The sequence below is a fragment of the Pteronotus mesoamericanus genome, unplaced genomic scaffold, assembly GCF_021234165.1.
Source record: "Pteronotus mesoamericanus isolate MK-2021 breed Mesoamerican mustached bat unplaced genomic scaffold, CSHL_Meso_final contig_90, whole genome shotgun sequence".
NCBI classification, from domain to species: Eukaryota; Metazoa; Chordata; class Mammalia; order Chiroptera; family Mormoopidae; genus Pteronotus; species Pteronotus mesoamericanus.
In genome coordinates this window covers 23,075,665-23,147,753 of record NW_026555277.1, presented here as the reverse complement: position 1 = coordinate 23,147,753, position 72,089 = coordinate 23,075,665, and the positions used below count along the sequence as shown (strand labels likewise).

The 72,089-nt window shown below is 38.3% G+C and overlaps 1 protein-coding gene and 2 pseudogenes across 5 annotated transcripts; all 3 read right to left on the bottom strand.

Moving 5' to 3' along the window:
- Nucleotides 1-15,285: 15,285 nt before the first annotated feature.
- On the bottom strand, nucleotides 15,286-15,403 carry LOC129080815 (uncharacterized; annotated as a pseudogene).
- Nucleotides 15,404-25,162: 9,759 nt separating this feature from the next.
- FTCDNL1 (formiminotransferase cyclodeaminase N-terminal like) lies at nucleotides 25,163-61,954 on the bottom strand. Of its 5 annotated transcripts, none has more exons than XM_054586219.1 (6): nucleotides 61,902-61,954; nucleotides 59,673-59,798; nucleotides 56,964-57,059; nucleotides 55,594-55,746; nucleotides 35,553-35,738; nucleotides 25,163-26,353 (listed from the first exon to the last, which is right to left on the bottom strand). In XM_054586219.1, exons 2-6 carry the CDS (start codon nucleotides 59,785-59,787, stop codon nucleotides 25,917-25,919), a joined length of 987 nt encoding a protein of 328 aa, XP_054442194.1. In that variant the 5' UTR covers nucleotides 59,788-59,798; nucleotides 61,902-61,954; the 3' UTR covers nucleotides 25,163-25,916. The 5 variants fall into 5 exon arrangements, with proteins under 5 accessions (XP_054442194.1, XP_054442195.1, XP_054442193.1 ...); XM_054586220.1 differs by lacking the exon at nucleotides 61,902-61,954 and adding an exon at nucleotides 61,842-61,881; XM_054586218.1 differs by lacking the exon at nucleotides 61,902-61,954 and adding an exon at nucleotides 61,468-61,862.
- Nucleotides 61,955-71,363: 9,409 nt separating this feature from the next.
- LOC129080786 (uncharacterized) lies at nucleotides 71,364-71,508 on the bottom strand (annotated as a pseudogene).
- Between the last annotated feature and the right edge of the window lie 581 nt (nucleotides 71,509-72,089).

The following is a 72,089-nucleotide window of genomic DNA, read 5'->3' as shown; positions in this document are numbered from 1 at the left end:
GTTTGTTGCCATTTTACTGTTCATGGTCTTTGATCTTCTTTTTCTTAGATCAGTCCCTTTAACATTTCATATAATAAGGGCTTGGTGATGATGAACTCCTTCAACTTTACCTTGTCTGGGAAGCACTTTATCTGCCCTTCCATTCCAAATGATAGCTATGCTGGATAGAGTAATCTTGGATATAGGTCCTTGCTTCTCATGACTTTGAATACTTCTTTCCAGCCCCCTCTTGCCTGCAAGGTTCCTTTTGAGGAATCCGCTGATAGTCTATGGGAACTACTTTGTAGGTAACTCTGCTTTTCTCTTGCTGCTTTTAAGATTCTCTCCTCATCTTTAATCTTGGGTAATGTAATTATGATGTGTCTTGATGTGTTCCTCTTTGGGTCCAACTTGTATGGGATTCTCTGAGCTTTCTGGACTTGTGTGTTTGTTTCCTTTGCCATATTGGGGAAGTTTTCCTTCATTATTTTTTCAAATACGTTTTCAATTTCTTGCTCTTCCTCTTCTCCTTCTGGCACCCCTATGATTCAGATGTTGGAACGTTTAAAGTTGTCCCAGAGGTTCCTAAGCCTCTCCTCATTTTTTCTATTCTTGTTTCTTCATTCTGTTCTGGTTGAATGTTTATCTCTTCCCTCTGCTCCAAATCCTTGATTTGAGTGCCAGTTTCCTTCCCTTTACTGTTGGTTCCCTGTATATTTTTATTTATTTCACTTTATATAGCTTTCTTCCTTTATTTTGCGTCTGTACTTAATCATTTCTTTGCACTGATTCTGATTATCAGTGTTTTGACCTCAGCATCTGATAGGTTAGCTATCTCCTCGTTGCTTAGTTCTTTTTCTGGAGTTTTGATCTTTTTTGTTTTTTTAATTTGGGACATATTTCTTCGTCTCATCATTTTGGCAGCCTCCCTGTGTTTGTTTCCGTGTATTAGGTAGAGCTTCTTTGACTCCCTGTCTTAGCAGTGTGGCTCATTGTGGAAAACCATACCTGTTCAGCTGTATGGGCCAGTGCCCTAGGTAATCACCAGAGCAGGGCAGCCTGTGTCACTGTTCTGTTGTTCTGTGTGGGGAAGGGCTTGCAGAGGGGACAGTGCTGCTGCCTAACCTCTGGATATTTGCCTGGGGCCTGGGAGGAAGCTGTCTCTGGGTAACTGCACTTCACTTTCTCTCCATATGCCTTCGGTGCCCTTCCAGCTGTTGTCCTGGTGCTGAATCTCAGAGTGTGTGGGTCTGTGTGAGTCCTAAGTCTGTTGTGGGCCCTTTAAGAGGAACCTCTTGAGACTCCTGCAGTTTCTTCTGTCACCCAAGCCCCTACTAGTTTTTGCATCCAGAAGTTATAGGGACTTATCTGCCTAGTGCTGGAAACCTGGGCTGAGGGGTCTGAACTCAGGCTGGGATCCCTTGCTTCTGAGGTATCCCTCCCGATTTATCCACTATGTGTGGATATGGGACCACCCTTTCTGTCTCTGTGCCTCTCTTTGCCATTTCACATCTCCACACCTCTCCCGCCTTGATTTTTTGACAGTTCTGGGTGATATTTGTTTTGTAGTCTAGTTATATGTTTTTGCTATAGCTGTGTACAGAATAAGGCATGTTTACCTATGCCTCCATCTTGACCATAAGCCCATTTTTAAAAGAATTTATTCTTTTTCCATCCACTCACTCCTGCCAGGCCCCTGTCCTGCTCTCGTCTTCCTCCCTCTCCACACTCCCCTGAGTATCCTTCCTCATCATTATTTTAGTTTGCATTTTCCTATTAGTGAATCTGTTGGTTGGCAATTTGGATGAGGTTAAAGAATATGTTTATTTAAAAATTATATATATTTAAAAATTGCCTGTTTATATCCTTGTCCATTTATTAGATTTTTAACTTTTTAAAAATCAAACTGTGAGATCTCTTTATATATTACAAATGTTCTCCTTTGTATATTGTATTGATGCCAATATGCTTTTCTATATCCATTGTTTGCCTTTTGTCTTTCAAATGTTTTATGCTATAAACAACTTAAAAATCTTTTTTACAAAGCCCTTCAAAAATACTTCTATATAAAATTATCTAACCCCTTTTCCCGCCTCCCCCAAACAAAGCCCTGTTGAAATTCTAGTTGGAATGGAATATATTTATATAATTGTCATCTTAATGAAGTCTTATCAACGAAGAACCTGGAATGTTCTTCCACTAGTCAGTCCTTATCTGAAATCTTGCCATAGTCTTATGTCCTTGTATCTTTCTTGGAAAATTTATTCTTCGTATCTTATCATTGCTACTGTAAATATAACATTTTTCTTATTTCTATGTACCTAAATGGAGAAAATAGATTGACATTTAGATATTTATCTTATATCTGGCCATCTTGCCGATTTTGTTAATTCCAAAGGTTATTTTTTTCACTTGCATTTCTCAAAAGCTTCCTGGTCATGCATTGATATTACCAACAAAATACATAGTTTTATACAGTTTCTTCCATTTTTTATGCCAAATGTTTTATTTTCTTCAAAAATCTCCAAGACAGTATTAAATAATAATGAAGACACTGAGCATATCTGCTAAGTTTCTAATTTTGATTAAGATGGTTGCAATGTTTTACCACTGAGGGTAATATATGCTCTTGTTTTTTAATACAACACTCTGTGTTGTAAGTTTCATTTATTGCTATTCTTCTTAGGGTTTTTATAATTAGAGATGACTGCTAAATCATATCCAATAGCATTTGGCATTTATTAATATTTTTATGATTTTCCTTTAATATGATAGATTTAATACTGTTAAACCACCTTGCATTCCTTGAATAAATCACCCTCAGTTATATTAACTACTCCTTTGGCACATTGATTCTATTTTTGCTAATATTATATTTAGAATTACATGTATATTCATAGTGAAATTGACACAGTTAAAAAGTTTTGTGTTACTCTTGTTAATAGGTTTTGAGATTAAGGTTATGCCTCTTTATGAAATAAATTCCAGAATTTTCCATGTTTTGCTATAGTCTAGAATAATTTGAATAAGTTTGCAATTATAATTGTTTAAAGATTGGATGAAACCATACTGCCCTGGTGACTTTTTCAAAATGATAGCTCTTTTCTGTGGTAATTACCATATTCAAGTTTCACTTCTTTTGAGGTCGATTTTGGTGATTATATTAAGTTAGGAAATCATCCATTTCCTCTAGATCTTCAAATTTGTTTTTGATGAAGTTATATATAGTATTTTTTATAATTTCTAGTTTCTTTAGGTTTATTGTGTGGTTATTTTCCCAGTTTTTAAATAGATATCACTTAATTCTTTCAATTTTAGCCTTTTTTTCCTGTAAAAACAAATAAGGGTATAAATTTTCCTCTGCAAGAATCTTGCTGTATTTCATAGGTTTTTATTATCTAAAGTTCCTAATTTCTCTTTTTCATCTTCAGGGTTTATTTAAGAGAGTATTTTTTAGATTTCTAAGTTGTTAAGATGATTTTGGTCATCCTTTTATTATATACTTTTAATTTTATTGTATTGTGATTATAGAGTATGCCCTATTAAAATTTCTACTTAAAAAAATCCCTTGCCCAAGGATTCCTCTCTTGGCCTTCCCTTCCTCTAGAATACGGATACACAGCCTCTGCCTTGTGCCGAAGCAGAGATATCCTTGGGCAGGGCTGAGCAACAAGCTGGAAAGAACCTGATCCCTGAATAAATATATGGCAAAAGCCACATTCCTGCCAAGACCTTTCCCTATTATGTGAGAGAAAAATAAGCTACTGCCTTCAAGACATTGTTTTTGTTCTCCCTGTTATAGATATCAGCTTATCCCTTATAGTTATCAGCCTTATCTGTAAGCTTGTGTTAACATTATCTTTTCATAATGTTTTGGCCGTTATCCTTATGCAGGAATCAAATGCCTTGCATGGAATAAAAGTTTGCAATGCTTGCAATTCCAATTTTGCATTTATGATAATGGCACTATTGTTACAATGCTACAAACAGAATTATATCCTTGGAAAAAAATGTAAATGTGTTCACATATTTGTATAATTTTTATTTTTATTTAAATATGAAAATTTTTAAATTGACTGTGACTGTGTACTGTGTTTTAGCCAATCTAGGATGCCGTCAACTCTAAGCCATTTCCTTACTTTTTTTTTTAACCACTAAGAAAGGAAAATTTCTCTTCTGGCCAAGATGGAGGCATAGGTAGATATACTCTGCCTCCTTGCACAACCAAAAGGACAACAACAAATTTAAAAACAAAAAATTACCAGAACTTCCACAAAATCAAACTGTATGGAAGTCCAACAACCAAGGAGCAAAAGAAGAAACATTCATCTACACTGGTAGGAGGGGCAGAGATGCGCAGGTGGGGTGGAGAGGACATGTGGCAAGGCAGTGGCTGGAGGATCAGGTGGTCGAGATGGCACCTGATGGTCCCACATTTGCATGCAGATAAACTGGGAGGAACAGCTGAGGAGTGAGACAGGCTGTGCAATTCAGGGTTCTAGTACAGGAAAAGAAACCCTCAAAACTTCTGGCTTTAAAATTCTGTGGGGGATACAGCAGCAGGAGAAACTCCCAGCCTCACAGGAGAGTTTGTTGGAGAGACCCACAGGGTCCTAAAATGTACAAAAACTGACCTACCCGGGAATCAGCACTAGAAGGGCCCAATTTGCTTGTGGATAGTGGGGGGAATGGACTGAAAGCCGGCAGAGAGCTGAACAAGTGGCAATGTTCCCTCTCTGACGTCTCCCCCACATACAGTATCACAACGCAGCAACCTGGGTTGCCCCTCCCTGGTGAATACCTAAGGCTTCCGCCTCTTCCAATGTGACATGCCCACTGAGAAAAAGAAATATGGCCCAAATGAAAGAACAGATCAAAGCTCCAAAAATAGAACTAAGAGATAGTCAACCTACTAGATACACAGTTCAAAACACTGGTAATCAGGATGCACACAGAAATGGTTGAGTAAGGTCACAAAATGGAGGAAAAAGTGAAGGCTATGCAAAGTGAAATAAAGAAAAATATACAGGGAACCAACAGTAAAGGGAAGGAAACTGGCACTCAAATCAAGGATTTGGAGCAGAGGGAAGAGATAAACATTCAACCAGAACAGAATGAAGAAACAAGAATAGAAAAAATGAGGAGAGGCTTAGGAACCTCTGGGACAACTTTAAACGTTCCAACATCTGAATCATAGGGGTGCCAGAAGGAGAAGAGGAAGAGCAAGAAATTGAAAACGTATTTGAAAAAATAATGAAGGAAAACTTCCCCAATATGGCAAAGGAAACAAACACACAAGTCCAGAAAGCTCAGAGAATCCCATACAAGTTGGACCCAAAGAGGAACACATCAAGACACATCATAATTACATTACCCAAGATTAAAGATGAGGAGAGAATCTTAAAAGCAGCAAGAGAAAAGCAGAGTTACCTACAAAGTAGTTCCCATAGACTATCAGCGGATTCCTCAAAAGGAACCTTGCAGGCAAGAGGGGGCTGGAAAGAAGTATTCAAAGTCATGAGAAGCAAGGACCTATATCCAAGATTACTCTATCCAGCATAGCTATCATTTGGAATGGAAGGGCAGATAAAGTGCTTCCCAGACAAGGTAAAGTTGAAGGAGTTCATCATCACCAAGCCCTTATTATATGAAATGTTAAAGGGACTGATCTAAGAAAAAGAAGATCAAAGACCATGAACAGTAAAATGGCAACAAACTCACAACCATCAAGAGCTGAACCTAGAAAACAAAACAAAAACAAAAACAAACTAAGCTAACAGCTCAAACAGGAACAGAATCACAAAAACGGAGATCACATGGAGAGTTATCAACATGGAGGGGTAAGGGAGGAGAAAGCGGGGAAAGGTACAGGGAATGAGAAGCATAATTAGTAGGTATAAAATAGGGGAAAGTTGAGAATAGTAAAGGAAATGGAGAAGTCAAAGAACTTATGTGTACGACTCATGGACATGAACTAAGGTGGTAGGAGGGGAAGCTGGAAAGAATGGGGGTACCAGAGGGAGGAGCATAAAGGGGAGAAAAAAGAATGGGACAACTCTAATAGCTTAATAAAAAAATACTTTAAAAATTTTTTTAAAAAACTGAAGAGAATTATAACACTTATTGATTGCAGGGGTGTGCGTAAAAGACACTTGCAAATATTGCTAGGTATGGATGCAATGTTTCAGTCCTTTTGGAAAGTAACATGGTAACTTCCATAAAAATTTAAACTATATAACATATTTTTTGACCCTGCAATCCCAACTCCTTGGAACCTATCCCATAGAAATGAAACTACCATCATAAGTGAGGACATATGCATAATGATGTTTATTGAAGCACTATTCATAGTAGAAAAATAAAAACGAAGTGGTTGAATAAGTTACAGCCCATTCACAACATGAAATATTAAGTAGCCATTACAAATATATTAGAACTACTGTATGTCCATTAATTTGGAAGGGTTTCCATAAAACCCTGCTTTATTCTTGCACATGCATATAGGTCTGTATATAATTCTATGAAGAAGGTGGGAAAAATGAAAGGGTACATACTATTTGTTAACATAGTTTATGAGGATGAGGATGGAAGAGGAGGAGGAAAGGGGTGTGAGAGCCCAGCAAAAAGAAAAAGAGAAAAATTATACATTTATGTAGAGTTTTAAACCTATATGTGGGTGTACAATTTAAAAAAGTAGGAAAATTTAAATGTCACCGATTAGATTGTGATTGAAAAACCATGCAACTGAATTAAGACCCAGGGGAAAGACAACATTATAAAGCACCACAATTTAGTCACTATGGTAACTTGCAAAGTATTTTTGCAGAGCTGTTCTCACAGCTCCCACATGTACAATCAAAACAAATATGCTAAACACTAAAATTTAAAGAGAATTGGTCATTTTATGTGTTGTATTAACACATTTAATAGTGTCATTGTACATACTATGAAATTTATGTTAAATCCATATAACATTATACAGTCAAGTCCATCTATTTTTGTTTACTTTGATGACTGTGGTTTTCAAAGGACTAATAGTATAAAAAATATTTTTGATTCTACAAGGTGAAGAGAGAGACTACAGCAAATATAAGGTGTCCTTTTCAAACAAATACATATACATATGTATGTACATATACAAGTATATTTTTATATACTATATGCTATACTATATTTGTATATACTGTCAACTTTTAAAAACACATCACTTATGTGAGTTAATTTCAATAGAATATAATTATAGATAAAATGTGATTTCCATGAGGAATTTTGCCTTCTTCTTCATATAATTTTATGTAATAACATACTTCATTTTGAATTGTGTTGAAAAAAGAAAACCTAAAAATGGCTGAAGGTGGGATTTTGGAAAAATTAGAATTTTTCTATTATACTTGATGATTGTTACCAATTTTCACAAATCCTTGAAATATGAAGTCCCAAAGCAATTGTGCAACAATGTCTCACAAAGCAGTAGGTCTTTTGGTAAGTTTAGATATAATTGATACTAGATTTTAAAATACATTGACTAGTATTTTTCACCAGAGACTTACCTCTATCCAACCAAATCTGGTGTTCCCCTTGTCTGAAAGGCCCCGTCATATTCTTCAAATCTTACCTCCTCCCTAAAGCAGCTTTTTCACTGACTTCCCCCATCAGAGGATTTTTAGCTCTTACCATTCACTTACCACTGGCGCTATAACGGGTAGTTTGCATATTTTTTTCCCTACTTGGCTGTGAGTCCCTGGAGGGCAAAGCCCAAGGCCACCCTTTCTGCACCTCCAGTGTTTACTACATGCATCCTCTCCATCCTTGATTGCTTATCTCCCACTTCTCTGTTGCTCATGTTATTTCGTTCTTTAATGTTCTTACCCTTCTCAGTAATGTTTCCCCTGTAACTGATTGTATTTTCCTCTGATAATTTCTTATCTCCTCAGTCCATTTATGCCCAACACACACAATTATCTCTTTCTTGTGTCCACGCATTGCTTCAAATTGCTCCCTAACTGCTCCATATGTGCCTACTTTATATCTAAAGCAAGATCCTAAACAGAAACCATGGGGACTATTTTCTAAATTTTCAAATAGCCTAGTACCAAGCATAAGTAATTTAACCATCAATTCTGGTTGAATTAAGATACATGTCTTTTCTCTGTCTCTCTGGATTCTCATTGTATTCTCAAATATGTTATTAAATTTATAATTTTCTGATTTGTATTTAGTATATGGATTAAGGAGCACAAACATGAAGACAATGACTTCAAAATGCTTCTGCAATCACACAATGGCTAGAGATGGTCCTTGTCCTAAATGCCACACTCATACATACGAAATGAACACCTCCGACTGCCTGCAAGTGTCTCTATGCACAAAGGTCCCTTAGAAACATAATGAGACTGTTGAAAATGTAAATAATACAGGACATTGAAAAAATAACAAATTAGGAGATATGAATAAAGGTATAATTCTTGTCTCGTCTTCCAGAGAAACCTTCTGAGAGTTTGTGACACAAACTGTCTGGGAATAGATGGGGAAGGGAGACATGTGCTTGAAAAGCCCCTGACAGAAACATAAAACATATATGGATATTTATCATCAATATAAAAATTGATAATAAAATCACCACAAACTAGAGAACAGAAGGGATAAAAGTCAAAGTTTAGTTCAGTGCATTTACTCAGCCATTGTGCCCTGGTGAAATCTGCACCCTTCACCACAAAATCTCATCCATTCTTCTGAGCTAGTCATCATTTGATTACACTGACAATTAAAACTCTAAGCCAATTTTCTGATACATTTTCATTTTAAAAATATGGAGTCCAGTATTAAAATAAATGCATAGTACCCATGAATGAAGGGAGGGTCTAAATGACTAATGGATGGATAGTCCCTCCTAAACATATGGCATTGACATCAAGAACTCACAAGCATTCCGGCCAAGACCTAAAACCAGCTGTAATGTGAGTCTGGTAAAAGAAGTAGAGAAAATTCCTGTGTTGCATTAAATGTCAGTTTCTTTCCAGAGCTAGTGTTTTAACAGATACTCGTTATACGTGCACTGCACTTCGTTATCGTTTTTTTTCTCTGTAAGGTTAGTTCAAAGTGTAGGACCAAAACCTTGCAGAAAGGAGTGACATAAAGAGTAAGATCTGCATCTCTAGTTAGTCCACTTAGAGATCACTTTTCCACACACTGATGTTCAAAAAAAATCAGTCCTCTGGCTAATGTGCCTTAGGTGGAGAGAAATCTCTAAGTTTCATCATTGAAAATACAGATGTCCTAAAAAATGTAAAGTTCCAGATGAACAGGAATGGATATTAATCTTATTAATATTATCTATTTAAGTATGAACTAATAGAAAGTTGGGAGCTGGCATATTTTTAATATATTTCCAAGCCTGCTTAAAGGAAGTGGGTGGTCTTTACTCACAATAGTGGGTTGGCTATATTTGCAGAGAAGAACCAACATTCTTAATAAAATACATAGACATGAAAAAAAGAGAAAGGAAGAGACCAAGCATTGTGGCCGAAGCAAGTGTTTCTCATTTGAGAGGAGAAAGGAGTCCTGGATTACGTGGACCAGTGACTCAAAGAGTCCAACCTTACGTGATAATAGCCACATTTCTATTTCTTTGTGGTGGAAAATCTTGCTTTCTTTAGTGAAGCCAGCCAGAGGTTGGTAGCCACTTGCTCTTCTTTTTCCAGTAGACAATTTGGCCTTTCTTGCTCAGTTAAGAACATTAATGTTTGTCACATTTTGAAGATATTTTAATAACCCATTCATGTGACCATTTTTCCAGGCATTTTACTATCTTGAAGGCAATAGCATTCAAGGAGGGACTTTGGGATCAGACTGACCTGAGGTCACACGCTGACTCCACCATTCAAAGCTACGTGGGCCTGAGAAAGTCCCTTAATTTCAGTTAGCATCGGATTTCTTGTTAGAGAAAAGGACATCGCAGAAAGTTCAGCCTGGACAGTGGCACAATGCCCAACTCAATCCCTGCCATAAATGGCCAGTCATAAAATTCTTTTTCCAAGATAACATTTATTAGAGAAAAAGAACCCTTTGATCTGAATGCTCTTGTCAGGTGTCTCTTCCCTACTTGTTATGCTATGTAAAATATGACTGCTGAACATAAGATGGCTAGAGGTGAGGGTTTGCCTGGTTTATTCCAGCTGTCTTACTGCCTTGATTTCTTCCCATACAGGAACTCTGTTCTTTCCACCCTATCATTGCTCGAAAGGCACTTTATCATTGAGACCTTCTCTGGTCATTTTTTTCAAAAATGAAACAGGCCCCACTCTACATCCCCCTTACTCTGCTTTATATTTCCATGTGGAACTTAGCATCACCTGACAATTCTACTTGCTTATTTGAAGACAACCACTAGGAAGCAAGCTCCCTGAGGGCAGGCACCTTGTCTCATTCACACCTCTCTCTCTTAGAATGCCACCTGACACAGTAGATCTTCAATCTACATAGTTATTGAATAAATACTTTCTGAGAAGAATAAGCTTCCTCCTGCCAGGTAATGTTCTGAAAATAATGGAAGACTGGCACTTCTCCCCAGCTGCCTGGTGGATCTCCTTCAAGGAGGAGACTTCTGTGCTCACCGTCAGGCTGAAAACGACAACACAGAGTCTGAGAAACGTCTGTCCCTCTGATCTGTCAGTGGACAGTCTACGTTACCATTCATCCTTCTGTCACAGGCTTGGGTAAGAGCCAGCTCTCTTAATTTCACATCTTTAGGAAAAAGCACATACAGTTTTCTACCACTACTAACTTTTAGGTAATGATTTTGCTTTATGGAAAATAAGCAGCCCTCTTAATTTGGCCTCAAAGATAATCTTTACATTCTAGAAATTGTATACAAGTTGTGAGATAGCTTCAATATCTTCCAGAGGTTTATGTTTAAAAAAAGATATAAAAGAACATGTGGAGGTGATTGTAATTTTACAATTTTAAACACAGTTAAAAATAAATTTTTTTTTTTTTTTTGTTGCTGCCACTTAAAAATATTATGGATGTTTGTCATGGGGACAATAAAAGACAATGAATATACCAGGACAATTCAGGAAAAACAGACTTTTACCTAATTTATTTAAAACAATCATTTCCAAATTCTTACTTTCCTATGTATTATATTAAATAAACTTAAGAATGTCAATAGTAATCAAAATATACTCATTTAATGGACTTACCTTTAACTGAAATCATCAGATTCAAAATATAGACTCTACAACAAAAATCTATATAACTTTATTAACCAATGTCACCTCAATAAATCCAATAAACATATATAATATACTATAATATATAAACTGTATTTATAACACTCCCAAATAGTATACTACTTAAAATTTACATCATTGAATTACAATTAAGAGTCTATTGACCTTCTGGATGTTGAGTGCACTTAGTTTTAACTTTCAACAATCAACTCTAGGTCAGTCATTTCTTCTAGTCAATGTCCAGATTTTAATGGATAATTGACGATTTCAGATCACATACTCATAAGCTGATTAATTATGATTGATATAGTCCATGCTGCTAACGTATGAATCAATGGAAAATTTACTCATATTACAAATTTGTTCATGCAGCAGGTTCTGTTTGTTAAGTATTGTCCTTAAAAAAAATCAGCTTACACTAAAATGCCTTTTCTGGCTCAGAAAACAAGCAGTAAATATTTAATAGCCTTTTAAATGTCTAATCCTTTGCAAAGTAAACTGTATTAAATTGCAAGAGTATTGCTTTAAACCATCATTGACAAACTCTACACTCTGGGATCTAAGTGTTGGCAGTAACACTCTCTCTTTTGTAGCTTCTCAAAAACCTGACCACTAAGTATTCCAGAAAAAGAGAAAGATATAGGTGAATCTTAGGTTTTATTTTATTAAATATCAGAATCATAACCACAACTATAGCAATAGAGCTTTACTGATATGTAGTACATATTAGTCATAAGCTACAGCAATCATTTCTGATGAGAAATATAATATTGAAATTATAAAAGATACTTTTAATTTCATTTTCAATCTATGCTCATCAGTAATAACAAAGGCTGAATCTTATTTAAGCAGAAATGAAATGCAATATGCAAAATGAACAAATCAGTAATAGTGCAGGTGAAATTCCACAAGGTAAGCATATATTTACCCTAAGTAAGTATAAAGCTATATATTTCACTGTCAGAGTAGGAATACCTGAAATTTCATGCTTTTGAGTGCTTTAATTCTTTTTTTATTTACAAAAAAGTCACACACCCAAAATGCTATTTTAAAATCAAAGAAATCTGTTCTGAATCTCATTTTACTATTTAATAGAGCAGCTGAAAAATGACTTAAAGACGTAGCCATATGGTGTGAAAATCCAGAATCAAGGAAAGAATGAGATACTGTAAACATGTGAGAAGCAATAAAAGGAGGCAACTCTGAGCTCAGTTAATGAAAGCTGATGGAGGCTGTCTTTTATTGATGACATTTAAGGACACTGACTCACTGGTGTTTTCTAAAACATAAATTCTGCATTTCAAGTGTTTGAGAGATTCAGCTAAGTCTCCTTCCCTCAGCCTGGGATTGTTTGTACAGAAAGACTCCACAGAATAAATTACTGAACTTTCCAGCACAGCTCAATTAACTGAATGAAGCAGGGAGAGAAAAGCTCCAATCTGGTGGCCACAGAACAGAACTTGGCTTTATTTTTTATTGAAGAGTTTGCAAGTGGATTGTGGGGCATTTAACAGACAGCCTGGGGCCCTGGCCAAGATGGAGGGGTAGGTAGGTATGCTTCACCTCCTCGCACAACCAAAAGAAGGAAACAACCAATTTCAAAATAAAAGGCAACCAGAACTGCCAGAAAAATTAAATGTGCAGAAGTCTGACAATCAAGGAGTTAAATAAGAAACGTTCATCTATACTGATAGGAGGGGTGGGGGAGGAATCCAGGGCAGAGAAAACATGTGGCAAGGCAGTGGCTGGTGGACAGGGTAGTCCTACATTTGTGTGTGGATAAAATGGGAGGAACAACTGGGGTGTGAGACAGACCACGCAACCCAGGGTTCCAGAACAGGCAAAATAAAACCTCAGAACCTCTGGATGTAAAAACCTGTGGGAGTTGTGGTGGCAGAAGAAACTGCCAGTCTCTTGAAAGCAGGGCAAGAGCCAAGCAAGCAGTATTGTTCCCTCTCTGATTCCTCTCCCATATACAGCACCACAAAACAGGGAAATGGGTTGCACCGTCCTGCTGAATACCTAAGGCTCCGCTCTTCACAACGTGACAGGTGTGCCGAGACAAAGAAATATGACCCAAATGAAAGAACAAAAGTCCAGGAAAAGAACTAAGCAACAAGGAAATGGCTAACCTGGTGCAGTGTTCAAAACACTGGTAATCGATGCTCACAGAAATGATTGAGTACAGACACAAAATAAAGGAAGAAGTGAAATAAAGTGAAGCTATACAAAGGGAAATAAAGAAAACTACACAGGGAACCAACAGGAAAGGGAAGGAAACTGGCACTCAAATCAAAGATTTGGAACAAAAGGAAGAAATAAACATTCCACCAGAACAGAATGAAGAAACAAGAATTCAAAAATATGAGGAGAGGCTTAGAAAACTCTGGGATAACTGTAAATGTTTCAACATCCAAATCATAGGGGTGCCAGAAGGAGAAAAGGAAGAGCAAGAAATTGAAAACTTATCTGAAAAAATAATGAAGGAAAACTTCCCCAATATGGCAAAGGAAGCAGACTTCCAGGAAGTCAGGAAGCTCAGAGAGTCCCAAAGAAATTGGACCCAAGGAAGCACACACCAAGACACATCATAAGTACTTTACCCAAGATTAAAGATGAGGAGAGAATCTTAAAAGCAGCAAGAGAAAAGCAGAGAGTTACCTACCAAGTAGTTCCCACAGACTATCAGCTGATTTCTCAAAAGAAACCTTGTAGGCAAGAAGTGGCGGGAAAGAATACTCAAAGTCATGAGAAACAAGGACCTATATCCAAGATTATTCTATCCAACAATGCTATCATTTGGAACAGAAACGCAGATAAAGTGCTTCCCAGACAAGGTAAAGTTGAAGGAGTTCATCATCCCCAAGGCCTTATTTTTTTAAAATCATGTTTATTCTCTTACCGTTGTCTCAATTTTTCCCGCTTTGCCCTCCTCCACCCATCCCACCCCCCTCTTCTCTCCCTCTGTCAATTCCCACTCTGTCATCCATGTCCAAGAGTCATTCATACATATTCTTTGTTTAGTCCCTTCTCCTTTCCACCATTGTCCTCCTTCCCCATCCCCTCTGGTCACTTTCAGTCTGTTCCATGTTTCCATGCCTGTGGTTTATTTTGTTTGTTAGTTTATTTTGTTGATCAGATTCACTTATAGGTGAGATCATATGGTATTTGTCTTTCGCCGACTGGCTTATTTCCCTTAGCATAATATTCTCCAGTTCCATCCACGTTGTTGCAAAAGGTAGGCATTCCTTCTTTCTTTCTTTCTTTTTTTAAAATAAGATTTATTTTAAATCCATTTAAAATAAATTTAAATTTATTTATTTATTTATTTTAAATAAAATAAAAAGATTTATTTATTTTTTAAATGTCAAAATCCATTATAAAATATTAAAAAATTTAAATCCATTATAAAGTCTCAGCAATTAAAACAACATGACACCAGCACAGAAATAATCAAGTAGATCAATGAAATAAAATGAGCATTCTAGGAACAAATGTATATATCTGTCTAACAATATAATGTATGATTAAACTGATATTTCAAATCAATGGAGAAAATAAGGCTTATTCAACAAATCAGGTGCATGGACAACTCTTACTTGAAATAAAACAAGTATAGATCCCTATTTCACACATCATACAAAAAATATTCAGGTGAGTTAAAAATCAATATGTAAAATCTAAGGAGTTTTAGGAGAAATTCAAAATAATATTTTTCTTACCCTAAAGTAAAATATTCAAACCCAGAAGCTATAAAGTAAAATATTGACAATATGACTATATTAAACATTTAAAACTATACAGTAATATACATATTAAAAAAAGTTAAAGGACAAGCAATAGAATAGGAAAATATTTGCAACACATCTAAAAAAGGGTTAATAGTTGTTTGTTTGTTTCTTTAGGGAAATAATTCCACAAACATTTAATCAAAAAATGGATAAGGAATACCAAAAAGTAATCTAAAGCTTTTTAAAAATAATAGAAATAGGCAAGAAATATACAAAAACAGGTTTAGTTTCAACAAATAATAAAGTAACAACTAAAATAACACATCATTGTCACAATCAGATTAAAAAATATGGAATGCTTCACGAATGAATCAATGAATATCTTCATGTCATCTTTGCACAGGGGACATGCTAATCTTCTGTGTCATTCCAATTTTAGTGTATGTGCTGCCAAGTGAGCACACCAAGCCCTTATTATATGAAATGTTAAAGGGACTTATCTAAGAAAAAGAATATCAAAACTATGAACAGTAAAATAACAACAGATCAGAACTATGAACAGTAAAATGACAACAAACTCACAACTATCAACAACTGGACCTAAAAAAAAAAACAAAAACCAACTAAGCAAACAGCTAGAACAGGAAGAGAATCACAAAAATGGAGATCACATGGAGGGATAGCAGTAGGAAGGGGTAAAGGGAAAATGGGGGAAAAGGTACAGGGAATAAGAAGCATAATTGGTAGGTACAAAATAGACAAGGGGAGGTTAGGAATAGTATAGGAAATGGAGAAGCCAAAGAACTTACATGCACGACCCACGGACATGAACTAAGGTTGGAGGGCAGTGCTGGAGGGAATGGGGATACTGGGCAGAGGGGGATAAAGGGGAGAAAAAAGAATGGGACAACTGTAATAGCATAACCAATAAAATATATTTTAAAAAAGACAGCCTAAATATGAGAATAAAAACACCAGGAAGAGGTGTGAGGCACTCAGACTCAGACTTTGTCCTCAGCTGACACTGCCCTGGGAAATTAAGAGTCAGGTGTTTGCATTCTGGTGTCATTTTATTACCTGTCTTCATGAAGAATTTTGGCGTCTCCACCCCATTCACCCAGCCTCACACATAAGCTGAGCCAAATTGCCTATAAGTTCCAAATAGTTCCTTCTCTTGACTACTTTCTCAATGGAACTCAATGTCATGCAACAAAAGCTCAAGTCAGTTGATAATGATTAAACTGCCTTCTAACTAGAGAGTTGCCTAGTCCTAACCCAGAACTGCGCTCTGAGTTCAGTTATTTGTACACTAATTCATGAAATCACAAAATCAACAAAGATTTTCTGATGCCAGGCATTGGAATTACCAAGGTGAGTAAAACAGCCTCTGTTCTCAAAAAGCTCACAGTCTAGTGGGGAAAACACCCTTACAAAACCAAATCTATAATAAATTAGTTAAATACCCCAGTCAAGATATGTAAAGTTTTCAGAAGGGACTTCAAGTTGGGAAAGTGCCACAGGTTCTGCTGAGATACAGCTCACCCGTGTCCATAGAGTGGTTTCAGATTTAACTTCTTAGGAACGTGGATGCTTTCAAGGCATCTGAGAGATTTGCCTCACTTCCATGACAGTGAAGTGTGACACGTCCCACCCACCCCTTCCTCTTCATTCCAGTGTGTAACTGGTGAAGAGAGAGAGAGAGAGAGAGAGAGAGAGAGAGAAGTGGACGGCTCTGAGGCTGACTCGCAGAACAAAGAACCTGGGCTCTCCGCTCCTTGGCTCTCCCAAACCACTTGGTGACAAGACAACAATAAAGGAGGAATAATGCTAACAACCCTAGGGTTTGCTTACACATTAACAACTGACTGTCGCCCTCAACCATACACGATCCCGCAGTCAAGTCAAGTCAGTAGCTGTGGAAGTTGGGAAAACCACAACTTAAAGGCTTGGAAGCCCCACATTGTACCAACGGCATTTTCTTACAAATAGATGACATCCTCAGCAGCAGCAAGCACTGAAAACACGAGTGACTGAAAGATAGGAGGGGTGGGCAGGGGAGAAAGGAAAGACATGTTTGCGATGGCTCAGAGGAAATCCTGACCTCCCAACCTGACCCCCCGCCCAAATCCCTAGGCCTCTTTTCAGCCCAACGCTCTCTCCTGCCCGGGGAACTTGGCCTCCTTCCAATGGCACTGCCCTCGTGTGCTACATTGAAAATAAAACAAAGGATACCATTCATCATATTTTTCAACAACTGGTTTCTTTTCTTAGTTTGGAAGAAAAACTTGGCAATCATAAAGCTAAGTTTTTTTACATTTTTATATATTTTCTTCTCAGTGTCAAAATAAACTGAAAAAGAAAAAAAATGCCCAATGGTAAGAAAAGAAAAATACACAAAACCCTTCAAAGCGCAGTAGGCCACACACTGCCATTCGACTGACACCAAAACGTGGAATGCAACACTCTCAAGTTCTCCCAACCCCAAGAGCCGGCTGCCTTCTGCTTCTGTAATATGTGGCTACTTAGGGAAATTCAAATAGGCTCCCAGTGTTAACTATGCTGCATATTTACTTTAATCAAAGTGACATTTGCCAGATGGTGTCATCCAGAAAACCTCATCTGAAATAAGGAGTAGAAGAGAACTTGGTTGTACATTCCAGAGAAAATTGGACACAGGTGTTCCCCCATTTTAAGATGACTCAGTTTACAAAAATACAGAACTATGAAACAGATACATTTATGGTGTGAAAGGCCGCCACCCTCATGCCCCTCGCGATGGATACCTGGTACCTAGAATAGGGACCATGCTTCCTATGAAGGTATAAATGAATGAATAACCATGTCTCTCCATTTTCAGCTGCACCCTAACACTCTCGGGGTCTTAATTCTGAGCCTAATGTTTTGTGGTTCCCCGACCCTTCCTCTGCCTGGGAGGAAGCAAGTTGAAAAAGAGTTTGAAGCCAGAAGCTGCTCTGAGGTGCCTTTGAAAATCAGCAGACCTAAAGAGCTAATGCAATGACTATATACACTGACCCCTATGCTGTAAATAAAACAGCTTCCTCCAAGGAGGCTGAAGCAGAATTATGGCACTCACTTTAGCAATTAAATAACTGTGATATGGACTATGAAAGAAAGGACAGACATCATGGAGCATGTGCCCTAACCTGGTGGTCTTAAAAGACTTTTCTGAGGAAATGATGTGTTGCTCCAGAAACTGGAGAGCAATGGGTAAAAGCATGAACTTCAGAAAGGACAGACCCAAATAAAAACCTGGACCTGCAACTTACCAACTGTATGATCTCAAGGAAGTTGCTTAACCTGAGTCCAGGTTTCTGCACCTGAACGGCTGGAATAATATTGATCTCAGGTAAATGCTGTAAGGATTAAATAAGATAACGTATGAGTCAGCACATGGGTTCCGTAAGGCCTAAAGCTTATAAAATTTTTAGTACCATCTTTAACAAAAGTAATCTTACGGTGATGCATATTCACTGAACTTACTGTGGTGACCATTTCGCAATACATACAAGTATCGAGTCATTACAGTGTACAGCTGAAACAAATATGCTGTTACATCAATTATAACTCAACTAAAAATATATAGAAAAATTAAGAATAAGCTCATAAATAAATTTAGAATGAGAAAATTACAACATTTTTTTCACAACACATTTTTAAAAGTACAGAAACCCTATCACTATTGTAAACTCCTGAAAAATAACATGACATTTTTATTAATTATCTCTAGAATACTTTTGTACATGTTTTCCAAATCTGTATGGCTGCATACTCTTGGATCATCTATTCAAATGATAATGACTTGCCATTTTATTAAAAAAAAATACAGAGCTAATTCATTTTTCTTCTAGAATGATTGATAGAAACCTGTATTTATTTATTAATGTTTGATATGCAGCTGTCCTACAACTTCACATGCAGACATGCATGCTCTTTGTAGTTCTACCAGAGATTCATTCCCCCAAAATGTGAATTTTAAATCAATTCTATTTCATTTTATTGTCATTAAAAAAAAGAAATAACCTGGTGTATTTTTTAACTGTATACGCTACATCAACACAGACATTCCGTCAGGACAGTGGTTCGGTTCTGGATAGACATTATTAAGAACTATATCCTTTGTTTACTTTATGCTACTAATAATTGGAAGGATCTTCCACATACTCCGTTCCTCTTGAACCTTGTTTTTCTTCCACACTGAAGTATTTCTGGTGCTGGGCCCCAGAGGACATGTTCATTTGTGACAATCCTCTGGCCCAGCTTCGTGTGTCACAACAGTGTGTGAGAGGAGGATTCCTGGAAGCCATTCCTACACTGCAAGAATAGGCAAGAACTTAACTACACATGGAAGTGACTATGAACCACATAAATATATCCCACTAAATCCTAATTATCCCCAACTCAATTTTCCCTTTAACTGAGTCCAAAAACGCCCATAGCCATTCTCAGAAGCAGCTACATAATTTGCGGGGCCTAGTGGAAATGACAATGGGGATCCTCTTCTTAAAAAGCATTCAGAATTTCAGTGACAGCAGGCCATTAAACCAAGTTCAGGACTCTGTGCTATTGTGCAGGCTGAGAACCCACGAAGCTGATCCTGGCCACGCCGGTACCACCAATCATGACGGGAAGTAAAATGAAGAAGTATAAGTGGGAAGAAACAGCAGTTTCAACAAATTGTGGCTAAAATATCTTACATTTGCAAGTTTTACAAATCATACATTGATATGAGTTTATTACGAGGGTCTGTCCCAGGCCTTACAAGGGTTTCATGCAGGTGAGGGCATCTGTGGCTTACATTTCATTAGCATCACAGTAAATATGTCCCACTGAAATACAGTAGGTGCTCAAAATACTTGTGACTAAAGCTTTATCCTCTGGGACTATACAGTCTAGCCAGCAAGACAAATAAGAGATCAATAAACCTTGCCACAACTCAACGTGTCAAGTCCAAAAAACACAATTGCATAAAATGTGGAGATGTCAATTCAAAATACAAGAAATAACCCAAGTGACTCTATCCACTCCGCCAGCCAGAAGTCCTGGGGTACTGGCTTGCACAATTCAAATCTATCCTGGTCCTGGCTGCAGTTTTGGCACCATCTGGTGGCAATTTTCCTTGCTGACTTAAATACTGATGGGGACCATTTTGGGTCCTATGGCTGACTTGGCTCTTTCAAGACAGTGGGAGTGATTCCAGGAATCTCCCAATTAGTTGCAGCAAGTTTTGTGGCTCAACCCAGAAAAATTCATCTGGGAGAAATCTGTGGGGATTCATCCTCCACTTCCTCACTTGATGAAACAGGGTTGTGTCTAACAGAACAAATACACTGTCCTGCAGAGGAGGCACTGATAGTCCAGGGGAGGAAGCTCTAAAGCTGATAGATCTTCCAGGTACAGGAAAGAATAAATGAGCAATACCTCCATAGGTGATAATTGTGTAAAAGACAGATCAGGAAGACATTTTCAATGAGGAAAGATTACGGAAGTATTGAGGAGGTCTAAGGTCTAGAAGTTTCAGGAGTTTCAGGTGGACCATGCTGCATAGAACTGGAGGGTCAACCAACTGGCTGTCCAACTTCTAACTGGATCACAAGAAACTAGAGACAAAAGCCAACTGGGCCTAGGAGGAGAGGCCTGGTGTCCTGAGGATGTGGGTCCCAGGGATGTTTAAGGTTAGGGCAGCAGTAGAAATCTACAACATATGGGATACAGTAGTAGGAAGCACCTGGATGACCCAGTGGGCTAAAAGAACTTGGGGAATTTTATTACTTTATAGTCACCTACTCCATCGGGTTGTTGTGAAAATCACATGCTAGTACCTGACACTTAGTTGGAATTCAACAAATAATATCTATAATTAATGATGCTGAAAGAGTTCACAGAAGACTCCTTTCCTTATATCTTGCTATTTTATCTTCCTTTTATCCACATGAAATATAGGAGCAGGTATCACAAAAGAAGATAAACTACTAAACATAATTTGGAGGTAGACAGAAAATAATACTTGTCAATTGCCAAAAATTATTTACACTTACCAGAAACAAAGTAGTTTTATAACAAGGGGTCATTGACAGACTACATCAATAACAATGATTATTTTTTCCAAAGCAGTTTGTCTTTATGAAGATACAGGTACCTAAGAAGTTAGGAAGCAGTGGCTGGTTGTGGGTGGGGTTTCCTAAGGAAAAGTTAATAGGCTGATACACAAAAGGTTTTGGAAAGATGGTTTGGTAAAGAAGATTTGGTAGGCTGGGAGCCTGCCATCAGCTAAATAGCATCATCTACCTGGCAGGTGAAGATGGATACAAAGGAAAGACAAGTAACTATTATAAGAGTGATAAGACTATAATTCTCTTAATTTTACAATTATATTAGCCTACAATTTTCAATGGTGAAAATGCCACCTGATGGCTTACTGTATTTCCCAGTCTTAGCCCAAGTCAACACTCAGACTCCCTACTTGCTAAAAGAAGAGCAAGTCTGTGAAAGGGAACATAGGAGAGAACCTGACAGTAAGAAAACAAAATGAAGAGAATAAAATGCTAGCGAGAAGAAAAGGACAGTGATCATCAACAGGCTATTTCCATTAGTAACTACATCCACACTGAATATTTTCTGCCTTATTCTCGTTTCCTTCAGTTTAGTCTGCTGATAGGTTTACTTCTAACAGGATCCAGAAGGAAAAACAGAAACCACAAAGTATTCCAAAAGAGATAACATTTTTAAAAAATTGACCAACAGTTGCTGGAGAACTAGAAGAACAAGGAGAGAACACAGTGCCCCAGAGATAGGACTTCAGGAAGCCCCTCATCTGCCCCTGAAGGAACAAAGGGAGGGGGGCTGGGATCTCAGAGCCTAAAAGCTTAGAGGTGAGGGCTGGCCAAGCTGGGGCTCAGACCTCTGAGGCAGCAAAACTGCCAAGGCTGGTGCTTCTGAGGGGCACAATGAGGCTAGCTCTGAAAGAGTCATAAATAAATAAATAAATAAATAAATAAATAATTCTTTAAATGCTGGAACCAAGACCCACCACCGGGTTAAGAGCCACTGCTCAGGTGGGGCTGCCAGAAACAAACAGGAAGGAGCAAGCCCCTCTCCTCTTCCGGCCAGGCAGCCTCCCCAGCACCCTACACTGGCAGAGCCGAATGCGGAACCAGCCGGCAAAGAAAGAACGTAGTCTGCAGAGTCCCAGAGGCATAAAGCAGTGTAGAGAAGGGTGGGTGTAGGGCTGGGAGACAATGGCTGGACAATACACACGCTACACAGTTACAAAGAGAAACTCGTGCCATGTTTAGGTCTCTGGCTCACATCTTAATTCACAAACTAAACTGCCTCAAAATATTTCAAATAGGGACAAAGGAAATGGCAGAGTAATCCAACATCAGGCTGAGGTCCACCAGAGCCACACTTAGCAGGATCTTTCCTTACAGCTGAGAGGAGCAATCTCAGAGACCGCCGTTAGTGTCTGAATTGTTCTTACCTATGAAAAATGGGCTCCTCCGAGGCCATGTGCGGGCCTGCTTAAAACAATAAGCTTTTCTAACCCCCGAGCACGACATACTCCCGGAGCATGGTCTGGATGCTTATCAAACAAGTTCCTGGGCCGTTCTCTGAAGTTTCTGGGCAAGTACAAACAACAGAGTCAAATAAATGCCTTTTAAAAGCAAGGCAGTGGAGCACGTACCCTGTCAGTGAGATCCTCGGATCCCCACAGAGTAAACAGTAACATGAGAATATTTATACTAAACAAAACTGTATATCAAGCCTGCGTTGGCTCAGCCAGAGGGAATGATAAATTCCTCGCAGATCTCTCACAGAGCGGTCCTTTGTGGACCATGGACGCCACTTCCAAGACAGTACAAACCAATTACAGAGCAAGGCTTTTCATTATGTTGAGGAATGAAAATATTACCCCCCATTTTGTTTTATTTTGCAGTTATATTTTACTTAGCCTGACCCACTCCCTTAGGTTGAAGTAGTTTTAATTTACTGTTGAGTCAAGCCCTAATTCAGGTTGGAAACAAAGGACACCACCCCCCAACAAGAGCAATAACAGAAGCTCCTGTCGCCTGCATAGCCTAGCTTTTTGCTTTCCTTGTCTCTCTTCTAAGAAACTAAAAGTTAAAGTTTAGAGTTGGGTAGAGCAGAAACACTGAAGAGTTGATCAAATGTAAACTCTCTTTGCCCACATCCATTTGCCTTATTCACAACCTGCAACAAGTCATGGGCAAAGTCATCTGGCAGGAGATGCAGGTTAAACGAGCTATGAAGCCACGTTCCATACAATGTCCACTTTGTGGTCCCATAGAAAAAAAATACTGCAGAAACATTTGCACAAACTGCTGGTTTGCTCCTAAGAGGCCAATGTAAAAAAAGGGTAACATGAGTCAGGGTATTTCTTAAGTTCATTTTGTCAGATTTTCTCAACCTAATTTGATAATCCATAGTTGTTATTGATCTATCCCAGCTACATCTGCCAGCTCAGGCACAGGAAATTGGAGCAAGGGAGGAGGAGAAGAGAGAGACAATAGAAAAGAACAGAGATATTAAAATATGAACAAGAGGTAAGATGTGATTGTACTCTTTTTGAAAATTCTGTATAATAAAGATAGTAAATTACTGTTTTTGCTCAAAAGCCAAATTTAAGCAACTCCATTTTAAACCATTAACTAAATCTCCTATGTAGGTCCAAAGCCATCATAATAGATTAAAAAGGGAAAAACAGGTCTTAAATGTTTGTAAATTTAATGGATATGAGAAATTTGCCAAAAACTTTATTTAGAAAGTATGGGCTTAGGGAAATTATCTTATTCAAATGTTTGTTCTTTGTTTTTTTCAACTTTTGTGGAATTAACATAAACTTTTGAATAATTAATTGCACTCAAATACACATAATGTAAAATTTACCACGGTAGCCATTTTTAAATATATAGCTCACTGGCATGAAGAGTTCGCGTTGTTGTGCAACCATCACCACCACCTCCAGGATACCGTTTACCTTTCAAAACTGAAACCCTGTACCCATTAAATAGACGTTTGGTTTTAAAAAGGCCTTGCACAAAGCCAGATGCCTAGAACAGTGATAGGAACCTGGAGAGGTTAATTCAGCTAACCAGCAAATGAATCAAATCCTCTGACAACTGCAAATAACTCAGTGGCACCATGTGCTTTTCTCTCTCTCATCTGTTGAATATTGATGCCCATAACTATGGAATAAATATGGAAAGAGTATTAGCAATATGTTTCCTTTTTATGTTTCGGCTTACAAAGTACTTCCCTCCAATACAGCCCTTGGTTAAGGTAAGAAAACTCCCTATTTTACAGGTGACGGAACTATGCCTACAAGGCAGGTAAGAGCAAGGAACCCAAGCCCCCCAATCCACTGTCCAGTGCTCGTTCCACTAGGTTATGTGGCCTCTGCCCAAGCAACGAAAGAGCTAGGCGCTGCTGCTTCTCGGCCCTCACAGCCCTCGTCGCCACAGCCACTGCCCTTCCTGTGCCTGAAAACTAAACGGAGCCCATCATCTCTACATCTTTTTGGGACTGATATTGTCAGTGAAAAGACATGACCAAAGAAACATAATTCTGGAACAAAATTCATATAATCAGATTCAAGAGTCAAATGTAAGTGAAACAATATTAGGATACATTATTGGATCCTCTAAAAAGATTTAGTTCAATCTCATTTTTTATTTTTAATTCCTTAAAATAAATTCGTATTATGTGCTCTTATTTGGAAAAACCATCATCTTTCTTGCTAAACAAAATTAACAACAAAAAAATTCATTTCTTTGTGCTGTATGGTTAAAATGTACCTTGTACTGAAGCAATTTAAATACTAAAGATTTACATAAAATTGCCAGAATCAATAAGTGGCTTCTTTTAGTTCACAAAATGACTACATATTTTGATTTTTTCCAAGTAAAATTCTTCCACTGATACTCTTCTCTTTGCTAAAAAGCAATATGTTCCCTAAATTTTCAGACTTTTCATTTAAATTCCAAAAAGGATAAGCCATGCCCAACACCACCATTCCATCCCCCTATATAAACATTAAAATTTTAGACAAACTGGGTTTTTTGGAGTTGTCTCTGAAATGTACAATAGGTCTATCTAAAAATTGGAGGGCAAAAAAACCCCCAAAAAACCATATTTTGAAAGAATAATTTTATTTTATAATTCTCTTCACTTTTTAGTCACTTAATCCTTGATTTTTTAAAGGTTTATTTATATATTTTTATAGATAGAGGAAAGGAAGGGGAAAGAGAGGGAAAGAAACATCAATGTGTGGTTGTCTCTTACACAGCCCCTGCTGGGGACCTGGCCCGCAACCCAGGCACGGGCCCTGGCGGGGAATCAAACCATCAACCCTTCCCATCCACAGGCTGGCACTCAGTCCACTGAGCCACACTAGCCATGGCTAATTTTTTAAAATACACATTAAAAATGATTACTTAAAAAATTAAAGTTGAATATAAAACTTGGGAATAAAGACTTTGGGGAAACCAGGGAAATGAGATTGCTTAAAGTGGGAAATCTTTTCCCTATTTTATAGGTGATGGGATTATGGCTACCAGGCAGGTAAGACCAAGGAATACAAGCCCGTCAATCCACTGTCCAGTGCTCATTCCATTTTTGGTTTTGTTCACAATAATTAAAGGTGGTTCAGCAACCATGGCCATATTACTCAGCTGATTCAGGGGGGCTTCTAAGGCACACAAGTGCATAAACTTGATGAAGAATTATGTTCTCATCAAGTTTTAATGACAACCAGAAATATCACAGGGCAACTATGAAAACCTATAAAAACTGATTGTTGAACAAAGAATGCTTCTAATTTTCCAATACAAAGCTATAACCAAACTCTTTGTATCTTCCCCTCATCTTTACTGGCCAAAAAACAATTTTGTAACGATTGATATTTTCCCTTAAAATTTATATGAATCCTTAAACTGGATCACATGAAAACACCTCCCCGTATCTTCCAGAATTCTCCAATACTTTCCTTTATAGCATATTCAGCACAGTTCTTGCACTCTTGAGGTGTAAATCCAATTAATGCTCTCCCTATAGTACCAATTCCTTTATCACCTGCCAACTTTTTAACTTGAGCTTCTATGTAGTGAGGAGATACATAGGAAAAATGGTTGCCAAGGACACTGTAAGCCATGTATCGAGAATCTTCTGAGGTTTCTATAGCTTCTTGGTCTTCAAAACTCTCCACATTGCACGCTATTTCAATTTTCCCTTCATGGGGAAAAGCCATCGTTTGGACGCCCTTCAGTCCATTTGCATTTGAGCCCCGAATGGCACTAGCAATCTCTTTTCCCAAAGCCAAGTCTTGAGAGTCTATGGTGACATTGCAGTTCATCACATATGGGCTGGCGCCGATGCCTAAATCATTAAAAAAGTATGTTAATCAACCAAAGCAAAAAACTCCTTCTGAATTTCTATTCTTTAGCCAATTTTAATCTAAGGAGCTAGCTTTACTTTTTTTATTTTAAAATAATACAGATATCTCTCATTATCAGCTCCAGAGTTCTATGAAGTTTTTATATACGAGGTCTGTCCAGAAGGTGTCCAGCCATGTAATATGAAAAAAATATATTTATTGAAGAAGATACAAGAAAAATTGTACAAAAATTGGTAACTCAGTCCCCTTCAAAGGAGGCATGTTGGGACCTTACACAGTTCTCCCACTCTCCATCTGCTGCCCTGTCATATTTTCCTGAACCTCATCGATGGTCTGAAATCTCTGCCTTTTAAGCATAATGCAAAATTTGATGCAGATTCATTGTTCAGCTCACTCAGTCATTTTGAATTCAACAACCACACAGTACACATGCTCACACAATGGCATCTACCGCCCACACTGACTAGTAGAGTGAAGTCATCATTGTTCATGCATGCACATTCCAGTCCACTCTCCTTGGCTGCCAGGTTACAACAATGTCACGCAAACCATTCTCATCATATTAACAATGGTTAGACTTTTTCTGGACAGACCTCATGTATGTATATATGTTTTGTAACAGAGTTATTTGAGCTACAAGCTTTGAAAGTGTCTGACGGTTGTTTTTTTCCGGAATAATTGAGAAGAGTCCAGACTTTCCAAAATAGCAACAGAAAAAGGAAAGCACACTTTAATATTAAATATCAACAGCAGCAAAAAACCTTGGTCTTTCATTCATTTCCAAGGACATCTCCACAAGGGTTGGAATTCAGTGTCAGGCCTACGGGCATGGGAAACAGGAATAAATCATTCTGTAGCCATCCCTTCCTCTCCAAACACACACCTATTCTGACTGAGTTAGGTTAACACCCAATTCAAGTGAATCTCAACAGGAGCCTTGGAGAGGGATGGAGGTCACTAAAAAGTGACAGGCAGCCTTGGAACTGGGGAGGGAAAAGACCTTTGTGTGTCATGAGAACGTGGGTTTGGCGGGGTATGGAGCGCTGTGTATACCTTCTTTGGCACAACCTGTTGGAGGCACCTCACTCTACCACCCCCAGCTTCCCTGGGGTCAGGGACTGCCAATGTCACTGGAGAGCCCTGTTACTTTAGAGCCTAGGGGCAAATGTCCCTCTTTTTCTTGCCTCAAAAATGGTGCAGCTCATGTTACATAAATAGCTCTGCTCTAATTATAGTTTACATTATAAGATGAACAACTTGGTTAAATTAGCATTGGTATAAAAAAGCTTAGGTTTGCAGTTTCTTCATTTTGGGGGAACCTTCCATTTCTAAAAGCAAAGTTGATTAGGGATTGATGGGAGACAAAAGGCTGACCTCATCTTCAGCATATGACAATTCCTTAGCTACTATTTCAACATTATGTTACTGTCATAGCTTTTTCTTGCTACTTTCAAGCTTATTGCTTATGATGTCAGTATCCATCAGAGCTATCCTTCGGGGCTCACTTCCCCCTAGACAATCGTGGTTTGGGGGCTTTGCTGTCTTAGCCTAGGCACTCTCATACTAATAGATGCTTTACAGAAAATCAGCACATGAAAACCACATTTCATTTGTTCCCACACATGTACACATAATGAAACATTTCAACTCCCGAGGCTAGGCCTCTTCCTACTGGGAATTCTGCAGAAATGAATCAGATTACAGTATTTCTCCATAATGCTGACTTCATAAAAATTAAATTTCCTAACAGTCAATACATCTCTCTCTCATAATCCCATACACCAATCACTTACTCTAAGTATCTCGAGAAGTATATCAGTTTTAACATTTCACAGAGTACATTGGGAAACAATGTTTTGTCAATGCTAATGTCATTCATTAACAGAAAACATCCAAGCTTGGTTTTTCTCTCTCCTCCACCCTTCAACAGGTAATGTTACAAATAGTCCCATTTCCTCAAATCTGAATACATATGCTATTCTGATTCAAAAAGTGACCTCATCTTTACCATCACTCCAACAATCTCACTCATGTTTTGCTGAAGAGTATGAATATATACTGGGTTACAGTAAGTACAACTATTCAAAATACATATTGGCCTACTGTACTTTGTTATTTCAGAATTTTGACACGCCCAACCAGCATTCAGATATTCACATGCAATTTATCAGCTTGAGGGAGTCAGTCACATGGACCTAGTTCTCGCCCGAACACTACGGTGGCGTGGACCTCTCCAACCCTACGGCCACGGGACATTTCCTGAAGCCCACACCCAGCAAATCCGAAGGCGCCTTTTACCACCATACGCACAATAATTGTCCCTTTTTCAGAAGAATTCCCAAAGGTGATCATTCTTGTTAATAAATGAATTCATTGCCTAAGATAAATTATTGAAGAGAGACAAAGTTTAGATCTTAAGGCCAGAGCACAAGAGTTTGATAAAGAATACACTCGTCCCAGCCCTGATTTACTTAATTTTTTAAAAACAACCTTATTTTTAAAATGCCTTCAAAAGCATATTTAAAAGCTATTTGTTAGAAAAATCAAATTAAACATCAGAACTTTTATATTCTCTCTTAAATAAGAGAAATAAGTACATAAAATTAACACAGAATGATCATTTTTCATGTATACCATTATTATGTGTATTTTAAATTCTTCTATTAAACTTTGATCACACAATAATTTAGTTTGTTTCATCGCTGTATCTTACATAAGCAGCGAATAAACAGAGACAATCAATAAATATGCCAAGTTTTCTGACCTCATCAGGTAGTCATTCCCTCCCAGAGGGGCTATGAGGCCATGACCTGTTTCTCTGGGAAAAAAGGGAGAGAGAAAAGAAAGGAGGGAGGGACGGAGAGAGGGAGAGAGGAAAAGAAAACTACTTTCCACCCAAATGCATGCTTTCCCAACTTCCTCCATTTAATCTTGTCCAATTTCAGCACCAATATGGGGATCCAAGTCAAATGAATCAAATTCTGCTTTTAAATCCAGCAGTGGCATTGACCTTATCCAAATGCTGAATTTGATTCTTTATGCTAATTAAAACTTAGTACAAATTTTCAAATAAGATAGTTAATTTCAGCAAATCGTATTTTTAGGTAAATGTCATATAATTAAAGTCATTCCATTTTTTGCTCTAAAATTAGCAACCTGATGTGAAAGTTTGTTTCTCAGTGTGCGGTTCCGCCCGCTCCCGCCGCCAGCAGATTGGCACTCGCTGCTCTGGCGGCAGCCGAATCTCCCCTCTACAAAGCCCAAATTCCAATTTTATTCCAGCGCAACTGTCACAACGCCCCGAAGCAAGCTAAAAACAAGGAAAAAAATCTTTGGTACGATATCACTTTCCATGTGTTCTTTAATGAAAAATTTATCATTCTAAATGTTGGTGTTTACTCCTTGTTAAATACGTTTTTATCAAAAAGAAAAAGAAACTGAGATCCAGTTCCTATTATTTTACAGGGAAATATAACAGGCCTGATGTTTTCCTGGCAATTCTGTTATTTTCTTGTATGGAAACACTGTATTTATCATATACTGTATGGATGATTCAGATATTGTAGAGACCTTACGGTGAACTGATATAGATGTAAACTCTTTATGCCAGATTGTTTAAGCAGGAAAAAAATAAATAAAACCAAACGCACTTAATTAACATCTGATGTGTAGCTTTTGCAAACACAAATGCAATATTTGTGTTTGAGCACTGGCAGTAATGACTGTGAACTATGCTATTAATGTCTGGTTTAAAGATGCCTGTGGTAGGACCACGTCTGGAATAACACAAATAAAAAACTGCATTCAGACAAAACAATAGTGAAGAGCCCATTAGAACAACGAAAAAGCAGCACTCAGAAGAAACACATGTCTTTTTTTCCCCCCTTTATATCAAAATTATTCCCCAAAATAGTTCCAGGTACCATCATCTTCAATCAATTAAAGGTGAAAAGATTCTATATATTTTCCTCCATAAAAAGAGTTTCATTTCAGCAGGTCAGAAGTTGGTTAGGATGTCTTCAGAAATTCTACTTGTTATACTAAGCTCTCCTTTGGTGGCTATATTAAAATATGTATGAGTAGAGAGCTGAGGTGGTGTTTTGGGATATCTGGCATTTTTATATCTGAGGAGAGAACTTCAAATTTGTGGATTACATTACAGTTTGAATAAATAGAGAGATTCTCATGGGCCAAGGTACAACTCCCTCAGTAAAGGTGTTTTTACTGAAAACCTGCTGAGTGTCAGGAACCCTGCAGGTTGCTGGGTATAAAAACATGAAGAAGGTTAAAAAAAGATAAAACCTAGCCTACAAGTGGTGTTTGCTTCAGAGTAACAAAGACAGCAAGGAAACAGACTTGGAACACGGGTTCAAAAATATGAAGAGTTATTATATGAAAAGCAATTAGTCATCATTATATATTGGTACTTTAAATTTTTTTTAGAACATGTACTAAAAAGAAACCACAGCTTAACAGGACATTTGATGACTAAAGCCGTGAAACTCAACATTGCTAAGTCCCGTGCTCCCATGGCAGGAAAAATGAAGGACTCTTTTATGCATGCGGCCAGGTCTATAGGAAAGAAAGCTAAGTGAGGACCATGTGGTACAGGGCTGGCAGTGGCACCCCAGTGATCTAAATTCAAGTCCCACCTCCGTGGGACTTTGTCTTTGCTCAGCTGTTCTGCAAAATGGCTGTGATGTTTTCCTGCTCTGCAAGAAATTGTGAGCCTCAATTTCTCAACTTTGAAAATCTTTCAGAATAGCTATAATTTATTAAGAGAGGAAATTACCGCAGTAGGTACATATTAACATTGTCATGGAATGATGCTCGCCCAGGTGAAGGGAGCCTCAGATAACTTGACTGCTCCCAAATTTTCCATAGTAGAACAGTAGCCTTCACTAACTAGTTCAACGCCTAAGTCCTCCAGGTGTCCATTACAGGTTGCATATTTAATTACACACTGAGACCTTCCTCTCCCATCATCCCACCTGGATTGACAATCAAACACAAAATTATGAAAATAGGTTCCTTAAAATGTAAAAGACTCATTCTAGAACAGGCAATTATTTTTCAAAGACTAAATAAAAGTTTTGATGTAGAGTAAGTTGTATTACTCAATGTCAGGAAAAGTGCCTGATGATGCTATGCTTCTTATTTACAGAGAGAAGTAGTAGGGGGCAGCTCTCAGTAACCCATTTATTTAAGTAACTAAACAGAAGTCCCTGATTCCAAGATGTACCAATTACCTCCGTCTATGATTCCTAAAGCACCATATGAAACTATGTAGTTCAAAGAACTGTCCCTGTATTTTTAAACAATGATGCATATAGTATATGCAGACCATTCATATAACATATCAGCCAGCAGTGTTTAAATTATCCCATAAATGTTTAGGGTTTTTAAATATATATGTATAAAGTATTTATTTATAGGTCTAAAAGTATCAACTATTACTGCTTTGCCCTAATTTATGTTCCCCACGAGCTGGCCAACTACAACTTTTAAAAGGAATTTGGTTTAAAAGATTTTGTCTGTTTGGCACTGACTGAGAGTGTTAGTCATTTCTGAGCTCACTTTTTTTCTCTTCTGTTTATAATATTCGTAGGGAACTTCAAAACAGAAACCTGTTCCCTTATAAATCTGCTTCCTCTCGGGTACTGTGTAGATTAATTTGTCACTGGAAAGTTAACTGTAAGTGTTCAGTTGATAGCACCAATCATTTCTATTTAAATTTTTTTTTAGGAAAAGAAATAAACAGCAACAATGTGTTGAGCCTTTTCTGTTTTGATGGAAGAAGTGGAAAAATTTGTTGAGAAACACTGATATAACTGGAAAAAGTTAAAAAAATATATAAAGCCATTACATTTTAAAATAAGGGAATTCACCATGGTTAGAAACTAAATGCATTAAAAAAAGTAAGATGAGTAACATTTATATCCTAATGACAGAGGTGTTATAAATTCTACCTCAATAGATAGTACTTTGAAAAACAAAAGCATTTTCAAGGGAGAATTTGTGCAAGTAAGGTAACCTAAGATTTGGGTTGATCATGTACTTTACACTTGAATTTCAGTCTGGTTTGTGAAATACTAAAAATGAATTGTTCATCCCCATCCCTTATTCACTATTCCACCTGGAAACATTTTGTTTTTCTGCTATCAGCACCTGCTCTGAGCCTATTAAATGAGGGGGCCTCTGGATTACGGTTGCCTAACCTTAGCAACTCCCGTAATTTTTATGTTTTTTGCACAAACTAAGGCTTCTACTACTTGTCCGGAAATACTGTCCAAAAGGACATGTGCAGAAAAAGTTGTGCTTTTTTCTTCTTATCGTAAATCTTCCATGGAGTCCAATCTGAACAAATACATGGAAACACAGCTTTTATAAAACTGACCACTGATAAACAAGACGAATTATTCTCCACGAGCCCTGGCTGGTGTCGCTCAGTGGCTTAAGCACTGGCCAGATGACCAGCTCGGGGTGTGTGAGAGGCAACTGATCGATGCTTCTCTCACACATCAATGTTTCTTTCCCTCTCTCCCCTCTCTCTAAAAATAAATAAATGAAACCTTTAAAAAAAAATAATTATCCTTCTTCATGAAAGATAACAGAAAATAATCATGAGATCAATTTAGAGAAACTGTGAAAATATGTTGAAAGCATTACAAAATTTAAAATGTTTTTCTTATAAAAATGAGCAAAATAAAATACATGTATGTGTATTTTACAATATTGAGATAATACTGTTTACACGACTTCATATCCTTTGGCCTTGACACTGGCTCCTCCCTCTGCCTGGAACGCTTGTCCACGCCTCCACATGGCTAATGGCCTCACCCTCATCTTTGCCCCAAAGCTGCCTTCGCGGTGAGGCCCGCCTGCTTCAGATGCACCATTTAAGATCACAATTCACCCCATCCCAGAACTCATGCTTTTTTTTTTTTTTTTTTTTGCAGGCAGTGGAGGGGTCCTATCACTCACCATTTTCTAACATGTTATATAATTTGTTATTTATTAAGTTTGTTACTTATTGTCTGTCTCCTCACCCCCCTGCCCCTGGAATATAAATTCTTTGAGGACATAATAAATTCTATGTTGCCCACTGGGGATAATGCCTGGTGCCTAAGTGCTAAACAAATATCTGTTGCATTAATTAACTACAAGTTCTCTCTACATTGTATCATATTTTCCTTGTCTCTAAAAACTCTTCCACAACATCATGCTTAATTGCTTGCATAACAGTCTTTCACTTAGGTATGCCATAGTTTTATTTAATCATTCTCAACTATAGAACATTCATAATGTTTCCAGTATTCACTATTATAAATCGTGCTCTGATAAATATACTGGTACATAAGTACACGTACCTTTTATCATTTCCTTAGGATTTACCACTAGAAATAGAACCCCTGCCAGGCAGCCATAGACATTTTTAGAGCTCTTGGTGCATATCACCAACTCACTTCTGAAGGCCTTACACCAATTGATAGTATTAGCAGTATGAGTACCTGAAACTACACCTTTACCTGTATCAGATATTGCCTTTAAAAGTCCATCTTTAAACATGCTTGTGCCAATTTTGAACATTTGGTCTTTAACTTAGATATGCTTTTTACATCAGGTTCAAGTGCCTCCCAAACACCGGCCCGTTCATTCCCACAGTACTGCAAAAATGAGAACCGAGTTTTGCCAAGGGCTTGCCTAACCTTGTGCTAAAGCCAGCTCTGCTGTAGTCTAACACCAGGGTCCCTGTTTCTAATTCCCGCCCACTGACTGTCATCTCAGTCACCTGGCACTGCACTGACGAGGTTTGTGGTATAATCCCTTCAGTCTTTAGTGAGGCTCAAATTAGAAACCAGGAACTAGATTTCTGGGAATTTAGTCACAAAACTTACACTTCTACACTTGCGAGACAAATCATGGGAAAATATGTTAGGTTCAAATTGGCAGGGAGCAATCAGCTTCTTCCTTTTTTCCATAACTACATACTGAGACACATTTATAATCACTTTTTTATATACCTCCTCTCTACAGAGGAGAAAAAAAATGGCCCTTGAGGACTGCGTTTGGCACTTAGTAGACATTATCACAACTTTACAGTCTCATGAGGGGGGTACAATTATGATGTCCGTTTCATAGATATGGGAACTGAGGCTTGAAATTAAGGAACTCTCTCAGAGGTCACACGGCCAATAAACAGCAAGGCCAGGATTCGAGCACAGCCTCAAAGCCCGTGATTTTTTTTCCACTGCACAGCTCTACCAGATTACATTCATCTGAGGGCCGAATTCTGCACCAGGCGTTACTAACTGAAGGCCTTGGTGCAGCAGCAGCCAAGCTGTGCTCTGAGGAAAAGTGTGTCTTATGCCCGCCCACCTTTTGGGCATCCAGTATTTTTGTAACTGCTAAGGTATTAACTTGACTACCAAAACATTACCGAACACAGCTGAATATGTGGCCCCTGCAGAAGACATTTAAGGATGAAAGAAATAAAGCTCAAAGAATTGGCACTAGGGTGGTGAAGTGCCGGAAGTGGGGTCAGAGCTTTGGAGAGGGGTGCTGCTGCCTTTTCCTATCGTAAGCCCGCTGTACGGCGGAGGCTGGAATGGCAAAAAGGCCAGAGCTGGTGGGATCCAGGGGAAGGGAGAAGGCCCTCCCAGGTGTGTGTCCCCTTAGTTCTGGAAACCTGTTGTCTAGAGAAGCTTTACCCCAGCTGCCTCTAGAACTGATTTCCAGCTGCATGCATCACCTTGACCACACTGGATGGTCAGGTTCTGAGAAACTTTCCTACCAGCTAAAAGTAACCCTTACCCCTCAAGTGTCCCCATCACACCCCAGATACGACCTCACACCTGGCACAGCAGCAGGCCTCCAGGATCCTAACGCAGGGTCGGGAGTGACAACCATTCTCAACATCAACGGCCAGGATGCAGGGCTCATTATGTATCTTGAATATCACTCTAAGGGCCTTTCATTGAGTATCTGAAGAGGGCTTCTCGCCTCTCTGGTCGGTTTATGAAGACACAGGGGAGATTTAGAGCTGAGAGAGATCCTCACTCAGTTCAGTATGGAGCCCCAACTGTAACCTACATTACACAGGAGGGACCAAATTAAAGGGATCTCAGGAGTCTGCTGTCAAGTTTAAAAACAAAAGCAGAACAAAACTATACTGAGAACCTGTTAAACCACATCTTCGGGCGGGTACGGCTCCCAGGTCAGGTTTGAGAGCACTGAAGTCCCTCCTTGTGAACCAGCCCAGCTGCTTTCTTCTCTGGACAAGGGTGCGCTTCTCAGGCAGGTCGGCCTCCCCAAAAAGAAACACGCTGCTGCCCGGAACGTGAAGGACCAGATTCTCAGCAAGGCCTATAAGTAGTGGGAGATTTTAATAAAATTACATTAAAATCAGCCTAATAAAAGAAAATAAAGCATATAATTTTTTTATTGTGATAAAATATACTTAACATAAAATTTACCATTTTAACAATTCTAAGGGTAAAATTCAGTGGCATTAAGTACATTCCCTTCATTGTATAACCATCACCACTAAAGCATATAATTCATACTCATTTTAAGAATCAAAGTTTGAGCATAATTTATTTCCCCATGAAGTTAGTCTCATAATAAAAGTTTGTCTTCGTATAAGGAGGCTAGAATTTCTAAGTCATTACAAATCTAATTTCACAAGGGAAATTACAAATACCTACCTGAAATATTATTTCCTTGAGTATGATGAGTAAGGTATACTATCTCTATTACTAAGTATCAGTTTGGTTTTGGATGTCTCTTTATTATATGATAATAATGAAAAATATTGTATTTTCTTGCTTCATTAGAGAACAAAACTTAAGTTTGATTCCTTCCACCACGAGTTTGTGTAGAAGAGATAATGGAAGAGGAGTGTTGTTAAAATATACATGGATTTCTAGTAAGTAGGAACATTACCAGCCCAGAAGTATTTCAGACTTTTCAGAATTTGGAACAGTGGTATAGGCTTGCAAAGGGCAAATAAAGTTATAATACTTACTGACTACTGTGGGCCAGACGTTGTGCTAGATGCTTTCCTTAGTTTATCTAATGTCGATCTCTCCTTCTATCCTTTGGGTCAGTTTCTTTTCTTTACTTCCTTTATTTTTCTCTCTATCTCTCCCTTTTTATCTTCCTCTTTTTTTCCTTTGGTTTTACTAAAGTATTTTAAAGTGGTTTCTGAAAACAGTGAATGGGAGGAAAAAATGGTATGGGGGCAGAGGAACAGGTGTAGATCTAAAGAGACAGATCATTAACAAAATAAACTAAGGAACAAAATAGAACCAGAGATATGGAAACACGGAACAAACTGGCAGTGACTAGAGGGGAGGGGGGAGAGGGACAATGGTGGAAAGAAGGGGAAGGGACTAGACAAAGGACATGTATGAGTGACCCATGGACATGGACAGCAGTGCGGGGATTGACTGTGGGAGAAGGCGGGAGGGATGGGCAGAGGAGGGCAAAGGGGGAAAATCTGGGACAACTGCAATAGAATAACAATAAAAAAATAAATAATAAAAAGAAGAAAAAATCAATGTGCTGTGTGAACCGTACGCAGATCGAGATTTACATAAATCCATCACAGAAAGACATTTGCCTGGATTATACACTGGGTGTTAGATGGTACCAAAGAATTAGCATTTAATTCATGTAATTCCACGTCTCAGATTTACTCAGAAGAATACTTACTACCAAGCTATTTTATCTGTGATATAAATTCCATATTCAAAAGAGCTTGTTTTAATTTTATCATTTTATTTTCACAATTAATCCATGCGACAATCATTTTATGTAATTCAAATGCTCACATCATGCAAACAAATAGGCCTCTTAAAGAAGATAAAAATTCTGAATACTTCAAGCTCAAGCCTGTGGGAAACAAAGTCCCATCAGTTTTTAGGTAAGCGACATTATTATTGAAAGCAACAGTTGTGTGTTCATTTCCTGCAAAGCCATTTCTCCCTTCTGCTGCAGAGCCAAGCATTTCCTGAGCAGGAACTTTCAGCATTTTCAATGATTAACAAGAAACTAGAACTACTCAACTAATCCGTGCTTTATAATCGTGCGTTCCCTCCACTGAAATTCATTTCTCCCTCTTGTGTTTGTGCAGTATTTTACAGCTTTTATTGGCTATAACATCAAATCTAATCTATTTATATTACATAGTTAATTGTGGACTTTTGTTTCTCCATCTAGGTTTCCAGCTCCCTGAACAATTAAGGTTTGTTAAGTTGAATGAATTGAATTTGGTTCCTGAGCATTATGCAGATGTTGGACACTGCAAACCTGGAATAGCAGTCCCTCCAAAACCTACAAATGAGAGAGAGCAAGGGGCTCAGTGTGCTAACAGAATGCGAAACGGGTTTAACACCAGACAAAGTACAATGTACTATGATGAGAAACCATGGGATCAATCTTCCATCATTTTCATCATATTTTATGAGCAGTCCTCAGAACAGAAGTCCCATCCACAGCCATCCACCTGAATCAGTGGCTACGTGAGCCAGTCGGTACTGTCAGATACGACAAATATCTGAATTACCTTGTGCTGGAAGGGTAGGATGCTCTATGTCATCTTCAAACAGGCAAAGCAAAACTCTGCAGGATCATAAATTGCTCTTTACTAAAAGAACAATACTTTTTTTTTAAGTTCATAAAATTAATTTTATTTATTGCTCCCAAGAACCCTGCAAATTACAAAAGAACAATACTTTTGAGTTTTTCTTCCATTTTCGACAAGTTTTTCCCATCACTATCAGTAATGGCTCTCATCTTTCCATTTTCAGTAGACATATTCTGAAAAGGCTGATTTGATGACAATACTTTTAAAATATATTTTAACCTTCATGATTGGCTGACCTTATTTACTAAAAATGATTTTTATCCATTTCTATACAGGCATATTTATCATTTTCTGTCTTAACTTTAGAGACTTCTATGACTTTCGTTATTCTTCTTTGCAAAAGGAGAATCAAAGCAATCAGACATTTCCCTGCATGATAAAAAGTTTCAGCTTCATATTTTTAACTAAATGTTTTTCTCTGAGCCTATAATAGACATAACTGTGGCCAAAATATAGTATTTTATTGAGGATATACAACAATTAGTCTGTGAAGACAGTATTTCCGAATCTGCCTTACACTAACACACTTCACGTCTAGAGTGGTATTTAGTATCCTTTTCCCTTCTGCTTTTGTTCTTGCAGGAGCAATTTAGGAATACTGGTATAAATGGAGTTGATATTTAGCTGTTAAACAGAATTGCATTTTAGCAACTCAAGGCACATAGCTGATAAGCTAATTTTTGTTACATTTTTCCATGACAGCCAAAATGCACAACTAGGAAAAAACCTCAAACCTATCGTTCCCTTTCAACAGATAAATTCTCTTTCCTCTTGCCCACATACAGTATAAATGTGTAGCTTATTTATTTTAAAGCAGAACTCTAATAATACCCCAAAGAACATCAAATCTTTTCATAAGTATATAGCAAGCAAAAGAGTATTTTCAAACCTATCACCTCATACTCAATAACAAGTAGAGGTAAAAAAGCACAGAATTTGAAAATTAAACTGGGTGCTAGACTTGAAATCTTACAAGCATCCTCTAGTTTTAGTACAGCTTTCTTAATATAGCCAAGATTTGTGTTTACTTGATTTTTTTATTTAGTATTTTTTAATGAGAAGAGGGGGAAAAAAAAGATTCTCTACCAGAAGTCACAAAAATCTCTCAGATGGTAAAACAGATAGCCCTAAAAGTTTTTGCCTAAATTCATACATATCCCTAAAATAAAGCTGGCCGATTAATCTCTCTCTGCAGTACTTTGAAAAAGAAGACATGTGAAAATACAGTATAGTACTGTGATGCTGTACTGCCTCTAATTAAGTGCAGACTGGGAAAAATTTATTCTTAGTTTAGTCTATGGAAGGGGGGGGTGGAAATTTCTTTTTGCAATTCAAAATTATTTTAAAGATAGAGCATTTCTTTTCCAATGTCTTCATTAAACAGAGTTGCTAAGAATTGTCTTCCAACCATCCCCAAAGAGCAAAAAGCTACCCAGTATTCACCCCATATGCTCGGCTTTGAAGTGTGAAGCTGTGACCATCCCTCTAGTCTCTTAAGCCACCATCAAAGCCATCTCATTACGCCCAGCGCTGCGAGTTAGAGCACCGGGCCCTAACCACTCCAACACAAACACTGCATTAACAAAGCAACCGCAATATTCCTCCCCCACATGGCTAGAACTTGAAGAAATTTTTACCATATGTACTCATGCACGAGATACGAAAATTTATTGTGCTAGAACATCGAGAAGTACATTAAACATGCTGACTAGAACTGGATGTTATTCTAAGGGTCTGAAAGAAAAATAAAAACGCAGCTGATCTTTATGATGAAAGAACAGAAATGTTAGGCTGAAAAACAAGATCAAGTGCACTTCCTAAATTGCATTTCTACCGACACATTCTGTGGCCTGTTCTTTCTTGAGATAGCAGAAAACAATGTAAGGAGGAAAACCAAACTGTACAGCACATCACTGGGTGCTACTGTTTACTCTACCATGTTTCATTTCTAAAGGACAAATAATGATATGCTGACAACAGCATCTATGATCCAAAGTAACAGGACTTGCTTAAAAAAAAAGTCATTTCATTTGTGTCACTGAGTTGTCAATTTATCATCAGCATAGTGGTGAAAAATAAAACAAAGGAAAAACTTGTTACATATTATGAAAATGGAGTCAGGAGGAAATGAGAATAAGCACTAGATTAATTTTCATGTAAAAATTAATCTCTAAAAATTAGTTTCAAATACTTGTACCTAATAATTTCATTCCTTTCTTCTGGCTCCAGGAAAATTCTTGCATTGTACACAAGGAAGATTATTCAAGAATGTTCACTGTTGCATTATTTGTAGTAAGAAAAAGGAGAAACTACTAAATGTCCACAAAGGATACTAGAGAAAATGTAATATACTCATATTATGATAAATATACAGTGGTTAAAAGAAATAAACTGGAACTAGATGCAATACCATAAACGTATTTCCAAGATATCTTGCTGAATCAAAAAGTTATGGTATTATAGCCCTGGCTGCTGTGGCTCAGTGCATTGAATGCCAGCCTGCAAACCAAAGGGTCGCTGGTTCGATTCCCAGTCAGAGCACATGCCTGGGTTGCAAGCCAGAACCCCAGTAGGGGTCGTGCGAGAGGCAACCACACATTGATGTTTCTCTCTGTCTCTCTCTCACTCCTTTCCTCTCTCTCTCTAAAAATAAATAAATAAAATCTTTTATTAAAAAAGTTATGATATTACAGCATTTATATTATAAATGCATGCAAGCAATACTACATTGGATTCATCAACATATACATATATTGAGTTGGCCAAAAAGTCTGTATGGTTTTTTCCATAAAATAAAAGACACATTTTTCATTTTCACCAGTAACTTTATTGATTTGGCTATTTTGAGTATGTCGGCTATCTCCCTCATGGTAGAATGTTGATTATTCTCAATTAATGTCTCATTTTGATCGTTATCAACTTTAACTATTTTACCTGACGATGGAACATCATCTAGCAAGAAATCTCCAGCACGAAACTTCACAACCTGCTTTTTACACACTCGATTAGTCACAGCATATTTTCTTCCACCTTCAATATTCAAATGGGTACGCAGAAATTCACCAATTTTGATAAGCTTTTTTAAATGCATGCTGATATGACAGCTGTTGCAATACAATCTAACAAAATTGTTTTGAATGATGTTAAAGAGAGCTAAGTGCTACTAGAGCCATCTTACAGAAAAAAACAAACAAAATTTTTGGCCAACCCAATACATATAAAAAAAATCATGGCAACACTTCTAAATTCAGTGTGAACCTACTATACTCATACCATAACTTGGCATGGGTTAGCTCAGGAGACCATGAATGGGGGAGATAGTACAGGTGAAGTTTACCCTTCTCTGTAATGCTTGAAATTAAAAAGAAAAAGAGAGAGAGAGAATTAATAAAAACTCCAGGTCAAATGTAATGAAAAAATAATTGTGAGAATTCTTTGCTCTAGTGCTGTCTTGATGCAAGTTTTTAATGTTCCTAGGTCTATCTTCCAGTTTCAGAATGAAAAAATTACCTATCCTCTCTCCTCATATAAATGTAAGAATGATGTGCCCCCAAATTCTTACTATACCATGTTCTTTCATTGAGATTCAGGGATCCATGAAAATATACAGTAAATTAGTAATTAATTTATACATATGGAATCTTCATATCCAATAGTCCTAGAATCTTGCTATTTCCTTTATGAGGTCTGTCTAGAAAAAGTCCAACCATTGTTAATATAATGAGAACAGTTTGCACAACACTGCAGTAACCTGGCAGCCAAGTAGAGTGGACTGGAATACGCATACGTGAACAATGACACCTTCACTGTACTAGTCAGTGGGGGCAGTAAATGCCACTGAGTGGGGATGTGTACTGTGTGGCTGTTGCATTCAAAATGACTGAGTGAGCAGAGCAACAAATCTTCATGAAATTTTGCACTAAGCTTGAACATTCCTCCATGGAAACTATTAGGATGATTCAGAATGCCACAGCTATGGGAAACTGGTGATTGGCAGCCTCATTACAACAACGCACCAGCTCATACATCATGTCTCATGCATTTTTTGGCAGAATATCAAATCACCCAGGTGACTCATTCCCCCTACAGCCCAGATTTGGTGCCCTGCAGCTTCTGCCTTTTCTCGAAACTAAAATCACCTTTGAAGGGCAAGAGATGTTAGACCATCAATGAGGTTAAATTCAGGAAAATACAACAGGGCAGCTGATGGCATTTGGGAGAACTGTGTGAGGTCCCAAGGTGCCAACTTTGAAGAGGACTGAGGCATCATTGTCCTATGTACAATGTTTCTTGTATCTTGTATCCTTTTCAATAAATGTCTCTAGACTTTTGGTCAAGATGGCAGCCTAGGCAGACATCATTCACCTCTTCACACAACCACAACAAAATTATAACTAAAATATAGAACAACCATCATTCAGAACCAACAGAAATCAGGTTGAATGGAAGTCTGACAGCTACACAATTAAAGAAACCACATCCATCCAGACTGGTAGGAGGGGCACAAACACAGAACAGGTTGGGCCCATATTCACGCGTGGTGGATAAAAATTCGGAAGGGATATCTCATTAGCAAGGAGTCCCAACCCCACACCATGCCTGCCTGCCCAGTGTTCCAGTGTCAGTAAGATAAGTCCCCACAACTTCTAGCTGCAAAACCCAATGGGGATTGAGTCAGTGGAGCCCCAAGCAATTCCTCTGGAAGACTCACCTACTCAGACTCACTCCGTCTGTGTTCCGGTGCCAGGGAGGTGGTTTGAGAGGCAAAAGTGGCATGCAAGGGGAGACTAAGGTGTCTGGCATCAAGGCAAGAGGAGCCCATTGTCCCTTTTATGGGCCCTCCCCGTACTGAGCCCACAGACTGGTGCCGTATCTAAGATTCCATCAACCTGGCTAACATTGTTTGACACACCTTAGAGATCCCCAAAGACTCTGCCCCACCCAACTTCAGGCCCACCCAAGCTGCTTTTCCATATGAATGTATGGTCTTGGGTCATGCTTCACAACTTCCTAAATGCTCTCAAACAAGCAGCAGCTGGCCTCAGTGGGTCCCAGGCTCAGAGCTAGCAGCCTTGATTCACAGCTTGGCTTTGCCGGGGAAATTCCAAGTCCAGCACAAGTAGCAGACATCTCAGATCGCTTTATAACTCAGGCAGGGTGGCCCCAGGCAAAACACAGGTGGAGGCTGATCTTGGACTGTACCACCCGGGAAATCCCAGGGCCAGCGCACCCAGTGGACAGCCACAGACTACCAACACCCTGCCCCTGCACAGCTGATTTTCCACAGAGAGTGGAGGTTGGTGGTAAGTCATCACAGCCAATCCTTGTAACTGACTGGCCTGGGTAAATCCCTCCCACTGATCTGCCAACAGCAACCAAGGCTCAGCTACAAGAGGAGGGTGTAGAGGGTGTACTCAGTCCACACAAAGGGTGCACCTCAAGTACTCAGCTTGGGAGATAGGGAAGGCTGTTCCACTGGACCCTACAGGACACCTGCAACACTAGCCCACACTACCAAGACATGGAGTCAAAGCAGCTCTACCTAATACACAGAAACAAACATAGGGAGGCTGCCAAAAGGAGGAGACAAAGAAACATGACCCAAATGAAAGAACAGGTCAAAACTCCAGAAAAATAGCTAAATGAAATGGAGATAAGCAATCTCTCAGATGCAGAGTTTAAAACACTGGTTATACGAATGCTCAAGGAATTTAGTGAGGACCTTAGCAGCATAAAAAAGATCCAGTCAGAAACAAAGGATACAGTAATTGAAATAAAGAACAATTTACAGGGAAACAACAGTAGAGTGGAGGAAACAAAGAATCAAATCAATGATTTGGGACATAAGGAAGCAAAAAACAGCCAATCAGAACAAGAAGAAAAGAGAATCCAAAAAAAATAAGGATAGTATAAGTAGCCTGTGGGACAACTTTAAGCCATCCAATATTCGCTTCATAGGGGTCCCAGAATGAGAAGAGCAAGAGCAAGAAATTGGAAATCTATTTGAAAAAATAATGAAAGAAAACCTCCCTAATTTAGTGAAGGAAATAGACATGCAAGTCCAGGAAGCACAGATAGTCCCAAATAAGATGCAAAGAGGCCCACCCCAAGACCCATCATAATTAAAATGCCAAAGGTTAAAGATAAAGAGATGGGAGGGGTGTGTGGGAGAATGGGTGAGAGGTGAGGGGATTAAGAAGTACAAATAGGTAGTTACAGAATAGCCATGGGGATGTAAAGTACAGTATGGGAAATGGAGTAGCCAAAGAACTTAGATGCATGATCCGTGGACATGAACAAAGGTGGGGGGCATTGCCTGAGGGGGTGGGGTATGCTGCGTAGAGGGGGGAAAAGTGGGAAAAATCAGGACAACTGTAATAGCATAATCAATAAAATACAATTAAAACATTTAAAAAATGTCTATTTTCATAGGACATGACTGGATACCTTCTAGACAGACCTCATGGTATATAATATACTTCATAGAAATGTATATACTAAGAGCTCTTATTCCTTTATAGGGCATATGCTAATATAAATACCACTTTGTGCAGACATGTTATTCATTTAGAAAATTATACTTTCCTGGGTGACCTAGCATATATAACACATTGTATTCAGTCACTTGCTTCATTCTGTCCTATGGTGCTACTTGTTTCAGGTGCAGATTTCATGGCCCCAGCTTTCTAGGAAAAGGTACTCTATTATTCTCCTCTGATAGCCACAATAGCATCTACTATATGGAAACATGCACAAATACCTCTTCACTTATCTTCCTAATATTTCTCTGAAATACATACTGGCATACAATATATTATTTTGCAAATCAAGAAGCAATAAGGGAGGAGCTGTCTGCTATAGAACTTAGAATTTTAGAGCTTGAAAACACTTTAAAGATCTCCTATGCAAGTGGTTTTTAATCATCCTGTCATGTAATCCTTTTCTTAAAAAGCACCTTACTGAGAATCTTGATAACATGAAAGAAACAGAGTGATCCACTCGCTTTACAGTGCAGGGGAATAGCCTGGGCCCCGACTCAGTGCCCTCCTCTGTAAGGCCACAGAGAATCGCTAAAAATAGAGACAGCTATTCTCTGGTGGGAGGCAGAGAACCAGGGGCTCTACATACAGGCATTATTTCTCATAACCATCTTCATAGGATGATATCATTCCCCACAGGATAGATTCAAAAACAAGACAGATTGTAAATGAGACTAATATTTTTTCTTAAAGTCAGCTGGCAAGTAGCAGATCTGGAATTTGAACTCAGGTTTATTTACCTCTAAAATGTTTATTTTGCCCACTTACCATTTGTCTTCCCTGCAAGCCACTCAACGTGATGTAATTGTTTAGTTCATGCTGATCAATAACTAATGAGCACACATACATACATATGTCATGGGTGGGCGGGATTAGGATTGGGCCTGTCACTTCCATATAGTGTTCCCCCTTTGTAAGGACCTCTCATTCTCTTTTAGGGGGGCTATTGGGAAGCTGGGGCTTCCCCAAGAGTAATTCAGATGGGATATACCAAAGCATCGGGTATAGCCAAAAATCCTTCTGCTGGCCAATGTACCAGCAATGTATAAACAGCCTTCAACATACAGTCCACTCCCCATAGCAATGAAGAGTTAACTTAGCCCTTCCACCTAAACAGTGCTCCCCAAATGGCACACAGATAATGTGCATGAGTTAGTTCGGTTACCTTTGTGTCTTCAGCAACCATGCATCTTCCCAGCCACTGGCTACAGATGACACTCAACCACCTCCCGGTAGCCTCAAGCCTCACCCAAATCCTCACCGTCTTCCCCCCACCCATACAGGTCGAGTCCTGCCATGCCTCTCCCTGCAGTTCCTCTCCTCTTTGCCACCTCTCAGTGGATGTCCACATACCCCATGCCCACCTCATTAAATATCCTTTTGCAGAAAAAAATGCTTATTGTCCATTGCTGACATTCCTCCCCCATAGAAAGAGTTCTGCTGGTCTTGCTGGCACTTATGGGTTAAATTGTATCCCCTGCCCCCACCCTCTGCCAAATTCAAATGTTGAAGTCATAGCCCCCGGGCTATTTGTGCACTCAGCTTTCCACTGGGGGACTTCAGAATGTGACTTTATTTGAGAATAGGGTCATTGCAAATATAATTAGTTAAGATAAGGTCATACCGGAGTAAGGTGGGGCCCTAACCCAATTTGACTGGTGTCCTCATAAAAAGGGGAAATTTGGACACAGACAATATACAGGGAGAATGCCATGTGAACATAGTGACTTTTGTAAAAAGCCAAAATGGAACAGATCCTTCCCTCACAGCCCTCAGAGGGAACCAACACTGCTGACACCCTGATCTTGGACTTCGTGTCTCCAGAGCTGTGTTTGTACATCAGCTTCTCTTTTCAAATGACCTGGTCTGTGGCACTTGGTTACTGCAGCCCTAAGAAATTAAAACATTGGCCCTGCTCCCTCCCAGCATTCATTCTGGGATGGGACGAATGGGTTTGCACAGGCCTTCTCTTTCTTCCTTCTTAGGGGCTGTGTATCAGCAGGAAATGTGTTCCCATCCACTCCTCCTCGCCGTAGGCTTTTCAGGGTAGGCCTCTGCTGGCCAAGGGCTGCCAGGGACTGGCAGGTAAGTCTGTCTAATTGTCCAGGTGGATGAGCTCAGCTGTCTGCATTAGTTTTATCAGTAATAAAATTAGCACCAGGAAGACCCCCAAACAATGGAATTTATTTCTAAAAAATTGTGTATTTATTCTTATATGTTTAAACTTCAGTCACCTTCGAAGGATTCTCCATTTGATGCAACACACCTATCGAGACCTTTTTTTTCACTGCTCAAAACAGTGTGAACTTGTAGATTTTGATGGCTTTTAGTGCTTCTGAGATTTTTTGTTTTACCTCTTCCACATTGGCAAAATGTTTCCCTTTGAGGACTTTTTTCCACTGGAGTAAAATCAGGTGAATAGGAAGGGTGGGGCATAGAAGTCATGCCATTTTTGGTCAAAAATTGCTGAACACGCAGGTTGGTGTATGCAGGTGTGCTCATAAATCACTCATCAAGAAATGGGCAAATGCATTGAAAGGGTCTTCAAAAAAAATTCACTGAAGCCGAACGCAGCCTCTCAGAACACCACCCGCTGGTACACTGATACAGATGGGTTCCTAGAACACTCACCTAGTGGGGGAAGCCTCTGCTACGAGGGGCTCATTCTCCGGAAGATAATTCCATTTTGTGGGGGAGTTTCCCCTCTTAAATATCTCCTTTTCTCATCTGCCTTTCTCTACTGTTGAATTGGTTCAAAATTTGGGAAAGGAGGAAGTGTATTATTTTTAGTGCCCCAGTCCTCATCTCCCACGGGGCAGGGAAGGGGGTGGCCTCCTTCTTTCTCTACCTAGTGCTACGAGTAAATGCCGTGCCTGCTTTCCCAAGGCCTCTACCCTCCCCCCCCCCCGCCAAGGTAGCAGAAAACACAGGCTGTGCAGGAAACTGTCACACATAGGCTATTCGTGAAAGGAACACACAACAATTAATGTGTCGAGATATTACCTTACTATACATTTTCAGTCAATTAAAACTGGAGAATGATTTGTCTAAAATATGTACTTCTAAGAGTCAAACAATAAATGATAATCAATCTAATTAACAATGATGCTATAAGCATATTTTCTCACCAGCCCTGCTGTCACATGCTCCGGGCCCCTGAGGAAGCATACCCTGACCAAAGGGGACCAGGCACGTGGGCTGGCGGGTGCCTGACAATGTGAAGAGACCTGGGTTGATCCGCTAAAACGTAGAGGGCCATCTAGCATCACTATGTTATTTCTTCAGAATTTTCTCATTCTAGGGGCCTTGACACTGGAAGTTACAGCAAATACTAGGAAGCAGGGATAAAAAGAAAAAGGAATTCAGGAAAAGTATTACCAAGGTCGGGGGCCTGGGCTGGAAAAGCTAGTGTGGGGTATCAATCACCTGTTACAATTCCCTGTTAAGTCCACATTCTCTGAAACACCATCTGTCATCCAATAAAATCAATCTCTTGGGGCTGTAGATAAATACTCAAAGTCAGAAAACCTTTAGCCCCTAAACTTTGACTACCCCCAAGGCTCCCCTGGCCAGTAAGGGGTGAATGTTCATTAATGCCTCCCACAATAACTCCTGGCTTAATCCTAAGTATTCCAAGGCACCCTTTCCCTAGGTGAAGTGATAGTGGGGAGATGGGCCTCCCAGTTTTTAACTCTAAATCTTATAAGTGGCTTCTACACTAGGAAAGAATTACAAGTACACACCCAGGCAGCAAGATTTCAGGCACTTCACTTACTCATTCCAATTAAAAGATTCTTATGGTACATTTATTCTTGTCAATATTTTCAATAAACCCTATTCAACATACCTCAAGAGTGAAATAGGTAAGAAGGGCAAACTAATACAAGGGTGTGTTTTATCAAGCTAGTCATTGTTCTGAGCAACCGGCACTTGATCTTGCTGGAATGGGCCTTAGAATTACCCATCTCAGGGGCAAAAGGCAAGAGCATTTATCCACCAGCTCTGGTCAAGAGTTGCCTCGTGATGTTTTAATCTGCTTGGACTTCAGATGCCTGCAGAGCCAAAATAAGAGAAGAGAGCGCAGCTCTTTTCCAGTAAGATTGGGTTCATCTCTAACTGCCATAAGAATAAGCAGGTGTATTCCAGTGTTCCCGTAAGGGCCTTCTTTCCTCGTTAGTGCCTCTGTCTTCCAGTGGCAGATGTAACCCTGTTTCTTCCTTAAGCCTGCAGCCATGTGCACTTGCGAACAACCTGGAAGCTCTCCCTCATAGATAAAATGTACTAAAGCCACTAAAAATTGATCTTAATGGTTTAAGTACTCTCCCAATGCACTATCCCTTGTTTTTTCCCACTTTTTATGCGGCGGCAATATTATAGAATTCTCCAACTAAGTGCTATGTCCTAAAACTATGTTAACATATGCTTGTAAAGCCCAGCATTTGGCTTATGTCATGGCAGCGAGGGCAATGCTGATTCTGGAGAAAGCAGTGTCAGAACCCAGCATCTAAACTGACTAATCTCTACCCAATCCAAGGCTGTTTTATGAGACGATCTCCATAGCAACGGGAGAATCGGAGTAGAAAATTCTTGAATGAAAAGTTGCTCCTGATTTGCCAGATCAGCCCATGTTTTGACAGACTGTAATAAAGTAATCAAAGGGTCTCAAGACGATCACACAAGTGTTGACGTAGTGTGAATTTGTCATGGCACATGTCCTCCAAGTCACAAAAATACTCAAGAAAACATCTAACAAGGCTGATAATTCTAATCAAATTCATTAATGGTTTATATATTTTAGGATAAATCAAAAAATAAAAATCAACCAGGCAGAAGGTATTTCTTTATACATATAACTAACTTAGCTAGCACCTTATTTTTCTAAATAGTGTCAATTTATATAACACCATACAAACATTATTTCATTTGATTAACAACATAAAACAAAAAGCAAGTTTCCATATCATTTAAAAATTCATAGCTATAGTCCAGACTTTTAAAGCTCGGTATTATGAACTGTATGGTAGGTAAGCCATTTTCACTGGTAAATCATTGGGGGAATTTTTAAGCGCCTTCTGCCCTGACCCCTCCCCTCCACTTTCACTCCATCCTCCTATGAAGGTGTGTATGTGAATGGGAAACGGGGTCATGTTTCAGAGACACTGGTTCCTGCACATGAAAACATTGAGTAAGGAAGGAGTACAAAACTCAAAGGATGCACTACGACCCACAGAAATCCTTCAGAGAAATTGTCTGTAAGAGATGTATACAAGTCCAGAAAATGAGACTAAATATTTTAAAAACTGAATTAGATGTTAGACAAAAAAATAATGTCCCTGTGTGTTAACCATTGACTCCACATTAGGTGAATTCATTGTTCTTGAAGGATCCAAGATAATTAAAAGTCATAAGGAAGAATTAGAGAAGTGGGGACTTCCCAGTAACGACAGGAGTGTGGATCCCTATGTTTCCTTTCACTTCTTCCAAAGACCCCAGAAAAAAAGATGGTAAAGAGATATATTTTTTTTAAAAGCACTGACTAATCCAAATAGAAAAGAAATAGGAGGTGATAGTGTTGGAACTTGAAAGCAGATATGAGTGATGGTTACTTAACAGACTCAAGACAATAAGAGAAAGAGCAGCAACCTGACTTATACCACAGGTACCTGCAAGTCCCCAGAACTGGCAACCTCACTTTGGGAGGGAAGGTAAAGGCACAGATCAAAACAGAGAGACCTGTGGGAAGTCTGTTTAAGTGGCAGTTGGATCCCCTTCTCCTTTCCACAGACAGGAAACTGCCCTGCTCCCCACCACCTTGGCAGAAGAACAAGAGGTAAAACAGAAGAGATCTGGGCTGGGGGATACTGGGCACAGCTGCAGACAGGGGTGATTAACGATAAGAGGGGCATTAAGAGAACATTTACAAACTAAATGCTGAGACTTTTTCAGCCCTCTTCCACAGCCTAGCTCCTACAACACAGCTATGTCTACACTCCAGGCTGAAGACAGGAAGATCCTTCTCTGGGGAACTTGAACAGCCCAAGAGGAAAGATGAAAAAAATACAGACATAGGAGGTCCCCAAATAAACAATACAGTCAGATCAGCTGAAGCTAACAAACCCCACCTACATACTCAGAGTATCCATTCAACCTTTTGGTATTCACTCAGAATAAGCTGCCCACCATGGACCATCAGACATTTGACGAAAGCCTTTAAAACACAGAAATGCAGCCTGGGGTTAGGGGCTGGGGATCAGACACTGTGCAGGAAGAAGAAGATGTCAAAACTTATCCATTGATATTACATACATGAGACAAGACCAGGATGTTAATTAAAATAATAAAATAAAAGAAACATTTAGAGAGTAAATGAAAAGCACTTGGAAACTAATACAGAAGAAATGAAAAATTTTGACTGAAGGCTTGGGATATAAAATAGAGAAAATTTGCCAGAAAGTAGTATAAAAATATGAAGTGATGGAAAAAAGAGAGAAAATAAATGTAGAGAAGTAGTACAGGTGTTCCAATATCCAAATAACGGGGCTTCTAGAAAAAAAACAAAAAACAAAAACAAAAACAAAACAGCAAATGAAAGAAATCATCAATGGAATAATTCAAGAGAATTATCCAGCACTGAAAGGTAAGAGTTTCAAGGATTCAAAGGGCCTACCAAGACTCCTGCACAATGAATGAAAACAGATCCATAAAAAGGAATGTAACAGGAATTTCAGAACTGTGGGAACAAAGTAAAGATCTTAAAGACTCCAGAAAAAAATGACAGTTCACATACAAAGATCAGGACTCACAATGGCTTCGTAAGTCTCAAGAGCAACATGAAAATAAGAATTCAATCACACAATGCCTTCAAAATAAAGGTAAATTATGTCTAACCTAGAATTCTATACCTAGCCAGGCTAACAAATGTGAAGGTAGAAGAGTGGTATTTATAGACCAACAAGGTATCAGAAATGTAGTTCCCCCATTTTTTTGATAGCTACTAAGGGATAGCTATCAAAACAAGGGCATAAATTTTAAGACACACACACACACACACACACACACACACACACACACACACACACACCCACCCCCCACCCCCCACAGGATTCAGGAACCAAGGACTCCAACACAGAGAAAGATAAAGGGGATACCTAGGAGATCCCAGGATGACAGTTATGCTCAACAAATTGAGGATAAACAGTCCTAATTGGAACAGTTCAGAGTTTGAGAAGATATTTCTTCAAGAAGATGAAAAGTACAGGACACTCAGCACATGGATTGCTGTACTTGAATGCACGGAGAAATGTTAACACAGAGTTTGGGGTTAAGTCAGTGATAAGTAAATAAAAACTAAGTAATCAATCAAAAAGATAATGATCATCTCCAGAAAAAAAAAATTTGCAGAAAGGATAAAATAACAACATTTTAAATAATTCATTGTGAAGCATGTTTACAGTCATAAAAATGTAACCACTAAGTATTGATCCAGATTTTGACATAACCATCAGGTTGGCCAAAAAGTCTGTTTAGTTTTTTCTGTAAAATAAAATACACATTTTTTTCATTTTCACCAATAACTTCATTGATTTGAATATTTTGCGTATGTCAGCTACCTCTTGCCATCAGCTTCTAGTGAGTAGAGGCCGGGGTGCTGCTAAACATCTTCCAATGCATAAGACGGCCCCACAGGAAAGAATTATTTGGCCAAAATTTCAATAGTACCAAGCAACTTCACAAACCACTTTTGACACGTTTGATTAGTCACAGCACCTTCTCCATACACTGCGCAAATCTTTCTTTTTTTTGCATTTCAGTTGCGTTTTTACCCTTCTTCAAATAAAGCATAATATGCTAAAAACATTGCATATTTTCTTCCATCTTCAATATTATAATGGCTGCACAATAATTCACCAATTTTGATAAGTTTTTTAAAATCCATGCTAATATGACAGCTGTCACAATACAAAAGAAATGTTTCAAATGAAGTTAAAGACAACTAAGCGCTACTAGAGACATCATATGGAAATAACTAAATGAACTTTTTGGCCAACACAACATATTGAGAAGGAAGTATTGGGAAGTAAGAGTGTGTGTGTAAGAGAGAGAGAGAAAGAGAGAGAGAGAGAGAGTGTGCGTGTGTGTGAGTGTGTTGGGAAATGAGGGGTGGGGTGAGAGGAAGCTAAATGCTTACCTTCTGCAGTAAGAAGTCAATAGACAATGCCTAAAACTCAAAAACGAAGAAGTTCCGTTGATATTTAGGTATCTGGTATTGATATTAAATAATAAAATGAAAGAGGTGAGAGCACTTGGCTTGGGGGAGGAGGAAATTAAAGTTTGTGTATGGTAAGGGGGAAAGGCGGGCTATGTAGGAACTTAAAGTTTGGGGGACAAACCCTGTAGAACATATGGCTTTTAGCCACATGCATGTATCATTTTGATAACAACAAAAAGAAGGAAAGGAGGGATGGCAAGAAGAGAGAGGGGCAAGGAAAGAGGGAAGAAGGGAAAAAGGGAGAAGAGGAAAAAATTAGAGACATAGTAGAGGTAAAAATGAGATGTAGTCTAACTGACCAAATGTGGTTTCTATAGAAAATAAAAAACTGAAGTCCAAAACATGTTTAAAAACTGTAAGACTTAAATAAATATAGAGTAGGTTTATGTGTCCCCTGGCTCCCAGTTGTATATTCAATTGCCAAATGGCAGAATATAAAAAAACAGAACTCATGCTTTTCCCCCAAATCTCAACTTTAGATACCACTGTTTTGTTCCCCAACCCCAACATCCCATACAGTCTCCCCATTCTCTATTATCTTAGGCCACCATCAACTTTCCAAACTGATTTGCCTGCTTCTTGTCCATTCTCTATCATGGAGGCAGAGTGGTCTTTCTACAATTCAAAGCCAATCACACCACTTTCTTGCTTAAAACCCTTCAATGGTGCACGTCGCTTAGAATAGGCTTTGAACTCCACCTGGCATGTAAGACTTCATGATCTGACCTCTAATTACCTCTTGAGCTTCATTTCATCGCCTTCCCAGGAATGCCTTTCTCATCGCACCGGCCTCTAAGTTCTGGTCTGGAAGCTCAGGCTGCTCCCACCACTGAGCCTCTGCTTGTTGTGCCCTTTATTCTAAAAATTCTTAAACTAAAATTATACATAAAATTACGTTCGAATGTATGTGTCTATGTATATATACAAGAAGGCACATACATAAAAACCTGCAAATGATTTTTATAGTATTTATAAGTCCTCTGAACACCAATTTTGGACCCTACTTTAAGATCACCCTCCTTAAGGTATAAGGAAGTTTATAGCTGAAAACAAAAAGTCCCAAAATGTATTATTCAGTTTTTACACACAAAGTATATATGAATTATCAATATAATAGTCAATATTAATTATCAGTATCAACTCCCTTTTATGTGACTGCACTGTTCTCCATTGCCCTTCTTCCCAAGGAAAGTTAGCTGAATTACTAACTTAAGGTTGGTGTCCCCGAGAAGAGGTTACCCTACTGAAAAGCACCCGTTCGCTGTCTGGGGAACAGCCAGATCATAGAATTTGAATACTTTTGCCTTTTAAGAATGTCTGAGCATGTTGTTACAAAAAAAAAAAATTGGATGATATTAGATGAACAGCTGTGCAGAAAGGGGAATGTAAAAATAAAAACTGCATGTTGGAGCATCAAAATAGTAACCATGTACAGTACGTGACTGTTTTTAATCAGATGAAGATTGAAGCTATTACATTTCAAATCAAATGTTATAAATTAGTTCAAGAATGCAGCTGAGCTCTCATTTAATTAGAAATGTCCATGTTTAAATCATGAGGTACAGTAGCTGCCAATGAAGCAAAAGGGCGAGGGAAGGGAGAAATACTGTGTCCAGACCCCGTGATTGTCAACTGTCTCCTATGCAGGATGAACATCTGGGGTGGACTAGTCCTGATGTAATGAAGAACTTCATGTACTAGCTAATTTGAGATTTAATGTAATTGAACATAATTGTTTTGAAGACAATTAAAATCATTATTCTGGTCTCAACAATTCTGAACTCTTCATTTTTGTGTGAGACATATTTTCCCCCATGTTGCATTTTAACTCTTTCTTGGATAAAAAAGCAAGCAAATGTTGGGCCAAGACTTTGCTGGGAAGTAATCCTTAGATTGTCAGGTCATATTAAAATGCAGCACAACAGTGAGGTTCTCCTTTGGAAACAAGTCTCATTTCCTATTCCTAGTGCTTGATGTAGCTCAGCTAGAGTCCAAATCTACATCCCAAATGTTAGACAATTCACTATTAAATAAAAATGAGGCAACATCATAGAGGGATTTCTGAGGTCATACAGAGAAGAATGCAATTATCCTAAGGCGGACTTTTCCCCAAAGGTTATGAGCCTCTGCGTGTCGTAATTAACCGTGGTGCAGCTAGACAGTCCAGGCAAAAGGTCTTTCTTTTCTCCCAATTTGCCTAATTCAAAAACACCTCAAGTGACATAGCTCAAATTTTCCAAATTAAACTTACCCCTGGGGCTGAAATCAAGCATGTGACAGTTCAGTTCTAAAGAAAATCTTAAAGAGAGTCGTGCATAGGAAAAGAAGGGGAAAAAAGTCAGAGGAAAAAGGGTTAGGAGTTAACATTTAAGTGGTTTTTCAACCTCATCATTACCCCTGCTCAAGAAAATAAGACACAGATGGGCAAAACACACCATCACTCTGCCCTGAAGAGTCTAAGGAACTCATTAGAAACTACTGTTGTTTCCTCATGATCCATCAGGAATTTGTAAAGGACAAAATGATTGATTTGCTGCATCCCAGAGCAGTTCGTATCCCATAGTGTCGTGGTGTGGAAAGTAGAAGGATGAGTCACAGAGACACGATGTGCCACTGCGACCCATTAAAGCTAATTGTTGATACAGATCTTCAAGGTTGACTTTTCCCAGGGAGCTGAGGAGTGATTATATTGTCTCAAGCTATTCTCATTTGTAAAAATAGTTTCCATTAAGAGATAACACACCACCCCAAACTTTCTCTTACTTCTGGCCACAGCTCCACACTCTTCCACTCCAACATCAGTGAGAGGGTAAATGGGAATCAGGTCCACTGCTCCCAGACAAGGGTGGATTCCCTCTTGAACCTCCATATCGATAGACTGGAAGGCCTCCAAGCAGGCAGCCAGAACAGAATTGCCTTTAAAAGGTAAAATTGTGTAAGACAATCATTAAACTTTCAAACATGACTCAGGAAGCAGATATATTTTATTGCCCCACTGGCTGTTTTTCTTTTGTAATCAGTATAGATTTTTTTCACCCATAATAAAAATAAAAGAGCTAACATTTCCCCTTGTCCCACCTCCCAATTGTCTTGCCCCACCTCTCTACTCTCCTGAAGTTTCACATTTCTTTCAACTCTTTATTCCCCAAAGTGGAGGAATTATGCAAAGTTTATCAGTCTTAAATACCTCTGTATTTTTTTATAATATGTTACTTTAAATCTTTTCAATTTTATCAAATGAATTAAAGTTCTTTGTTATTTTCAGAATGTGTTATGAATTTATATTAAAGTATACATACAAAAATAAAGTTTTAAAAGTGTGTAAGTATTTTAGGTTTGCTCTTGCCCAGTAGATTTACTGTTTTATCTAAATACATATTATAGACACCTAAGAGTTTTATGTTATTATTCTGTGAGTTTTTATTAGCAGTACCATATGACCATTTTAGCAAGAGAGATAAACAGCAAAGAAGCAAATTTTACATCCTATAATTAATATTCAAGGTAATTTATCCTCTGTTTGCTAGGAGTTATCAGTCAGCTCTTGGTTCTTCAAACAAATACCTTTTGGAAAAAAGACAATCTGCTCAGTTGAAATAAAGTTTATTTTAAACTATTTTGAACCCTTTATTAAGCAATATTAATACAGGTTTTTGTTTAAACAGTTTTGATCCTTCAAATTCAAGTTGTCCCACTAAACCTTACAGCATGAGACATTTCATTTCAACCCATGAACCAACTCAATATTTGGGCTCCCAACACAAAATATAACTGCTTAGCGTGTTTCATCCTATGCCAACTTATAACTGAAATCAAGACTGACTACCACCCTATTTCTCCACAGGTTAAAGCTTGAAGATGTTTTTCTTAACCACAAAGGGTATCTGATCATCTTCAGGGAAAGAATGATATTAACTCTTGGACACCAAGGTTCATTTTACTGAAGAGGAAATGGGAAATGTCTGAGATGTGTATGTTCAGAAAAATGATGAAATGTAGTTTTGAGGTAGACTCTCCAAGTAATGGATTGTTCATATTTGAACAGGAAATCAATGACTAAAGAGCATTCCAGTCTATCTGAAACCTACCCTTCTTCATAGACATATATGGAGAGAAAGAAACTGAAATCTCACCTAATTCATCAACAGAAGCTGCTATTGTAATGACTGATCTGTTGTAGTCTTGATCAGAAAATATATTGAGTACTGATACTTCAGGATGATTCTTCCCTGTTAAAAAAAAAAAAATACACACACACACACACACACACAATTGTTTTTCTGTAATGAAGCCCTAATACTTTATTTCTTCTGATACAATTAAATTTAGTTCAATACAGTTCTGCGGTGTGACCTTTGAAGTGGCTTTGGCTAATCACAAAATTCATGGGTAGTAATGTCCACTTCTTGCAGCATCTTTCTCTATAACCAGATGGCTAAGCTCAAACACTAGCCTTTGATCTCTCTTAACTCAGTCTAAAACGGTAGTCTCCTCTTTCAATTGCCACGTCATATCACTCTAAATTCTGTTCCTCATCAATCTCATCTTCTAGGTCTTACCAATTTTTCCTTCCCAAACTCAGAAATCAAACTGTCTAGAAGAAAATCTGACATCTGGAAAAATTAGGATAGGCCAATTAGCGCCTGAAGCAGAGGTTTCTGGGATGCATGCACCTGTCTATTAGAAACTGTTCTGACTCCACCATCTCCTTTTCAGGGGCCACCAACAGCCTTCAGATGTTAATGACTTCCAGCTTTCAGTGGCTTGTGACTCACTTGAATGTGTAACCTTGAGGAGAAAGCTGCCATACCCTATATGGCAGCCACACATAACCCCGAAGTTATTTTTGAAGTTTACAAGCCTGGTTCAGCCCCTTTAAAAGTCCCCCTTAAGCCTGCAAAAGCTAATTCAAAGTGAAGGACAAAAGTTTTCAGGCGGTAATTAAACCTTTCTCTATGCCATTATACCTTTGTCGCCCTGTCCCCTGGCAGCTTAACAATTAATCTTTTCAGAAGAGAGGAAAAATAAGTTACACGCAGGAACTACAGAGCTTATGGCAGCCCTATGTTATTAACTTTAATAATATGAAAGGATAAACTATGTCACTTGCTCATAGCCAAATGAGCATCTATACAGACCTGCCCTGGTGTAGGTCTAAAATTTATAACTCAGGTTTCTTTACCTAGACTTTTTATGCCATTTAAATGTTTTCACATTACTTAATTAGAAAAATTATAGGTGATACGGTTTTATTCCACTCACTTAAAAATAAATGCCTTTAAAGTATTTGTAAAACAATAGGTCATTTTCTTAACTACTGCTACCTTCCCTGCATTTCCATAACTATAAAAAATAAAGCAAGAACAAGCTCATACAACCTCCTTTTAAATGTATTTTTCAACGCACTCTAGCTCCTAGAAGAAAAGAGATGATTTTATTTTTTTTCATCCTCCATTTCTTCTGAAAAGCTTTTTATTCTCAGTTTCATATGACCCAATTGAATCAAATGCTGAAAGAATGCAACACTTTCTCCTGCAATTTCTACAGCATGCACATAGGAAAAAATCACTGCTGGCAGGAGGAGCTGTCAGTCTGAATCTCAGCAGAAGTAAATTGTTTGGTATTTGTAATGGAGTGTAATAGCTATAATTCCATTTGAGCTGCTGCCACTAATAAGCTGATAAAAACTATGAGTAGAGACCCAAGCGTCCACCAGTGTGTGGCTTCCCCAAATGTCTCTGCACAGTCATTTAATCACAGAGACAGGTAACCCAATCCCATTACATGTACTGTGTCTGACAATGAGGGGCCCAAACGGGCTATTCCCACAAAGAGAATGCAAAAGCACAGCTGTATAGTGACTCCAGAGGATTTTTCTTATCAGCACTATCAGGAATTTTCATAGACATTTCTAGCTCCTGCAAAGTTGCAAGACAGTAATTTAAATGTCCTCAATCATTAGCAATGGGCTGAAGGAAACACTTCTTCCTCATGAAAAGCAATAACTAAATCAAAAATGACAATAAGAAATTAAAATTTACTGTCCAAAAAGCTTTGGGACTCTGGTCCTAATGCTCACCCATTGCCAAAAAGACTTCATTTAACAACAAGGCTTTCTATTTAAACAATTTTAAGTCTGTAAATACCCTGTGCTTTGTGTATATGAGTAAAAACAAGTGATGTCTTGAACTGTTTCATTATGTGAACATTTCAACAAGGGTAAAAAATAAAAAAAAAAAAAGGTACTCTCTATCTTAGTAAATACTGGCCCAGGAAGTAAAGAGGCTTGAGTTCCAGTCTTCTGAATTGCTAAGTGATCTTGCCCACATCAATTCAATGCAATTGCCTGAGTCTTTACACAGAGAAAATGTGAAGTAATAATGCCATAATGATAGCATGGGCTTTGCTGGCAGGAGTGCTTTGAGAAGTAGTTGGTATACGGCAAGTTTATTTTTTATGTAACCTGCTGAATAAAAAGCATAATGCCCAGTTACTCTCATTCTATTAATGACCAAATAAACAGCCTATGAAGGGAGTCTTTAACCTTTACGTAACTATACCTTTCTCAGGAGCCTGTCAATATCCTGAACAGTGGATATTTCAGACAATCACTCTCCAAAGTCAAGAACTGTGTTTCTGAGCGCATGTAGGCATTTGGAAAAGACCATATGTGCACATCTGTGTAACCGTTCTCCCTCAGTATCCCAGAGTCCTGCAGAAGCTGTTAACAGCCCAAGAACAAGGGGGTAAATCTATGAAGAAAGAAAAGTGTTCTACGGATACTGTCTGCAGAGTACAAAAGTTACTGTATTATCAAAACACTACATATCTGTTTTTCCTACCATTTTTTCCAAGAAGAGCTGCTTTTGCTATGTTCTCAACAATGTGTTTTCTTCTGGCTTCTGAAATGTTTAGTAAACAGGCAGCCAAACGGAGCCCCAATCTGGAGGAAGACATGCTGAATTCTTCTAGAATGGGAGAAAAAGGAACCTTCATTTCAGTCTCTACGTTTCATTCATATTTTCATGTTTATTCACCATAAAAACATCATAGCTCTTTGGAAACCAATTAGTCATAATATTAACACGTCACTCTTCATTCCTAGGGAACACCTAAATGATAAAATCCTCAGATTGACTCATCAAGAAACTATGTGTATATGCCACGCACGTATGAACGTATTATTGACACTAGAATATATCCTTCAAGTCATTCAGCCTGAATTCTGTGGTGTAAGTGAAACTTTTTCATTAAAGTATGTTATTCCCCTTTAAGCATAATCTGCTTTATCTGTTCTCTGTTTTCCAGGTCTTTTCTGTCACAAATAAGCATGATCCTTCTGTTAAATGAGACTTACTGGGGAGAGTTAAAAAAAAAAAATGAGGGAGATTATTTATCATGCTGATTCTTATAAAAAATTATTCCTCTAGCAAAAAGAAATAAAGGGACTAATTTGAGGGTTTTAAATGACAACTATTTGACTAAGTTCCCCTTCTTGCACTTTGATCTCCAGAGTTTCTAAATCAGTGTAAAATCTTTTCACAGGACTCTGCACCTTGAACTGAAAGCTGATGTGCACTCCAGCGTTACTCAATAACTCCAAAAATGTGAGTGATTCTTTCCCTGAAAATGAAGTAATTGCACACATTTTGGAGATTGCTTTCTCTTTAGTACCCTAGACAGACATTTTTCAACTCATTATCTTTCCTTATCTCAAATGATATGAATTGAACAAATTTAATTCAAAATAGTAAAAGAATTCCTCTCTTCAAGATCAGGCCATCATATTTTGGCCTTCTAACTATCATACCTAAAAAAGAATGTAGCCCTCATGAATTCCTTCAACAAATACTTGACAAAGGTCATTTTGTGTCAGGTAATGTTCTCCATGTGAAGGATACTTAAATGAACAGTGTCCAACTCTGAGACAAACATTAAGCTTGTAAATTTCAACTAAATGTGCTGGATGCAAATAACAGCGCTCTCAATGCATAAATCCACTGGCTTCCGTTCTAGGATCATTGGCCTAATCATCTTAATCTGAGAGTACGAGGCTCAAGGTTTGTTCAGGTTTTCATATTGTGACCATCACTACATTGAAAATTCATAAAAATACGGTCATTAGGTTTTCCTAGACATTAATAACATTGTTGTAATAAAGCAGCTCAGACCTCGAGTTTTTATGTAAACAAAAAATTGCTTTACACAAGGGGTGTGGGCGTCTTCTGGCTTTCATTTGTTTTCGGTGTGTTTATGTAGCTTAATTGTCTCATCAGGCAGTTTCCCAACATAATTATGCTTTTTAACAAATGGTGTTTATGGCAACCCCTAACAATGCAAAAGAAAGGATTAGTTTCATCTTCTCGTTCCACATTTTGATTCCCTGTGGACAGCTAAATCACACAAAGATGGTGTTAGGAAAATATACCTTCGCAGCAAAAAATTAACAGCAGTACCAGGCTTTTGGAGAGCATTTAAGGCTTGTTAGTCAAAAGGCTAAGAATTTCTCTCCCTCTTCTAACAAAGTGACCTAGAGCAAGCCCTCCTACCGCTTTTGGGAGAGTGGAACCCTAGACCGCCCATCCCTTCAAGCACCACTCGGTGACTTCCGGCCAATAGACCAAAAACATGCCTCACCCCGGGGGGTACTAGCGGGGGCTACAGCGGAATGGAGCAGTTCGCGACGGTTCTGCCAATATCACCAGCCTCCTGCGCACGCACCACAATTAGCACTTGCAGGGTGGCGAAGCGACTCGCGGACCAGTCGGAAGCGCGTGCTTAAGTTGGAACCAGCGGCGGGGACGACTGTGGCAGCCTCGCCCCGGTTCCGGTATGGAGGGTTCCAGGGCCAAGTGGGCCGAAGGGTAATCCGAGGGACTCGGCAAGGGTCCCGGAGGGTTTCCTGGCCGCCCCCACGGGGACCGCCGGCAGCCCGGTCTACGAGAGGCGCAGCCCGGGACCAGGTTCGAACCTATAGCCACGGGGCCGCTCTGCGACTTAGGAGAACCGACCTCCGCGCACGGAGGAGCACCAGGTTCCGAGGGAACTATACCGAAGTAGCCGAGCCTGACCTGCGCGCAGCTTCCGCCGTCAGCCCCGCCTCCCGGGCGCCCTGCGCACGCTCCCCGCGGCGTTCTCTCCGTGACCCTGACTCTGACCCTTACTCTGGCGCCGGCCTTCACCCTGTGTTCCGTCGTCCCGGAAAGTTTAACGTTCTTTTTGGAGTTGCCTCTTCTCTGCTTTCGTCTTGGAACTCTTCACAATTCTCTCGTGTAAATGAATGACATTCTAAAAGGGCATTAGGATCCAATGATGAGGTCATTACCCGTTGATCATACACCAGCAGGGGGCTCTTCTTTCTGTTTTACAGGCACACGTGCACACGAACCCCTTTGGTAAACTCCCTCCTGTGAAAAATTCCCCGCGGGTGCTTTTAAATATGAACTGGACCCACCCCAGGACAAAAGCAGCGCTTGCACATGACCATTTAGTCAAAGTGACAACCAACATGAACCAAGCATTAAGCATTTCCCTGTTTTTCTAGGCCAGTGAACTTTAAGAACACATTTCTCTTCCAAAAAATCAGGACCTGCCTTTTTTTTAAATGTAGCAACGATCAAATGTCATCATTTTGATCCAATTTCGTTCCTACACTGAAATAATCACTAAATAACTACTTTGACAGAATAAATTAATTTTTAAATCTATTTTTTTATTTTCTAATTATACTTTTTAAACACACATTTGAGGAAATTAACATTTATGTGGACATTTGGTTTCTAGCCTAATGTGGCATAAAAATAAGTAACATAATGAGTGTTAAAAAAAATCAGGTTCATGATGCTTCTCACATCATCATCATTGTACTTAGATGTCACAACAGTATTATGTGCGATTGTGTCAGATCCAGCCTTCCCCATCTCAGAGTGTTGGCAGGTAGGAGGGTTGTTGGCAAGAGGAGGGGTGTTAACCTCAGGATCCTGGATCCATTCCAAGGCTGGTAATTACATTCTGCCAGCCAAAATTCATCCCATAATTTTAATTGGATAAATCCTTCCTGGCCTAAGCTACTGCTATGCCTGTCAAACTGTTGCCACATTTCACCCCAGAGGTGTCTGTGTTTTAGTTGCAAGAATCAGTCCCTTTGAGGTTGGCTTATCAGTTTAAATCCTCAAGTGCTTTGGGATCCTATGGACTTAAATATATATTTAAGTGTTTTTTCTACTGAGTCTGCATAGAAATGTATAAAATAGATATATAGCCGTGTTAATACCTAAAAACCAATACCCATCTAATATCGTCAGGTCATCTTGAGGGCTTTTTAATCAGATCAATGTTTTAATTTTCTCTTCTTTCCTTTTGAGAGCTTTTATTACCTATGGCTTCCGCTTTCAATTTCCAAAAAGTATTCCAGTGTCCAAAGTTGACTTCCATGAAAGATGATGGAAATGAAGCTCCTGTATTTCATCTTTGCAAACAATCCTATGATGAGACTACTTGCTAAAATGAAAGACAGAGTAGTAGCATTACATCTGGTATTATCATATCCCTGCAGAAAAAAATGTGACAACTTGGGGCTTTGTGGTTCTAGCTGTTGCAAATGCCAGAACTAAAGCTTCCTCCCCACTTCCCCTAACGCTCTCTGTGAGAGTATGTCTCCATTAAGAGGGCCAACTGGGCACCAAGTAAGATAACATTTCTGAAAGCATGAACACCGGGAGTTAGTGAACTTTGGTTAGTCCCTTTCTCTACTCTACTCTCATCAAACACAAATGGAGAGAAAGCAGGCCCCCAGTATTTTTTATGAAGGGGCAGCGTCTGGCCCTGCCTAAGGACCATCAGTATGTATTTTGGGAAAGATAAGGAGACACGTGTTGGCAAATCTGGTGAGAAGTTGAGCAATAAGACTGAAAGTATTTTTTGTTCCCTTCAAGAATAGAAAGGTACCCATGGTGTTAGTTTAGCTCTACCACATGTAATCCTGCCCGTGTCATGATTTAAAAGAGCTGTATGTCACATTTACAATGTAGTACATCAAGCCTCTCGTTTTTATTTTACTTAGCATGTTTTGGAGGGATTTTTCGTACTTTTTGTGTGAACATGTTATGACAGACAACTCCTCATTTTCCCCTCTACATCCATGTTCAGGGCATTGATTCCTTTGTTAATTACGGTTCCTGTTCAGAAACAGAAGCCCTGGGAGAGAGCACAGCTAAAAGCTGAGTGTCAGTTCTATCAATGACAACTGTTACCTGACACTCCCATCAGTTCCCTGCGAGACAAAGAGGACATATTTCTGTACCCTTTGTTTTATTTTTGCAGGCAGGGAGAGCCTTGTTCTTGTAGGAGCCCGCTCTGGCCCCTCCAAGCTGAGGCGGTTGAAGGGAAAGGTTGTGTTCTAGCCTGGCTCCAAGGATCTGCTGGAACCCAGAGCCCAGGTGCTGCTTAGGCAGAGCTGGCACTAGGGTGAGTAAGTGAGACACTCACCTTGGGAGCAAAATTTAAGTGGGTGCCAAAAAACTCAGTAATGCAGTACCTCAAAATTTCAAAGTTAATTCAATATTAGAAATCCATGGTGAACACAATAGCAAAATTTTGAACAAAGACCACCTCCTGCCCTGCACTTGCCTACTTAGTCTCCCTGGTCTCTGATCCCTGCCTGATGGTTGCGGTCCCTCTGTGCCAGCCTGCTTCTTCCTGTAGGGTTGAGAGGAAACTGCACCCCTGGGCTCTGCCTGCGTCCTCTCTTTGGGCCCCTAAGATGGGCAACAAAACCAGAATTGTCAAGGGTAGAAATTTCTGGGCCAGTGGATACAGGTAATTTATAGTATGTTCCAGAGTTTCTTAGACTTCCATACACATGTGATTTGGCCAATTCATCTTACAAGAAGGAAAACTCTTATTAAAACAAGCAAAATAATCAATTCTACTAATACATTTCATTACCTATTTATCTGCTACATTTCAGAATGTGGTAATTAGGAAGTTTCCTATTGTGCTATGGAATTTTGAAATAATATTTTAAAGAATATTTTAATTAATGCTATGGCTATTATCTATTTTCATATTTTAGCATCCACTTGTGTTCTGGAAAATATGACTAGAGAATTTCCCTTAGACAGAAGCCTAATTCCTATGCAATTGTTTTTTTCATTGAAGATTTCACTTTCACCATATTCTTGCACTATGTTAGAGTTAATTCTACCTTCTTCCCTCCTCATGGAACATGAAAGTATTTTATTTCTTTTATGTAAATGTGACCTGATAAATGAAATATTTTTTTAAAAGTGAATTTGATTGTCATTTTAGGATAAGTTAAGTGCAGAAGTGGTTTTAATTACTTGTATTAAGTTATTTGAGTCACATGGTATTATGAAATATGTGTTTTATTAGTTACTTTCTAAAATAGCAAATGAGTTTCTCTGCTGCTATTTTTAGTTTGGAGTTAGGAAATGGTATTCATTTATTTTAAACAAAGAAGAGGAGCTCGATGTCCAGAAAAAAGTTATAGCAAGTAACAGAAACACCTCCATTGCCCATTCATCTCTGTCTTAATTATGGGAAGTGATCTCTAAGTGATTTTTGTCTTAATGAAGAAGAAAAAAATACCCACACAATTTCCAACAAATTAACCTTTTTTTCACCTTAAAATTTGGGAAATGTCTTAACCGTTACACAACAGAGACTGGATTCTTCCTCTGTAGTCAGCTGACCTCTCTTTCGTGAAATGCCAGTTGTCTAGAATATAAGCAGAATTATTAGCTTAAATTGAGATCACTTGTTATGCATTCTATTCATTCACACTTGAAATATCTCGTGTAACTAACCAAAAGTTGAAGGTCCATGGTGTATCCACCCCGTAATTCATTCCTTGCCTTTTTATGCCTTGCATGTGGTCATATGTTGTGCCTTCCCTTGTTACTGGACCTCCGCACTGAATGGAATGAAGCATCTCCTAGAGCTTCTCTCCAAAGCTGTTTTTTTTAATAGTTATTAATTATATTGCAGATGAAAAGAAATTTCTAAAACGGACTTTGAATCTTTGATGAAAATTTGTTTTAACTTATAGGCCTACATTAAGTTTATTTCTAAAACTGTTATAATTCACAAAATGTATCTTATTATTTCCAGAAAAAGATGTTGGGAATGGAATAATTAGAAGCATTTTCCCCTAAGCAACATGAATTTTTGTTGGGTTATTGAGGTTTTTATCAATAAATAGATATTTGAAAATTTTAACCGGTGGAGAATAACTACCAAACTGCATTCAGAAAAGTGGCACATATTGTGACAGTGCAATAATATCCAGTCGTGCTCAATGCACCTGTGGACACTTCTGTACTGTTGGCATTTAATGTCCCGTGTATACCCGAGTAAGTATCAACTCTTACATCAAGAGGGTAACCGCTCGTACGAACAGGCACCAGCGACACTGAACAGAAGCATTCCTGTGATATCTGCATGTCCTAATTCGCTTGTGTGTTCAGAGCCGTCCCTTGCTTTGGAAAGGAGCCCTTCTGAAGAACCACTTCTCCTGCTCTTGGGCAGGTCTCCAAGCTGTCCCTGCAGGACATTCAAATTGTAGGTATGGGTGAAGGTTTTCCTGCTGATTTGTTTGCCTTTTACTCTGTATCTCAGTGTTCAAAGGGATTTAATTTCTTAAATGTAGTTTAGTTACATTTAAATAGAAAATGTCGAATTTCTTAGGAAGAGGTGGGAAAGGATTAATTTTTTGGTGCTGTTGTTTTTAATGTTTTCTTTACCCTCCCCTGTGCCTCTTAGTTATTACGCCACCTTTTTTAGCTTAAAGTTCTATGTTTTTGGAAAGAATTTGAAAGTAAAAATTTATAGAAGCTCGGGTCAGCAGGGACCTTAGAGATCATTTGGCACCTCCTCGGAACCTTTGCTCACACTATGTCTGCCCTGGAATCGATAAGCAGCAGAGGAGGAAGCAGAGTCTGTAATAAAGCCGCATAGGGGTGGGCAGTGGCGGCCAGGTTCTGCATCCTACAACCCACTGCTGCTGCTTCTGTGGCCCCTCTGTGAATCCTCAGGTGCTTTGAAAACCACCACTGAGTTCAACCACTCTTCCGGGGCTTGAAACCCTTTTTATAACGTCGTACAAGGTTATCCTCTTTTAAAGGTTAACCCTCTATCTTGAAACGAGTCCATGAAGCTGTCCCAAAATGCAAGCACTGTGGAAAATCCACATTACTTTTCAAGTTATTATAGGGGTTTTAATAATTTTTGTAAATGAAAATAAATATGAACGGGTATTCATATCTGAAACAATCCACCACAGGCTTTAATTAATACTTGAGGAAATGTAGCACAGAAACCATTTGAGGGAAGGAGAAAAAAGGATTCAAAAAGATGCAATCAAATAGAGTAGACAATATAGTCAGACAACAGACAAGGACGAAAGCAGCTTAGTTAGAGTGTCGCTAACCAGTTCAGAAGACCACCATGCAGCCCTGCCCCTCCCAGTGCCTCTGGCCCTTTGAACATCAGTATTTTCATTTCTCTCTTTGGGGCTAAAGAATGGCAATTTTCCTCATAGGAGATTTCTGTTTTTAAATTTACATATGGAGCCCATTTTTCCGTTATGCACCCTCTCTATCCAATTTTTTTTTTAATTTCATGTTATGCCATTTTATCTCTGGGCTTAAATTCTGAATTCTAAATGGTCTGTAATAGTGGTTTTGACTACCTATACTTTAAAGTGAATTTAAATTACAAGTATAAACATACTAAATGAAAAACTTGCAATAAGAATATATTTTATAAATCACAATCAAATTATATCAAATATTCACTTGATAGTTATTAATTTTACTCAAGTAAAATCCAAACAGTTGTTACTCTTTGGGTTTTCTTCATTTATTAATGTAAGGCATAAAAGACTCCATTGTTTTATTTCTCTTAAATCTAGTATTTTTAAAGTAATTATTCAAATTATAAACATACATTAAACTACTTAGATCTAATTAGATTGTCTAAAACTTATTGATAAAAGTGCAAATAGCAGAGAAAGTTGAAAAAAATTTCAAAAATTTATCCTGGGTGTAACCTAAAGTAGTTATTGACATGGGAATAAACCAATAGAAATACTGTATATACTGCAGAATAACTTGATCTTCTTAAGTATTTCCAGCCTTAAAACAAACACCAAATGTATTACAGGAATATATTACATTTCATTCATTATAATGAAAATAAATCTCTGTGACAACACAATATTTATGTATAAAAAAGATATTTTCTTTATAGATATTGTGACCTTTATTGATAGTTATAAAATAAATATAAAAATACATAGTATTTAATATATCTAATAGATTGACTTTATAATCACAAAACATGATTGTAAAGGTTTTCAAAGAAAACCTAAAATGTATCTCACCAAATACCTCAAAGCCTAAAGAGGTTAAGTGATTGCCACATGTCTAATATCATTCCCCTATTTTAAATTTTAAATGCCTGCAGGATGAAGTCCAAGTCCCTAACTATGGTGGGTAGCCCCATTCTACTTTTAAAAGATATTCTCTTTTTCTTTTCCCACCCTCCCTCATTACCTAATCTCATGACACAACAGTATACTGCTCAACCACACACGCTTCGGACCACTCCTTGTCTCTGGCTTTGTTTGTGCTTTGCTCAAGATTTTATTCTATGACCACCCCCCACCCACTCAATAAACAAACTCTGCCTCTGTGAAGCCTTCCTGAATTCTATCACATTATTCAGAATTCATCATACTCTTTGTGTTCTCATCACATCTTACACTTACCACTGAAACACTGATCACATATTATTGTAATATTATTTCATAAGTGTCTCTCCTCAGTTAGACTGAACAAGAATAGGATAAAGGATAATTTTTGTCTTTGCAATCCCTAGAGCTTAGTTCAGTCTGGAGTCATAGTAGACACTTTGCAAAACTCTCTTGAAGGAATAAATTGATACACTGATGGGTGGATAGTGTACACATGAATGATTGTGTGAACTAATTAATAAATGAATAGACAAACCAAAAAAGTAGAGAATAAATAAGTCAAGTTTCTAATCTCGGCACTATTGATATCTCGGGCAGAATAATTCTTTGTGGCGGTTGTCTCGTACATTAACAGCATCCCTGACCTCAACCCACTAGATGCCATTAATAGTCTCCCCCACCGCACTCCCAGTTGTGACAATCAAAAATGTCTTCGGACATTGCTAAATGTCCCCCAGTGGCAAAATCACCCTTGGTTGAGAACAGCTGGATGCAGCAATGTGGGTGGAGTTTAGAGATTAGAACTCTGGTCTCTGCTTCAGTACAGTACTTTTTACATTATGACTTAACCCTTCTGAAATCCAAGTTCAATCCTGGTCTTCTCAGAAAATAGTCTTAAAACCTGAGATCAGTAACAGTGAACAGAAATATAATTTATGGGATAAAGTATTAAAAAGCAACATTAGGAGTAAAGGTATGTCTTCTTTATAGCAACTAATCTGATTTATATTGATTTTTTTTAAATAGCATATATCTGTAGTCAATGTTATTAAATGGTACTTATTTGGCCCTGCCTAAAAATAGCTCCTTAGAAGTCATGGTTTTTAAAAAAATTTTAAACACCACTTCATAGCACCATCTTGTGGATTTTAGAGGAATTCATTGATTTCAGTTTAAAATGTCTAGTTATTTCTCCAGGAAAGGATGAAATGAAGATATAGAAACTATTAAAAATTAGGATATGCTTTACTTATTTAAATGTTCTACTACCCTCTGAATTAGAGCTTAGTTAAGTTTGACTTTGACTTTATTATGTGGTCAAAATTTTTATCTGGTTTCCACTACAGACTTTCTTTAGTCTTTGGAAAATCAAAGAGTTATACACCTACTTCATCGTTATGATGTCTGCATCATGTGCAGTCAGCAAAGTAGGGACATAAAGCCAACAAGGAAGCCCATCCCAATGAATTGGTTAATATTTGAATACTCACTTTGGATGTACCGATATAATTTGGAATTAAAATTTCCTTATGCGCTGGAAGTATTGGAAGAGCAAAGTGTTGCAAAATTAGGGAAGACTATGAAAGCTGATTATCTTGTATAAAAAAACAAATAAGAATCTTTATTGTTAAATTGAGAACCAGGGAAAGAAATTGACAGTGATCTGAATATTTGTTTCTGACAAACTTTAAAATTTTTAAGGAGTGAGTTTTTTTATTCTAAAAGTGTAATTGCAATTATATTTTATATTTCTTACATCCAAGAAGTTCATTCTATGGTGATATCTAGCTCCAGCCTCTGAAAATTGTTCATATAATACTATACTGTTTAACATTCAGCTGCATGGGTATTTATATACCTCTATTTTAAGTCTAAAAGGAGAGTAAAATGGAAATGGAATGATGTAAAACATAGTATGTTTGAAGTTTCTTTCTCTTTTTCAACCATGGGAGTTTTTGTTTTTGACTTGAAAGAAGATATTCAGCACAAACTACCAGGACTATCAAATGCTGAGGGCAGGACGGGGAGCCTACATGGGAACACAGAAATGGGGAAAGCATTACTACTAACAGAAGTAATTAAAATCTAATTTTATAGACAAAATGTTTAATGGGCTATAATTTTTTGTGTTTTTCCCATCCCAATACACAATCCCCTCTTCTTCACGAGGTAAACTTCACATAGCCATTTATTAAAGATTTTGTTCCTTGATCATCTCCTTTGTTCATTTCTTCCAATTAAAACACCAAGAATTGCCAACCAGGTTCAGTCTCGGACAGTTGGGTATCCAAGCTCCATTCTTCTCTAAGATAAGGTACCATTACTTTGGGAAATGGGAGTAGGCAAGGTTGTTAAAAAGAGAACTTTCATGCAGGAACTATCACACAATTGTTTTGACCCCAAAGTAACTCTTTTATGTTACAGGACAGTGGACTACTTTTCTAACCTGTGTGGCTTATAAAAGAGCCCCAGCAGGTGGATCAGAGCAGTGAAATCTAACAACCATGATGACAATGATTGTAATAGCATTTAACTCTCTTTAATCTACATTATCTCTGTAAGAAGGCAATCAATGCTATGAATAACACATTTTTTGCTTTGAGTGGATATAGAGATGTCCCTGATTACTCAGTGTAACAGAGTGGAAAGAACTTTGTTTCAGAGATCAAGAAGCCATATTTTTATTCCAGCCTGTCACCAAGTGGATAGTATTGGATAAATGACTCAGGCTCTAGGTACCTCAGTTCCTGTATCTGTAATACGAGGGATCCAGACAAGATATTCCACAATGCCCTTTTCAGATTTATAGTTTAAGATTCTATGAATTTTTTGTACTCTTGGGTAAGAGCACACCCCAACCTTCATGTTTACTTTTCATATTCCAGGAGATGATTATTCCAGGACAACAACTAGTCAATGTTGCCCTGCACAGTTTAGGGGTCTAATAAGATCATCCCTAACTTTTCCTACTGATCAAAAGTAGTACTATATGTTAAGTTTTTAAACTTTTCTTTTTTTTTTAATTTTTTTTTTAATTTTATGTGCCCCAGGCATGAACCAGCTCTGGCCACCAACACAGGCAACAAGCTAGGATGAACTAAGGACTGTACAACTGCTTTGCCCCTGACTGATATAAGAGCAACACCACTCATCAGGTGTGTCCTTGCCCATTGCCAAGGGGTTTCTTAATACCATTTATTTTCCATATATGCCTCCTGCACAGAAAGGTTTTTTACTTATATACATTTCCCTCAAATTTCATGGATAGCTCCTAATTCTACTATTCAAAACTATTCAAAGGTTGCAATTCTCTGAACCTTTCATATTTTACAGACCACAGTCATATATCCTTTAATGAATCTTTTTCTAAAGAAAGCTTGTGGGACATTCACTCCTTGAGGTACTAAATTTTCCACAATAAAATAAGTTTGAGTCTCACCACTTGGTATATTGTCTTCTCGGGTATTTTCAATGGCCATTATAATTTTAATGATTATAAAATCCATTGTTTTATCTTCCATTATATTATAATCCATTGCCTTATTTTCTGATTGTTTTTTAGTTTGGTTGATTTTAGTTTGGTCAACCTGGCAGGACTTTTGGAGGGGTAAGAGGATATCACTTCAGGAAATGGCTTTATCTTTCTAAATCTATCATTTTTACCTGACCAGACACAGAAGCCGTTCTGGGAAGGTGTGATGCTTCTCTGGATCTTTTCAAGCTCTTTGTTTTTTGTATTTAATTTCTTCCTAGAAACAAATAA

What these genes read in the sequence shown, in the direction of transcription:
- FTCDNL1 (XM_054586219.1), bottom strand. Translation starts at nt 59,787, where the DNA reads ATGTCTTCCTCCAGATTGGGGCTCCGTTTGGCTGCCTGTTTACTAAAC. An exon ending in AGCTCTTCTTGGAAAAAATG is followed by an intron (nt 57,060 to 59,672) that starts GTAGGAAAAACA and finishes TTTTTTTAACAG; the next exon opens with GGAAGAATCATCCTGAAGTA. An exon ending in CCGAAGATGTGGTTTAACAG is followed by an intron (nt 26,354 to 35,552) that starts GTTCTCAGTATA and finishes TTAATGATTTAG; the next exon opens with GCATCGGCGCCAGCCCATAT.